General features: G+C 38.9%; 2 protein-coding genes and 1 long non-coding RNA gene across 4 annotated transcripts; all 3 read right to left on the bottom strand.

Moving 5' to 3' along the window:
* Positions 1–17,580: 17,580 nt before the first annotated feature.
* Positions 17,581–21,182, bottom strand: LOC136664728 (uncharacterized). The gene is made up of 3 exons (XR_010795172.1): positions 21,106–21,182; positions 19,333–19,396; positions 17,581–17,715 (listed from the first exon to the last, which is right to left on the bottom strand). It is a non-coding gene; the product is annotated as an uncharacterized lncRNA (long non-coding RNA).
* A 16,494-nt stretch (positions 21,183–37,676) lies between these two features.
* Positions 37,677–43,462, bottom strand: LOC136664461 (uncharacterized). The gene is made up of 6 exons (XM_066641642.1): positions 43,344–43,462; positions 41,468–41,574; positions 38,643–38,969; positions 38,406–38,543; positions 38,091–38,264; positions 37,677–37,870 (listed from the first exon to the last, which is right to left on the bottom strand). The coding sequence occupies exons 1-6, from the start codon at positions 43,460–43,462 to the stop codon at positions 37,677–37,679; spliced, it is 1,059 nt and encodes a 352-aa protein (XP_066497739.1).
* A 17,007-nt stretch (positions 43,463–60,469) lies between these two features.
* Positions 60,470–68,971, bottom strand: LOC136664721 (uncharacterized). 2 transcript variants are annotated; one of them, XM_066642083.1, is made up of 9 exons: positions 68,731–68,971; positions 67,840–67,872; positions 67,375–67,689; positions 63,974–64,249; positions 62,337–62,624; positions 61,928–62,254; positions 61,691–61,828; positions 61,376–61,549; positions 60,470–61,156 (listed from the first exon to the last, which is right to left on the bottom strand). In XM_066642083.1, the coding sequence occupies exons 3-9, from the start codon at positions 67,583–67,585 to the stop codon at positions 60,963–60,965; spliced, it is 1,608 nt and encodes a 535-aa protein (XP_066498180.1). In that variant the 5' UTR covers positions 67,586–67,689; positions 67,840–67,872; positions 68,731–68,971; the 3' UTR covers positions 60,470–60,962. The 2 variants fall into 2 exon arrangements, with proteins under 2 accessions (XP_066498180.1, XP_066498179.1); XM_066642082.1 differs by lacking the exon at positions 68,731–68,971 and having other exon boundaries at positions 67,840–68,075.
* Between the last annotated feature and the right edge of the window lie 3,118 nt (positions 68,972–72,089).

The raw sequence follows: 72,089 nt of genomic DNA, 5'->3' as shown, positions 1-72,089 counted from the left end.
CACATCACTAAAAACCATGAATTGGAAAAGAAAAGTGATATGCCATCTCTTGTACCAATGTCAGTAATTATTTGCTTCCATTATATACCCTCTTGCATTTCACACATGTATTTTTTTATGATTTGAATAAATAATACCTTGACGTGGGGAAGCTGTAGTCAGATCTGATAGTGGATATTCAGTTGATGGATATTCCCTTGTTTCAGTTCTGTATGAATGGGAGTCTGCAGTGCTGTAGCCTTGTGTGGGTGAAACCCTTGCAGTCACGTTATTCTCGAATAGAACTGTAGAACTTGAGGACTGTGTGGGGCTCTGTGTGGTATTTGCAGATTCTGTAAAATAATGAAAAAAAATCTTTGGAGGACCCTGAACAAAATATAAACATTACATTGTTTTTACTTAAACCGTAACTTGCTTTACCTGAGCACACAACGCTTGCATCTTCACCGTGACCACAGCTGTAACTGTAATATCCCCAATGGCTGCATGCTTTAATGGAGCTTTCACTCCCAGAACAAGCAGCATAACGCATATGAACTGGACCACTTCCCCGACCAAAGTGGGCATTATGAGGGGCACTGATCGCTCTGCCACATCCCATCTGTCTGCACACCACCGCAGCATCATTCATGTCCCAGCCGTCATCACACACTGTTCCCCACTGGCCATTATGATACACCTCCACTCTACCAGAGCAGACACCACTGCCATTGACGAGTTGTATGTTGGAGGCATCTGTCACAAATGGAGAATGTGAGCTTTTTAAGGCAGTTGCTATATTTCCATAAACTGGTACCAAGTCTTAAAATCCTAGTTTGACATGCATTACAGCTGAAATTATTTTGGTATTTTCAGAAAACAGATTTACACTATATATTAAAATTATTTTTTTTCTTGAAACAACTTACCGACCAACCAGGTCTCTCCAACAGCACTGATTACTGAAATAAAGAAGAGTATTTTTAAAGCAGTGATAAAAGAAAACGCTGTTCTGTGAGACAGTTATTCACCTTTTAGTTGGTGTTCTATATTTAGATGTGGATTTTTGTTTGCAATAAATTTTGGTCATGTTTGGTGCAGCACATTGACCTTTCATTCACTTGCACTGCATGGTCTAATGTTTCTTGATGTGATTTCTTTTAAAATAAAGGGTACCAATCAGGAGTTGAAGGTTTTATGCTAGATTTTAGAAACTTTGTTGTGGGAACATGATGGTATTCAGCTACACAAATATTAGTGAGCTTGTGATTCTGGATTATTAGTTCTGCCTCACAAACCACTTATTGGATAGAGCTCCATTACTCCAGAAAACAGCTCCAATGCTTTTCTGGTGGAATTTATAACTAATGTTTGGCACTGAGCATGTGGAGCTTGGGCTCATGTGCAGCTGCACAGGGTCGCGGTGGGTCCAGAGCTTACCTGGAATCATTGGGCGCAAGGCGGGAATACACCCTGGAGGGGGCGCCAGTCCTTCACAGGGCAACACAGACAGACACACATTCACTCACACACTCGCCAATCCACCTACCAACGTGTGTTTTTGGACTGTGGGGGGAAACCCACGCAGACACAGGGAGAACACATCAAATCCTCACAGTTTAAAATATTATTCAACTCTAAAATATTTGAACACACACTATTGCACTAGTTTACTAGGTCCTCTAACCATAAGGCCATGGCTGCCCCTACACAGTCAGGGCAAAGCAATGCACACAGCAAAACCAGTTTGAAGATGGTTTAAATGACGACGCTGAAGTTGGTTACTTCGCAAGTTTCTTATTCGGATTCTCTGTTCCACCTTAAATGGTGCAATAGTTGCATTCTGTCGCTGCTAGATGGCAAAGTACGAACACACCTACATACTATGGAATTTTTTTTGTAATGGTCCTGTGAATATAGCATTTGACATAATAGAATATGGAGAAATTGCGCATTTGACAAAATTCATTGAATTATTATCTCTTTATTTTCAAAGAGTCTCAAAAATCTGCAAGGCTCACTGAAGACACAATATAACAGACTATTAATACCCTGAATATGAGGAAATGTTCCTGTAGAATTGTTTTTTCTAATTTCCCTGTGAGCATAGCATTGGATGTAAATGTGTGGGGAAATTGCATATTTGGCTTCATTCATTGGACATTATCTTTTTACTTTTAAAGTGTCTCAAAAATCTGAAAGGCTTATTGAAGACACAGTATAAAAGACTATCAGAATCCTAAGGATGAAAACATGTCACTGTGGAATTGCTTTGTCATAATCCTGTGAATTATAGCACATGACATGATAGAATATGTAGAAACATGAACTTTGGGTATATGGCAATTTAATTTTTTAATTGTCAGATTATCAAGAATCTGCAACTGATATTACAGAAAGTATAGTTCAAATATAATATCCCAAAATGTAAAGTTTAATTCAAAGGTATGTTTGTTTAAACACTTAATGTCAATGTGTATATTCACAATGCCTGGTTATTTCCAATATTATTATATTCTTATTTGCTAGTACGGACCAAGCCCATAGTGGCTGAAACGGGTAGGTAAACTTTGGGGAATAGTTCAGGGTGGCTTATGAATGCGTATGAAGCCGGACCCCCGTTGGATAAATGAATTTGACAAAAGGGTGGAGACGGGGTGGAGGTGGGAGCAAGTTTAAAACAGGAGGCTCACCGGGCTTGATAAAGGCCGAACACGGCTCTGAATATGGGAATCAGCAGGAATGACCTAGCGCAGAGGAGTGAGCTGACGTAGTGGAGCAGTCGAGTCGAGATCCGTCTCCTGAACTAAACTAAGCAAGTTTGTCCGACACGGAAATGAAAGTGAATTTGCAGGGTACATATGGGAGGAGAGGAGGAGTTCGGGCGTGGTCCTACTCCCAAAATTATGTTATTACATAACTTCACTTATTATGCCATTTAATTAGTCCGGTTGCCTGGCAACATTTTAACATAAAAGAGAGGCTTAAATATGAATAACATGGTGTAAAAAAGCCTAACTGGGCAGCTTGGCCCAGTGAGGCTAAACAAGGCAAAGTTTGCATAGGCAAGGCCTAAAGGCAAGCCTATGTGTGGATAGAAATTACATCCCAAACAGTCAAAGTACCAAGAGAAAAATTTATAAATGTAACATTAGTCAATAAGGAATCTTAGGTAGTTGGGGCCAGTGAGGTTAAACAAGCACTAACTGACTTTGTGTCTATTTACAGAGTAAGAAAAATGAAAGGAAGTTTATTTAAAAGACATTTTAACTATTGAGACCATAACTATTGAGAGCTGGTCTTAATCATGTGTAGTGTATATATATAAATATATATCATATATATATTTATATATTGTATTTGTAGCGTTTGACCTTATTCAAACTCGTTCTGATTAATGATGTTTTGACTAATGATAATAATTGTTATTGTTATTATTGACTTAAATGACAAACATTAACAAGTAGTTAGAGAGTGAATACTGTCATCGCTACGTGAGTTCTTCAGGATTTTCAGACTTTTAATGAACAGACTCCACACACTGTTATTTCAAATAATGGAAATATTTTATTAAGAGAAAAGAGAATATTTACTAAACATAGCACGATCCCAGAAATTCTCACTAGATCAACTCAGGTCAAACCGGTTCGAATTTAAAGATAGGCTAGGCGATATGGCTTGACTAAGGTGTTGCTAAATGAGATTTAATTAATGTATAAATTTATCAAGAGACTTAATTAGGCATCAGCTTCTGAAAAGTGAGTAAATTTTGCTTGCTTACTCTTTTTGCCTTTTATCACTAAGCCGTCGGGTCCAACAGATTCAATCTCCGTTCTCTGGGTCTTTGCTTCTTGTCCTCCCCGTGTCACTGAAGGTAGACTCGCTAGGAAGGGAATTCCTTCCAGGGTGAGTCAGGCACTCTTGGCCTTAGACGGTGTGACGTCAGTCGGGGGATTCCCTTCACGGAGAACTGCTGACCTGGCTGGATTGTCCCCTGAGTGAGGGGGGCGTCTCTGAGTCGTTCGCTCGTTACTCGAGTCCCCAGAAGCGATGCCCTCAGAAGTCAGAGTATAACGCTAACATATCCGCTATCAACTAATCTCAGGGGTGATATCTTATTCTGGTCAAAATAAGTTTCACCTGCTTTGATCAGTCGTGAGATTAAACTTGGATTGGGCGATAAAACATAAACACAAATAAACAAAGATTACTGAGAGTTACTCGACGTTACGCTGTAGTTTCTGTATCACACTGCTAACTAGCACAAGGCGTTCCTTGGAAGCTGAGTGAGGTCCTTCTTAGAGTCTTTGAAGAGTCATTTCGTCGGCGTAAGGACGAAGGAAGAGCGTCGCACTTGAAGTGAAGAGAGCGCGACGTGAGTGGCGTAGCGGGAAGAGAAGAAGGTCGCTGGAGAGCGGAAGAAGAGCTCGCAGGAGAGCGGAAGAAAAGAGCGGGGAAGAGTCGGGCATCCCCTTTTCAGGTGTGGCACGGTCATGCCCATTTGGGAGGTGTCCTTCCTTTGGTTGGATCCTGGGTCTGAGGCTCACGTGACTTGTTTCACATTTCAGAGAGAGAGAAAAGATTCATGTATACACATGAAACGTAAAAATTACTTATACATGCTTGTGGTATAGCACAATGAGTGTCCAGGATTATTAATATCAAATATCTACGTATATATATCTTGGGTATTTTACGATTACATCCCACTACAATATTATGCTAGAAGTTAGAAACTAATTCGTTTTCCTAATCAGAGACAGAAACTTTCCTTCATGATTGAAACAGTAATACACATCACTTCATTAGTTGGTAGACATTCACTTGAGGACAACAGAGAGTAACATTCATACATATTGCATAAACATATTTATAGATACTCGATTAAGTCCGTTATGTATTTAGACGGCCGCAGGGCGAAACATGATTTCGCAAATGTCCACTTGGGGTCGCTGTTGGTCTATGCTATTCGTCCTGTTCGGATGGGTTTTCAGGAGTTCAGTGCGAGGTCAATTCTGTTGGCCATCTGTGTGATTTTGCATACGATAAGGTTTGCCACCTTGACGCCGAGAGCCATAAACTAGGTTCATTAATTCTGGTCTTCACCACTTTGTTTGATCTTCTTTTTGCCTAAAAGCGTCATAAACTGGCTTGTTATCTTTCCATTCACGGAGAAGAGGAGGGGGTCATGGACAGGCGTCCTGGTCAGTCCTTTGATGCAGACCTTATGTGTGGGGGCGGGGGGGCAGAGTCTTTGCACACACGCAGTATGTGGAATGTAGGGTTCTCTCCCAAGAAATCCTTATTCAGAGTGGAAAGTCTTTCATTCAGAACTTTTCATTTCTTTATTCGATCCATACTCCACTACACATGATAAATAACATTTGTTCATATGGTCTCATGTCTTGAGCTATAAAAATTATGTTGAAGATTTTGAACATGGTATGTAAGAAACTTCAAAAGTTGGTTCATAAAATTTAACACTTTGATACTCATGACAATTATGCCCAGTGCATCAGTAAAAGTCTTGTTGACATAAAGAATATTACTTAAAGCACATCTTGGCTGAAGGACTCGCCTAAGGTCAATCAAGAACAACATTTGAATCAGAGTATTATAGAATTTTATAGAATATTATATTATTTATAGAAATGTTTAAAATTGTGAAATGATCTAATTAAATGATGCCCTTTAAATAAACTTTCTTACATTTTAAGCTTTAGGGCTTAGGCAAACTTAATCTTATCAATGCCTTGTTTAGCCTCACTGGGCTAAGCTGCCTAAATTGTGCTAATTCTTGCTTCAGAGCAACCTTCATTAATATATGTAAAAATATAATTTTTACTTTAACTATCTGGGATTTATTTTTTGGGGAAAACCACAAATTCCTTTTGTCTTTTTTACAGATATATTTCTTTTTATTTAAGGCCCTCTTTTATCTTAATATGTTGCCAGGCAACCTGACTAATTGCTATAAAATTGCATAATAATAAAAATATAATAATATTGGAAATAACCAGGCATTGTGAATATACACACTGACATTCAGTGTTTAAACAAACACACATTTATGAATTAAACTCTACACTTTGGGATATTATATTTGTACTACACCTCCTCTCATATCAATTACAGATTCTTGATAATCTAACAATTAAAAAATGAAAAAAATCCATAGGACATATACAATCCATAGTCTGGAGCCTACATGGAATCACTGGGCACAAGGTAGGAACACACCTTTGAAGGGGTGCCAGTCCTTCAAGGGGTGACACACACATACACACATTCACTCACACAATCACACCTAGGGACAATTTTTGAGTTGCCAATTCATCTATTCATGTGTGTTTTTGGACCGTGGGAGGAAAGCGGAACACCTGGAGGAAACCCATTTGGACACGGGGAGAACATACCAAACTCCTCACAGACAGTCACCTGGAGCAGAACTTGAACCCACAACCTCCAGGTCTCTGGAGCTGTGTGACTGCGACACTACCTCCTGTCACCGTGCCGCCCCTGTTTTACGTCTTATATTTTTAAGTAATTTCTTCAGGTTTATTTGTTTAGTTACATAAACTCCATCACTCAGTACTGTTCAAATGAAGCTCATGTGTTCGTAAAATTAAATGTTTAAAAAGACAAAGGCTTTCATGGGGTGTCCTAATTTTTTACATGAATGTATAACCAAAGTTCATGTTTCCACATTCTATGTTCATATCACATGCCATGTTCACAGGGCCATGACAAAAAAAATAAAAAATAAAATAAATCCACAGTGACATTTCTTCATCTTTAGGATTCCGATCTTTTATACTGTGTCTTCAATAAGCCTTTCAGGTGTTTGAGACACTTTGATAATTTGGAGATAATGTCCAATGAATTAAGCCACGTGCAATTTCTCCACACATTCCATCGTGTCCAATGCTATGTTTATAGTGCAATTATATAAAATTTCCATGGTACAATTTCATCATCTTCAGCATATTATTAGTCTGTTACATTGTATCTTCAGTGAGCCTTTCAGATTTTTGAGACACTGTGACAATAATGAGATAATGCCCAATGACTTAGGCCAAATAAGCAAGTTCTCCACACATTCTACAGTGTCTAATGCTATGTTTATAGGGCTATTACAAAATAATTCCACCGTAAAATGTCTTCATATTCAGAATATTAATATTCTGTTATATTGTGTCTTCAGTGAGACTTTCAGATTTCTGAGACACTTTGAAAATAAAGAGAAAATGTCCAATGAATGTAGGCACATGCTCAATTTCCCCATATATTCTATCATGTCCAATGCTATGTTCACAGGGCAATTACAAAAAAATTCCACAGTAAAATTTCTTCACCTTCAGGGTATTAATAGTCTGTTATATTGTGTCTTCAGTGAGCCTTTCACATTTTTGAGACTCTTTGAAAATAAAGAGATAATATCCACTGAATTAAACTAAACGTGTAGTTCTTCCATGTTATGGAAGGTGTGTTCGTACTTTGCCATCTAGCGGCGACAGAATGCAACTATTTCACCATTTAAGGTGAAACAGAGAATCCGAATAAGAAACTGGCGAATAAGTAACCAACTTCAGCGTCGTGTTTAAACCATCTTGCACAGCAAAACCAGTCTGAAGATGTTTTAAATGACTGTTTCTCCAGGACTCTTTCATCAGTGACAGCAGTCTCACACTCTCTAGAACTGCAGAGAGCCGGTCCTGTGAAAGTGTAACTAACGACTCTGGAGCCGCTTCAATCTGAGATTTTTCCTCGAGGGCAGCGATTCTGAAATGGATTTCATGTTTGTAAATATTGTTGTGATATGGCTCAGCTGACCACAGGATGTCACGTCTCCACTATCTGTATTTGATATTTCAAATTAAAAGCCCTCTGCAGAGGTTTGTAATAGTGACTTCATGTAATTCACCAAAACTCTGAAGCAGCGGCAACTGCATCAATATATTTGTAGCGGACAAACTGATTTAACCTCTTTATTTAGGAGGCAACACATCTATATAGAGTCATGCAATTAGTGTTTCTTTATTTTTTTAAGGTGAGGTAAAAAAAATTATTATGGTTATTTTATAATTGTGATAATAATAATCTTTATTTATGTAGAACCTGTCATATATAAATGTAGCACAGTGTTCTTTACAGATTTTCTAAAAAGAAAAAAGTATAAACAGTGGAACCACAATAAAATCATAATTTTAAAAAATAATGAAGAACTAAAGTTGCTGGTGAAGCAAAGGGAAATATGTTTGTTGACAAAACAGAATGTGTCTTACACACAAACTAATAACATTGCACAAGCAATATTTTGATTGTTTAATGTGTTTTAGATTTTCTCAAACTGGGCAAGGCAGGAATACACCCTGGAGGGGACACCAGTCCTTCACAGGGCAACACAGACACTTTCAAGTCGCCAATCCACCTGCAACATGTGTTTTTTTTGGATTGTGGGAGGAAACCGGAGCACCCGGAGGAAACCCACGTGGACACGGGGAGAACACACCAACTCCTCACAGACAGTCACCCGGAGCGGGAATCGAACCCACAACCTCCAGGCCCCTGGAGCTGTGTGACTGCGACACTACCTGCTGCGCCACCGTGCCGCCCATATTATAAACATGTAAAAAAAAATGTACATGATAATATACTGTTCATTCTTCTAATTGTCTTTATTCTTGCAAACTTCTGAATTGGTTTATTCTTATTACATATTCCTGATGTTTTCTGCACTCTTGTTGATGATCTAAACGTGGAGACATACATGACATGAAGACATTATAATAATTTAAATAATGGACTTTTTTATTATTGAAAAAAATCATAACACTTCTGAATCTTATTGTTTTCACTTTCAGTTTCAAAGAGCCATTCAAGGAGCTCTGTTTCCAAGAAAATAATCCCTTTATTGTGGGAATTATGCCTTTACTGACTGAACTACACATACAGCATTCATTTAATTTGTCAATGTTTCTGCTGATAATAATAATTAATTATCAAATTAAATGAATAAAAAATAAATTAATTTACCGATAATAAAGACAAGAAGAGGTCTCAGCATTTTGGTTTCGCTGAATCCTTGTTGAAAAGTTCAGTTTGCACCGCTGTGGGCACTGCTGCTGTGTTCAGACACTTTTGCTCTGAGGTTCTGATGTTTGTGCCTTAAACGCCTCTCTTCCTCTTTCGCCCCTTTTCCTGATCTGTAAAAGCTGTGAGACATACAGATAACACATACAGATAACACATACTGATAACACATACTGATAACACATACTGGTAACACATACTGATAACAGAGACCATAGCAACACATAGTACAGTCTGCAGCAGAGGAACAAGCTCTTGTTTTCTTACATTGTTTAAAGTTCCATGAATAATGAGAGCAGCACAACCACCACACCCCAATCCATTAAATACATTTCCAAAACAACTACAACAAATATTTTCCACATTGTGCTTTTAGTTTTAGTGTCATAGATAATTAAACCAGTTGATTGTGTCCCAGAATCCATTGCAAGTCTCTTGTTCCCAAGCAGTAGCATCATTAGATATAAACAGATATTTGTGATTAGTGAGCCATTATAAGCTTTATTATTTCTAGTGCATTTGTATCTGTAGCTGTGTTTGTAGTGTTGATTACTGATTGCTCCCTGATGACAAACAAATGTGGATTGTACTTTTGCATTAGCCTCTCATGTTTAGTTATCATTTTCTCACCCTGGTGGTTTAAGATGGATTTCCTTATGACCAAAATAATGGGATTTTTAGCTATTGCACCACAGCCCAATTCTGGGTGGCTTTATACCCCTCTAGCCAACATTTGGCATTGTGCATGGTGACTAAGTTGTACATGGTCAAAGTTTTTCTCTGGAAATGGTTAATTAAATAACATTTTCTGTATCAGGCCAATTTGAGTGGGAAATGGTGGATCAGTTATCAGAGGGGGGATAGAAGGAAACCAATCCAATACTCTACAGATCAGCAGGAAAAATCTCAGGATCGCTGGGTACATGTAATGGCTAACTTCCTAGCACTTGTTACACATCATAGTTCTAATGGAAATGACATGGAAGCATAATTATAGAAATATACTACAATTAAATAATGATTTATTCTTAGTCTTTAGGCTTTGTCTAGTTTATTCCCAGAACCTCTCAGGTACCTAAATCCAACAATTGGCGAGCCAGCCAGGAGCTTTTACATAAAGAATCCAGATTTATCTTCTGAAATAGGAAAAAAATCCAACGTCAAGTCAGAGCCGTGAGCTCTGCCGACCTCAACACCTCCTGTGCTGTGTGAAATGAAGGGCCCATAAACAGAAACATCTGTGCAATCTACACAGTGGTGAGCTGAATAGTGTAATCCTCACTAAAGGAGACGCATCAGTTAATGGTGAATTATTCAAGCTTATTTAATGATAAATTAATTACACTTTATGGGGTGAATGGAGTAATATTTTAGACGTGATCCTGAGCTTTTATCTACTTCTTGGAGGTTTTTGCTGGTAAAAGACCATGTTTCACTTCTCACAAATTAAAATATTTTGTAGCTCAGCTCAGCAACTCGAGCAGAAGCTCATTACTCTGAACTAAATATGGTCAAAACTATATATATATTGTTAACACAACACCCTATGTTTCTATGAACACATACCAGAGCCCTAGGTTCTGTCATTTCCTCTGACTGTAAGAACTTGCAGCTTAGTGAGAAACAATGAAACTGCCTTTTTAAAGAACAGTGAGCAAGTTTGTATTTTTGTTCATTGTGTTAAAAAAAAGTCTAAATCCTACTCTGCTTCATAGCTGTCAGTACGTGTTCATGCTCAAATGACCACAGAAAGAACTCTGACATTTCTAACCTGTGCACTCTGAAGATACAGCAGCTCTCTGAAAGTTCACATTTGCATTTATTTGCTTTGACTGAACTTACCATTGCCACCCAGTTCACATCCTGTTTGTTGTGAGTGTAACATATAGGAATTAACCTCTTAAATACCTGATCATATGATTATGTAATAACTGGAACAGGCCTAAATAGATTACTCTCTAGTGAAAAAAAGGAATAATAAAAAAAAGGTTAAAACATTACACTTTTAATGATATTTACAACAAAAATGGAATAAAATACGAGAGTGTGCCACTTCCCAAAGCGGAGCACCAACATCCACAAAAAAGATGATTCAGAAGCTGATCTGGGTCCTGCTCCAATCAGAGTCCACATTTAAATCCTATAGAGTAGATCTGAGACTCAGTTTAATGGTGTTATACATTTCTTTTGGAAACGCTTTAAACTCATCATTTGTTAATATCCTCAGCTGTGATTGGACAATAAACACCTGACCCTGTAAATCACTTTCACTGGACGTCAACAGTTAAGAGCTCTTTCTTTTCATTTTCATTTGGATATTTATTCATGTGGATGTTATTTTGTGCATAGAATCGTCATCAGTAAAGAAGCATAAACACACTGCTCATAAACACACACAAAACATGAGTCTTTATTAAAGATTATTCTTATCATCCAGGGAACTGATACAAGAGACAATTTTTATTGTGCGTTTGATGGTGTAACAAGTGTTAGAGCAGTACAGATCTGTGTCTTGTGCTGGACACTGTGTGTGTGTGTGTGTGTGTGTGTTTGAGATGGACAGTTGTTCATTGGTGTGTAGTTGTGAGGGGACGACCGTACACCGTGGCTCACTGGCAGTGAAACATCAGGGCAGTATCTAGAGTCCAGAGAATCGCTCACATCAGCATTATCATATACACACATACGCTTAAAAACAAAACACAGGTTTCTGAGAAGCCCGCGGGAGTTCAGAGCAAGTGGACGCTCAACATCATGTGCAAGTCGTGTGCATAGTTGAAGTGAAATGAGGAAGTGAGACCCCAGCAGAAGTCGAGCTTATTGAAAGGTTTCAGCTCAAACTACGGCCTTGAGTTTCTCACTGAACACGGCGTAGAGGCGGAGGTATTGCAAGAAAGGTACAGTGATGGCCCCGACACTGATCTACAGCAGAAAACTGGATTAGAGTGAAGCCCCACAGTTCAGCTGACGTTCATATGGAGCTAGATTTAGTTGAATCATGATTAGCTGTAACACTGGAGCTGACAGAGAGGCAGGTTTGTGTCGATACGGAGGATCAGTTTCATCAACTGTTCACTTTAAAGGACACAGTCGTCTCTTTGAAAACTGCGGCATAATTAAACAGTTCTGATGTAAAGAGAGTTATTCAGAGCGATCTGAATGTGCTGCACTGGGCATTGCACAGAGTGGTGATTAGACACTAGACTTGGTCTCCCACAAAGTTACCACACACTGAACATTCAAACACATGAAACGTCTGTCAATACACCGCCTGGTGTCTGAGAGTTTTCAGAGAAAAACTGTTCTGTCTCTTAAAATAATGACTGTTATTTTATTAGAATTCCATTTAAAGCTCTTTAGACGGGTGGCAGGTCATTGCCGCTGCTGGTGAAGCAGGAATAAAAAGCAGGATTTGTGTTGTAGACGTGGAGACGTCTGGTTCCATTCACCACCATTGTGAATAAATCTACAGTCAACTACTTCACACCTAAACACACCCTCTCCATCACCATGGTTACAGCTCAAACACTGAATTATGAAGAAGTAAAAAAAACATTAAATGCATCATGGTCTTTTGGCAAATAATGGAAACCCCACATTCTGTGTTTGGGTCAGAGGTCGGCCAGGATTTGTTCGAGGAAATCATGTGTGACTCAAGATCCAAATAATGTGTGGAGATGCTCCAGTGCTGAAGGATTTTCAGCGAGATTAGATCACTGACAGCACAAATAAGGATCAGCTAGCAGATTCAGTCCAGGGTTCTGCTGTAGACCAGCAGCGTACAGAGGCAGTGCTGTTGGGGAGCTACAGGTAAAGTGATTGTCTCACGGAGGCAGTGGTGTTGTTGGTGGTGGTGATTGTTCAAAAGGACCGAGGCAGTGGTGTTGTAGGGTTCATGAGGCAGTGGGGAAATGGGGCAGAGGTTACGTCTCTTTGCTGACGGGGCGTCTGGTTTTAACTGCGTCTTAAAATACTCGAAACAATGATGTTTTACGCTGTAGTTGAGCAGGAATTTTCAATAAAGGATCACTCTCTACTTCACCTGTCTAATGTAGACACCCCTTTACGCCAAGTCTTAACGCAGACAGATGTTTGAGTCTGAGGTGAATCCAGAGTTTGCCTTCACTGTTCATTAATGCTCATCATTCACAAAGTGGTGGTTTGTCTCTGGTCAGGAAACAACAGAAAGATATTCACTAGAAGCTGTGATCAACTCAATCTCATGCACATTCAGAAACTTCAGAAACCGACCTGAACAGAGGCCACTAACACAGCTCTGTCATTTATTTATTTTTTTTGCCGGACAAAAAACTCAGCACTTCACGATTTTTTCCTCCCCTGTGTGTGTGTGTGTGTGTGTGTGTGTGTGTGTGTGTGTGTGTGTGTGTGTGTTTTTGCTTTTAACTGGTTTTGTTGCGTGAGAGTGCAAGTGCACATGATGTGAACCGTGCAATTTTTTTGCCAAAGTCAAACACAATCTCCATAACCCTCCACAACAATCTCCTGCAGTGAAGGTGACAGTGGGCAGAACACATCTATTCTCCTGGAACAACGAAGAGTAAAATATGATTTTTTTTTCATGCATCATTCATCTAAGACAAACATTTCAAATGATCTGTTCTGTTTTCCTGTCAATATAGATATTCATATATTCATATATCTTTTGCAAGAAAAAGAAAAAAAAGTTCAAAATGTCCCTGATGACTTTTGGACTCTGGACGTCCTTTTGTCTTTATTCTATAGTCTTTAGTTTATTTCGTCTCTGTCTCCTCCTCGGTTCCTTAGATCTACAGCTGAGGGAGTCCAGAACGTAGCGTCATTGTACAACGCGTGGATGGAGCAATGTTCCCTTTCCTCTTCAGAACCGACACAGCCTTTATTATGTATTACTTAATGCAGAAAGAGTAGAGAGGCCAGTTCTACAAAGTGTGGGCTTCATTCTGCCCAAAGTCCTCAGTCTCAGTTTGCTCTGATCATTCCTTTCCGGTCCTAGATCCGAATCTGCTAAAAAAGCGCCAACTCATTGAGGCCATAAAGTGGGTCATGGATGTGTGTCGCGTTCGGCCGTTACATCCCACCCCCAGCCAAGCAAGCCAGGGTATTGTTCGTTTCTGGGCCGTACTTCTTCCCAAATCAAAGTCCGCCCGGCTGTGTCCGGAGGCCTGGTGCTCAGTCCTGGTGCAGCGTTTGTAGAGCCCTGGGTTTGGGGGGTTCTGTTTCTCAAGGTGAATGTGCTGAAGGACTGCTCCCGGCGGAACTTGGGGAAAGACTCAGGCTGCAGCTTCCTGACAGTGCTCCTACTCCTCCACCCCCTCCTCTTCTGGCTCCGCTGCTCCCCTGACCCTCCAGACCTTCTGAGTTCTCCAGCATCTCCTGGATGAGTGGAGGCATGGAGCCAGGGATCTCCATCTTGAGGGTGATCACTCGCTCCGCACCTGAGAGAGAGGGAGAGAGAGGGGGAAGGAATGTTAAATGTTTGTAAAATAGTTCCAGAAAACTGATGTTTCTTGCTCTGTTCATTCTGAGGATACACTGCAGAAAGCAACAGGGTTAGGACTGTATTTTGGAAAGAGTAGTTCTTAAAGTTCTTGTGACCCAAACAGTCATCCTGACCGACATTAATCACACCACTTTAAGTGTAGAGGTGATATGGCGTCTGTTTTCTTGCACCTCAAGGTGAGGAAGAAAGACAGATCTGTTAGACCACAGAACTACCCAGCAGTTGATCAGTGGACCTATAATATATAATACAATGTTAGTTGCAGCTCCAGCAGGAACACGTGTGTGTGTATGTGTGTGTGTGTGTGTGTGTAGAAGCCTGCATTTCTCCTGTTTCATTCTACATCATTCACCTTTAGCACTGATGCTCCTGAGGTCTGTGATCTTCATCAGCATTTTGGGGAACATGTGTGGTTTATGAGGCCTCCTCTTCCTCACGTAGATCTTCAACGCTTCAAGCAAAGGCTCCTGCAGGATGTCCACCTTGTCTGACTCTTCTAGGTCCTGATAGTATGGTGATAACAATAAAAAATCTTAACTTTGAATGGGAGTTAATGGAAAGTAATTTCATTTGGACCATTTCAGTTGTTACTACTGGTCCATTCAGCATCATTTAAATACACTGTTAAAGAAACAGATAAGTGACTGGTGACTGTTGGCAGAGCTCCCTCACCGTGGTGTAATACTGTGGTCAAGGCTACCTCCACTTAGAAAAGCTCGGTCAAACTAGTGCCCCTCTGTTTTTTTCAGAACAAAAGCCACAAGTTGCTTCCGTGCCTCCGTGGACGTCGTCGCAGGTTCCCCTGCCTCCGTGGACGACGTCGCAGCTTCCCCTGCCTCCATGGATGACGTCGCAGGTTCCCCTGCCTCCGTGGACGTCGTCGCAGGTTCCCCTGTCTCCGTGAGCGTGGCTCCCTCAGCCGCTCCTGTCTCCGCGGCTCCCTCCGTGACTGTGGCTTCGGCCATTTCTGCCCCTGAGACTGTGGCTACGGCCGTGTCTGCCCCTGTGACTGTGGCTACGGCCGTGTCTGCCCCTGTGACTGTAGATACGGCTGCTCTTGGTCGTACCCATAGGACGGCCCCAAGGACTTCGGGGTCGATTCCCAGAACTGTACCCAGGCTGGTTCATTAGACTTCTCAACAGACACATGCCAGTCCTGGGTACCACCCAGTTGTCTTTGTTCCAGTGTCTGTTCCTGTCCTGGTTCCTGTTTCTCTTCTTGTCCCTGTGCCTGTGTCTGTTTTTGTTTCTGTCCCAGTCCCTGTCACTGTATTCGTGTCAGTCCCTGTGAATGTCATGGTTCCTGTACCCCTGCCTAGCTCAGTCCCTGTTAGTCCTCTCCAGTCACCAGATAAACCCTCTGTCCAGTTTCCTATCCATTCCCAGTTCCCAGTCCCATCACCTGTCTTGTCACGTGTATCTGCTCCTGTTCCGTCTCAGTCCCCGTTTAGTGTTCAATCAAAAGTCCAGTCACGTGTGTTTGCTCCTGCCTTGTCTCCTGTCTTCTCTCGTTCCCCGTCTCTTCTTTCTAGTTCTGTCCAGTGTCCGTTTAAGTCTAGTTCCTTGTTCCCTGTTCCATTTCCTGTCTTGTCCTGAGTCTTTTGGTTTCACGTTTTTGTTTCTTCTGGCCCCTCCTGGGGAGTTTAGTTTTCTGGGTGGGGGGGGGGGGGCATCTGTCACATCTTGGCACTTTCTTGTTTGTTTTCTCCTTCCATGTGGCTCTGTCTGTTTGTTGTTTTTCCTATCTCCGCCCTCGTTCCACTCTAGCTCCACCTTTTGTTCCGCCTCTTTGTCATTATCTGTGTCAGGTGTTTCTTGTTAGTTCATGTATTTAAGTCCTCTTCCCTCACTTCCTGTTATCGGTCATTGTGTTGTTTGTGTTTGGGTTCTGTTGTTGTTTTGCTCTGTTCTAGCCGTAGTCATTCCTACTCGTTTGTGTTATGTCATTTGTAGTTTTCTCACTGCAGCCTGTAGGAAGGTGGAGTTGGACATCCAATTCCTCCCACATCCAACCCCGCCCATATCCAGCCACGCCTTCTAATACTGACGTGTTCAAGAAGCAGTGTGGCACTTGAACGCAGACATGTTTAGCACATTAAATACGCATATAACGTCTTTTATTCATTATTATACTGTTCAGGTGCTTTTTTGTTTTTCCGCTGAGGGCATCTCTCTGATTTATACCTGATTTGATTTAACTTTTGTCATTGTTTGGCAGACTATTATTATGAATGGTAGGGTGAACGGAGGATATCGTTCAGGATTCATTAAAATATTGTTCTCCATTCAGTTAATATCTTGTCCCAAAAATCGTTAATTTTGTTATTCATAATGGTTATTCTCAGCCACAACGAGTGGTAATGTTATGCCAACTATGACATGATGGATGGTTATGTAGTGCACAGCTGACTGCAAAATAATAATAAAATCCAGTGTTATTAAGTGTACAGTGCCTTGAAAAAATACTCATCCCTGCCTGGTCATGAACATCTTCTCATTTTAAGAACACACAGATTTCCATAGGTGATGCTGTTTGTCTGCATACAATTTATTAGAAGCTTATACAATTTTCATATGTATTTAAACGTCTGTGTTTTGCGTTTCAGACAAATAAGTATTCACAAATATTAGAGGTACCACTTATTTCATAATGACTAATAATTACTACCTGTGAGTGGTTAGAGATATCTCAGGGTAATTAGCTAAAGAGATAATGATGCTAATGACAATATTCCAAATGTCCAAGTGAAGAAAATGCTGCAATAAAATATATAATACATGTTCAGATGTTCAGTTGTGCAGGATTGGTTTCAATAAGAAGAAAGAGAAACACATTACACAACTGGCATGTAGAACTCTAAAATGTGGTTAAGTCACGGGTGTGCAGTCTGTATTAAAGACAAGGAAAAACTGGCACAGTAGTTTTATTTTTTCATTTTCAAGCTTTTACAATATATATATATATATATATATATATATATATATATATATACATACATACAATCACACCCCACACAAGCATTGGCTCATTCACACAACCAAATCTTCATAAACTTGTTGGCAGAATGGGCTGCAGAACCCAGGATGCATGTCCTCACTGTAATACCCCACAAGTTCCCCACGTCTCCCATGACCAAAGCAGCCTGTGGACAACAAATAAAAAACAGAAGCATACTTTTAATATGTTATTTTACTTCCTTATCTTGTCTGTCTTTTGATGTTCTTTGTACTCTGCATCATAATGCATGCACAATGCTTTGAGTCCTTGAAAAATGCTGTATAATTAAAATGTATTTATTATTATTATCAAAGCCAGCAACACTGCGTTTGACTGCAAAATTCCAACAAAATCTTCTGATCATAAAACATTTATTTGTCAACTTTTTTGCAACCACTGGCAAAAGAAACAATTCTCAAAATTCATACGCAGTTCACAAACCCGGTAAGAAGTCTTCATATGTCCCTCTACAGCACAGGCAGCACTCCAGTAGATACATTGTGCTAAACTGTTGTTTGTATTCTGTGCTGTAGAGTTTCCAAGTCACAACAGCTGTATGTGTCGAATTTGAGAATTAATAATCAGATTACCACCTCTTCTTATAAGGAATACACACATCTTAAAATAAAGTTTACTGAAATACAATAATGCCCTTTATACTCACTGTCAAGCCACTGAAAATGTGCTTGGGCTCAGAATGACTGTCTTCCAACAGTGTCCCGGAAGAGGTTACACCAGTGAGAGCTTTAAAAAAGCTTGGTCACCCTCTTCCAGGACACCCTCTAATAGAATCTACTCCAGGACTGTGAGGGGCATCTGTTAAAGACGTTATAGAAGAGTGCAGACATTGTTTTACAGTTTATTTAAATTTAGTGAAACAAAACAGCTAAATATAAATTTACCACAAAACCTACATTCCAATTAATTTTTTAAAACAAACCACAGTTTTCTCATTTGTGAAGGTTATTGCACATTAAACAAAATGAAAGTTGAAATGCCCAGTTCAGCTTCAAGAACAGACACATAAACACCTGCTCAATGGAGATGGTAAACATTCTATCTCCTTTACTGTTAACAGAAAAAAACAAGTTGAAATCCAGACCGAAATTAATATAAATACTATTTAACAATGGACCATGTCATCTAATTTGAGCTCATCAGATGCTATAAATAACTGCTTATAAGTCAGACTAGTTACACACTGACATGTGCCCTTAGAAATTCAAATAAACCATCAGACCTTGAAAGCTCCTCAGTCTTTCCCTTCTTGTGCTTACTGGCCTTTCCTTGTACATTAGAGCTCACTATTCTAAAGTACAGTTGGAATATCAATGATGTAAGCTAATTGAAAATTAGGTTTATCGGCTACATTTACAAACATTACGTTGTTTGCAATATACCAATCAAACAAAACCAATTTAAATAACTCAATACAACGCCTTTAAGAACTGGTCTCTCCAAAATGCACACCATCACAGTACAATGTACAATGTGTCTGAAGAGAAAGCTGCATGTGTGTGTAAATATTTTTGTTTCAGTAACAGGTGTATATACCTTGCAGGTGACATGCTCCCTAAAAGTAACCGGCACCACCACCTGCGGAGCTGTGGGATGTCACTCTAACAGACAAATGACAAAGTTTAAAATGCCGTTTAAAGCCTCACTGGAAATGTATCCTCAAAAAAGTCATAATCTGAAGTAATCACCTGACTGAAGTCAAAAGGCCAACCAAGGGCCATGTAGAGTGCATACTGAAACATACCATAGATACAGCTGAGAACATTGAACATTGAAGGGTCAAAAGTGGCCTGAACGTGGGCTGGATGCTGAAAAAAATAAAACAATAAAACATTAAAGGAGATTACAGTTTATCTGTGATATGAATGTTCATAGTAACTACATTTGTGAGCTTTTCTTTAAGTCAAAAGTCTTGTTACTTACACAGAGGCAATATTATCAGCAAGTTTTTTCTGTGTGTTAAATATTTGGCTAAATCAACCACATACGACACGCGTGCCGCAGTTGAATATTCGTGTATTTATCCTCGACCCTACTGGTACATACTGAAATAACGTATTTATAACTTGTTCGTGTATCTAGCAAAAACACTGACAACAACGAGCTTTGTAATTATACTTACAAACTAAATGTTTTTTACTCACCGACATAACGTGCGCTGTTACTTTTTCCGTTAAAAAATTCTGTTTGAGCGTTTTTTGGGCGCGAGCGTGAGCTGTGTTCGAATTCACGAGGGTAGGGAACGATTTCGGGCACTACCTTAAGAAAGTGTACTATATAGTGACTAGAGCACCATTTGGCACACAGAAAGTCACTGGGCACGGGCGTGGCTTCTGACGTGGAGAGAGGGCGGAGTTGGATGTGGGCGGGGTTGGATGTCCGTTTCTCGTCAAGTTCGTTTGTTGTGTTAACTATATATTAAAACTATCTGTGTTGTAGAGTGTGTCCGCCTCCGTAAATCCACTCATCACGTCCCCGTGACACTTTGGTTTAACCTCCATAGTCTCAGAAGACTTAGTTCTGTACTGAGGCATAGAGACTAACTAATGTAGTGTAACTAATGTAAATATAATGTGTTGTGTAAATAAGTCGGTTGATTGATGGATTGAATTGTGTTCTAGCCTACATACAGTGTCTGAGGACAGACACCCTCACCCCTTGTACTAAATGGTTTAGTCCGCCTTCACAGGGATTTTTATTAACTTAGTTCATTCTGCTGAAGGCAGTTCTCATTGTATCCGTGCTGTGGAAGACGATGCCCAAGAAAACTAAATCCACTTTTCAGAAAGGAAAAGATGTTGGAAAAAGACAAAAAAGAAACTGTTACCAAACTTCTTTCCCAAGAAATGTGAGCACAAATGTGAAAGCAAATAGCCTGCAATGTTAAAAGGAGTTCGTGTTTAATTAAATGACCTCCAGTTGTTATAAAACACTTTAATACCACCGCGACTGTTAGTGCTAAAAAACACCTAACACAAAATTAGAAATAGCATGACGCCTTACCTGTAATCCGAGGTAAACTCTAAATACAGTTTTGTTTACATAACCGCAAAAGTGCTCAACTTCTGTGCAGGCCTATGATGTTAGGAAACCTCATGGCATTCACTGTTACAGCTTTTAATCATTCTGTTTGAGGGGGACCCTGGGCACTGCTTGTGCATAGGGCCCAGAATTTGGTGCTACGCCCTTGTTCCTGGTCCATATGACACCCTCTGTGTGCAAAGCTCATACACATCCACTTTATGTTCTTGCCACATTACAGTGCTCTATATTAGTCTTGATCTGCAGCTGTTGATGAAAAGCACAGCAGATCCCCACCATTGTCTACACCATGCCTTGCATTGGCCACTCACACTTCAGAGTATTATTTTAGCTAAAGCTCGTGTGTGTGGTTTCTTTTTAAAAGAGCAGTTCATTACTACCAAAATATGTTTAAGAAAATAAGTATTTATGTTTATTTAATGTAACGAATTTGCTACAAAGAATTATCTACATTTATCTACAAAGTGCTACTCACATGAGATGAAGCATCAAATTGCTTTGTAGTCCCTGAAGAAACCAGTTTATGCTCCATATACAGGTCCGCCATGTGGAGTATGGCTGTGTTTATAATAGATTTACTACAGAATCTCTGACAAATCCAGGCCACTAGGTGTCAGTATAATGACATTTTTATAACTCGATGAAGAATCATTAGACAGAATGACTGACTGCTTTTTTAAAAAACTTTATTATAATATCTCAGTGTAGTTTATGATTTTTTAATTAGAATCTCTTATTTTCCTCAGTAAAAGTTTCAGGGAGAGCTTCAGACACAGACACTTTAATAAAGAAAATTAAAACTACAGTGCAGCTATTGACTCAAACATGAAATCAGGTGCTCGAGGGAGAGAGAGACAGAGAGTCAGAGTTTGTTATGATATTTCATACATATTTCAGCATATATAAAATATAATAGACCTCCTGAACTCAACAGTAGCAGCGCTGCGTTTACATTAATATATTCATCCGCAAATGTCTCACTATAATCTGTAAAAAGTGTGAAATATGGGAGGAAGATGTGGCCAAATGGAGTAAAATAATGAATTTGCATTAAAAAATATTAATATGTTACATTCCAGTGTGTGTTGAAGTGTGTTAACTTGAGTTAAAGCAACACTTTATTTCTCATGCTACGCATTTGCATACATTTGCTCATCCTCATAGTCATTGTCCACTGCAGTTTTCTCTGCCTCTGCGTCTATATCAACATAGTCCTCATTGAGTCCTCTTCCTGATGGACAATGGCTTCCTGATTTTCATAATCGTCTTCATCATCGTCTCATCCCCTGCCTCCTCAGTCCATATAGCTGAATTTTTCAGGATATTTACACAGCGTTTCTTTGATCACCTGCATTGTTTTTGTCCACTGCTACATTTTCTTTGTCAATGTTTATGTAAAATCTACTTCATGAAAATGGTGTCTTCATTTTTGTAGTAACCTTCATCTTTCATTCTTTGGTCCATTTCTTCCAAACGTGTTTTTGGCACCTGCAGAAGAAGTGTGTGTGTCTGACATTGGGCGGGGGGTGTGAATAATTGTAAATTGCAAAATGTTTGGAAACTGAAAACATTAAATATATTATTCATTACGTCAGCAGTAAAAATTAATTATGAATTCAGAAATGTCAATAATAACAATGTCTGGGATCCATCTTTAATTCCGTCTGATGATATTTCTGTTTTTTATTTCTGTAGCAGGTTGCTCAGAGTCAAAATAAATAGAACTAAGAACCACACAACACCATTAACATCAAGCATTAACATGGACGCAGTGAACGGAGTAAATGAAATACTTTTTTATTTATAATATTTCTTGAATAATTTATTACAAAGTGCACATTTTTATTTTAATTTTTTTTTCCAATATTGGACATTTAAAAGAAAGGAAATAAAATTTTTGTATTTAATGTTTAAAAATTAAAAAATAATAATAATATCAAGAGCTTTTGAGGAAAGTCATTTCTGAAAAAAGTAAGGGCCCATGACTCTCCCTCTCAAAACCCACAATCTCCAGGACCCTGGAGCTGTGACAGAGACACTACCTGCTACATAAATGATGTAAATGAAGTAAATTATGATAATAATATTATATTATTATATATTATATATTAATATATTATAATTATTAAGTGATGATAGAAGAAGAATATATTATAAATTCAGAAAAGTCTGTACTTACGATGTCTGGGATCCATATTAACATCCATCTGATGAACTTCTTGTTTTTTGCTTCTCTTTATGAAGTAAATGGCGATTAGCACTAATATGAGTAACAGAAATCACCATCAAAACTTACCCCACTTCAAATTTCTATCTTCACATTTAGGAGCATAACGAACAAATATTAGTACTTTATTAGACTTTACCTTTCACTGTGACGCTCAGTAATGGAGTGGAACTGGAGGTAAAGGTGCGTGTAGACACGGCTACTTCATAAACACAGCTGTAGTTTCCCTGGTGGGTGAAATTTGCCTCAGGAAAGAAGAAGGAGGCTGAGTGATTCACAGCTGACTGTGTTCTGGTGAAGCTGGATCCACTGAACTCCAAGTGGAAGGATCCCCCTGGATACTGTGGCTCTGTGAAGCAGATGATGGAGAAGCTGTGTCCCCTGGTCACCTCTGAGCTTTGAAGCCACCAGTGGGAGTCTCCATCAGGAGAAGAACTGAAAGAGATGTTGGGCTGCAGCAGGTTCACTGAAAACAAGAGGGACTCGAATATGAAGCAAATGATGGCTCAGATTTGACAGGAACTACAAACAAGACCCATCTTACCCACAACAGAGAAACAGACAGAGCTGCTCTGAGGAGAGCTGAAATCTCGACTGGAGACTCTGGTCTGGTACTGGCAGTAGTAAAACCCCTCATGAGCAAAGTCCACTTGTGTTAAACTGAAGGTGACTGAGGTCCCACTCTTGGTTTCTCTAAATGACCCAGAGCTCTTTCTCAGAGAGAAGGATCCACCTGTGAACTTGGTTTCTACAGAGCAGCTGATATCAACCTTCTCTCCCCATGTGACCTCTCTTGAGGAATGGAGAGAGATGTGTGGAGTGTGTAGAGTTACTGGAAAAGAAACAGGTTTTACCATGAGATTTAACAAAACAATTGTCAAGATGTGTCTAAATGTGACTGATTTATATTAACAGAATTACAAGTGCACTCTGGTGTTCCTTTTGGAGTACGACTAGATCAAGTGTGGAACATTTCCTTTCATGCTGTCCATTCATATAAAATTCAACACTCATCTCAGAACAACCCAAGAACAGCAGTTTAATCCACTCAGATTTCTTTTGGGGGACTCACTCCCACGCAGAATACAGGCCCAAATACTGTGAGTAGTTTCTCCCCTCCGTCTACAACCTAATGCACCTAGTGCAGGGCGTCCCAAAAGTAAGAGACAGAAGACACCCCTATAAAAGATGGTGATACAATTTTAGAAACAGGTGGAGAACCGTGGCCAAACAGGTTTTGCTCTTGCCTTAAATCTTGTGTCTAAAACTGGATCAGTATTTTTCAGATGGGTGTTTTTTTCTGTGTCCTTAGGGGCACCCTGTAAATGTCTTTGGGAAGATGATCATTCTTAAAGCCCCTCCTTACATTGTTATTTAATATAAATTTCCAACTCTGTGTTCCTTTCTCCCTGACGGGGCACCTCAGCATTTCCCCGTCTCCTCCCTGTTCCTCATTGTTCTCTCTTAGTTTAATCTCCTCATAAAGAGGAGGTCTGCACTTCTGATTGTAAGAAGTAACTAGAAAAACATTCTCTCCTCTAAGTCAAACAGTTTCTTCTCATACCACGAGTGTATGTTGAAGGCATATTTAAACATAAAGGAATGCTAGTTCATGCCAAGTACAGTTGTCTTTATACAACTAGACACAACCCACACTCAAGGTCTCTGCAGAACCTGCCTCCATCTCTCAGACCTTTCTGTTCATTAAATGGAGCAGTTTGTTTGTAGTGGAGCTGTCAGGAACCTAGTGAACTGTGCTATTGTTTATCATTTCTTTTCACCGTTAAGTTCAGAAGTGTTAACAGTCGTGTTGTGTTCTGCTCTTTGTTGCACTAACACACGCTCTGTACCCTGCATGTCAGCTTCAGTTAACTTCGTATTAAAACTCTCCTTTCCATGTTAAAGGAACTCTAGGTAAGATATGGGCTTTTGCTCCTAGGGAGCCACCTAGTGTAATTAATTATTACTTCACTGTAGTGAAATCAGCAGGGATGGGGAGGGAGTGGGTGGTTTTCTACTCTCTCCATAAGTTACTCCATGGTGCACTGTTTACCCAAATGACATGCCAGACAATGTGTTTACTTGTGGTAAAGGGGTATAATATTGTAAAGTAAATTTGGCTGAAGTCACTACGATTTCGAACTGTTTTAAAATGTACTGAGTCATTGTGTGTGCCCTTACCCACAGTAATGCTGATAGAGTTGCTCCTGGATGATCTGATAGAAGGACGTCTCCAGTAGGAATAGTCACAGCTGTACTGGCCTTGACTTGAGGAGTCCACTGTGAAACTAAATGTTGTTGAAGATACAGCTGTTTGGGTTTGTATAGTTCTCCCATCTCTGTATAAACGGTAGTCTGCAGAAATGTACTCTGGGATGGGTGAAGTACATTTGATCTGAACAGTTTCTCCTGGAGAGACGGCAGAGGGTGAGGACAGTACAGGGCTCTGTAAGGTGTCTGTTAATGAATAGAATCAATGGATTAATGAACATTCATTCATTCATTCATTATCTGTAAGTGCTTATCCTGTTCAGGGTCGCTGTGGGTCCAGAGCCTACCTGGAATCATTATGTAAATAGATATATCTCACATGTGGCTTTGTTTTATCACTTATTATTTTTCTTAGTGCAGTACCCACTGAGGCTGCTACTTGCGTATGTCATTCACATAATTCATTTATGTATATAGACCAGGAGGGGAAGCTCAGTTTCGGCCTACATCATAAAATGTGTCGGTTTATTTATACGTAAATTCTACCCTCTGTTCCTTTTAAAGAAAATGATCTGTGACCCTGTCGTACCAACAAGGCGTCTTTTCCAGGGACTTGACTAGTGTCCTCTCAATGGCCAGCAGAGCTAGGCTGCTTAAACGGCCTTGGCCCAGGTGAAGTGTGTCCGCCTGTGAGTGCTTTGTGACGGTGGAGGGGCTCAGCAGCACCCGCTGGACAGAAACAGATATGAGCCTTACCAACGTTCACAGGAATTATGTAAATATATCCATGGCTCCTAAGTTATAAACAGGACGTCTGTGTGAAATGTAGGGCATTGGAATTAGATCCAGTGCAAATAATTACTCTATTTTGGTGTAGTTTTGTTTAAATGACAGCTATGAGCTACTAGTGCTCAGCCGAAAAGATGATGCACGCCGTTTACTTCAACACTTCCATACATTTGCTTAATAATCCATACGTACACAGTGTGATAAACACGGAACTGATATCTTTTGTCTTCATGGACTAAATAAGGTCATTTTACTTCATGTGCAGTGACTGCTGCCAGGGCACAAACATTATAAGAGTTTTGGGAAAAAGGCAGCTGGCTTTTACGGAGTCCCCAGTGAATTAATTAGTTATTCATGCGCACAAATGACTAATTCCTTCACTCGAATGAACTAAATCGTGCGCTCAAATTGCAATTCAATCACTGTATTAATTAAAACGTGTGAACTAATTGTAAATCGTTCACTGAATTATTATCTTTTTTTACCCATGTCCCCTCCAGGGCTCCGTACACATTTACACTATATATTAATTAAATTTTACTCTTGAAACAACTTACCCACCAATCAGGTCTCTCCAACAGCACTGATTACTGAAATAAAGAAGAGTTGTTGAAAGCAGTGATAAAAGAAAACACTGTTCTGTGAGACAGTTATTCACCTTTTAGTTGATGTTGTATATTTAGATGTGTAACTTTGTCCCATGAAATTTTGGTCATGTTTGGTGCAGCACATTGACCTTTCATTCACTTGCACTGTATGGTCTAATGTTTCTTGACATGTGTTTTCTTTTAAAATGAAGGGCACCAATCAGGAGTTGTTGAAGGCTTTACACTAGATTTTAGAAACTTTGTGAGAATATGATGGTATTTAGCTACACACGTATTAGTGAGGTCAATTACTGATTCTGGATTATTCTTTCTGCCTCACAAACAAGGCTCCATCACTCCAGAAAACACAGCTCCACTGCTTCACAGCCCAAATCTGGTGGAATTTACTGGTGGAACTAATGCTTGGCACTGAGCTTGTGGACCTCATGTGCAGCTGCTCTAGAGAGTTTAATTCTGTTGGTCAGTGCTTGTTTTCAAACGGTGTGTTCACTTCTGTTCCCATGGTGGAAGCACCATAAAGTAGGTAAATTCTATCATTACAGAAGTTCTTAAAACACCTTTGGACATTCAGTGTATGTTACTGCAGTTGTTCATAGACAAAGTGTTAAACTGACATTATTCAAATGATATAAACCTGTTTTTAGACAAATTGGGGTGTTTCATAACGTAATAAATACAAGAACCTGTGATGTCTCTTTTTTAACAACAAATGTACAAAAACAATAGATTTCCAAAAATACAGACTATAGTTGTTTCCTTTTCTAAATACAAACACATTTAGAAACTGATGCTTTCAAGAAACTCCAAAAACTTTGGGACAGGGTCATACTAAGGCTGAAATCTTTATAGAATATTCTAGTTCCATGGTCTGAATCACTTCACTGTAAGCATAGAAGGAACATCCACCAGAGTAGTGTGTGCTCAGTGCTCTGCTTTTTGTTTGTTTGATTGCGGATACACAGCTGACAGTCAGGGCAGGTCCATGCACACAGCAAAGTCCAAAAAGTTTGGAGATTATTTAAACAACTGTTTCTCTAGGTTTTTTTTTTATCAGTGATGTCAGTCTCACACTCTCTAGAACTGCAGAGAGCCGGTCCTGTGTAGGAGTGTGTAACTAATGACTCTGGAGCTGCTTCAATTTGAGCTTTATCTTTGAGGGCAGTGATTCTGAACTGGATTTCATGTTTGTAAATGTTGTTGTGATAAGGCTCAGCTGACCACAAATCGTCAAACAGCTCCAGGGTCCTGGGGTTATGGGTTCCAGTCCTGTTCCAGGTGACTGTTTGAAGGTTTTGTTGTTATCTCCTTGTGCCTGCGAGGGTTTCCTCCCACGGTCCAAAAATGTTGGTAGATGGATTAGTGACTCAAAATGTCCATAGGTGTAAAAGTGTGAGTGTGCCTGTTAAGAAGTGTTGCCCCCTCCAGTGTCTGTTCACGCTTTGCGACCAGTGATTCCAGGTAGGCTCCAGACCCACCGTGACCCTGAACTGTATAAGTGGTTACAGAAAATGAATGAATTTTGAATTCCATATGAATTCCATCTATGCCTCCATTACTTTTATTGATCTTAAGGTTTTTGCCATTGTATTTGTTTTAGTGTCTTGTTTTAGTATCTGGAAGGTAAAGAAGCATTATATTGATGTAATAATTTAGGACATGTGAAAGAACTAAGAATAGAGGAGATAGGTGTTAGGGGATTTGTAGCCAAGTCGGCCACATCCCTTCTTGTGCAGTTCGTCACCAGGGGCCGGAAACTAGGGGCAGCTCTGAAGGAGTTATCAGAAACACCTGAAAGGTCTAGTCAGTGGTTGTGGATAAGAAGAGCACAGATTACTTGGGAAATGCACTGTAGAGATGCCATTGTGATTGTTGGTGATGCAGCACATAAAGTTCACTTGGAACTGGTGGCACTGAGCATACATTAACGGTGCCAGTGGGGCTAGGTACAGCCTTAGTCACCAGGGAGGCCAGTGTGAATGTATAGCTGTTGATGGTAAAGGGTAAGGTAGGACTGTAAAGCTGGCTTGGAAGGGGTTGGTCTGCGATGTCAGACTTCACTGTTGAGCCTTCTGAAATTGTCATGGTATTTGTGGTGCATCTTTGCCCATTGCATGGGACTCTTAGACAATTCAATGTGGTTTTGTAGACACAGCTCCAGGGCTTCACGTGCCAGCTGGCCTGCAGTCCCAATCCGTCTCCTACAGCGGGGTCATGGAGCCCAACAGAAAACTCATCTCCATCCCAACTTTTGTCGAGAAATACAATCGAGTTCTTCAGAGAGAGCATTGGACATCTTTTTGTGATTTTGTTATTGTAATAAAAGTTTAAGTAATTAAAAAAATAACACAATTTTAAATGTATTTTACACAAAATCACAGCTGTTCTGGAAATGATTGCGTATCAGACGTTCCATTATATATGCATCATTGGATACACAATAAAGTGCAATCAAAATGACTTTCGGATGAACTGAAATGATTCTTTAGATTATTTAAAAATTGATTATAATGTGTCGTACACTCAAATTAGTAACAGTGCACAAGAACTTTTATTGTTTAATGTGCTTTAGTGTTCTGGATTGTCTTAACTGAGAGTGGGTGAGATTTCACTAAACCAGTAACACACAATACAGAGCATACGGTGTCACTAGACGAAGGTGTGTAATAAGTCTATTCACTCATAATAATTCAGTCAGTGATTAAAAAAATGCAGAAAATAGAAATCAGAATTTATAGAATTTGGATTTAAACATTAAAAACTATGTGCAAAAATGTTTTTCCATGATAATATACAAAAAGGTGTATACGGTATATAGTTGTGTACAAGTCGTGATGTTTATGAGTGAAGCAGGTTCTAATAATTTAATTATTGTGAGTTGTAATTTCTTTTCACTTTCAGCTTCAAAGAGGCATTCAAGTGGCTCTGATTCCAAGAAAAAATTATTTGCTGTAGAACATTTAATTGCTGAGCTGCACATACACATGCAATTAATTTAATGTGTCAATATTTCTGCTGAAAAAATATTAATGCTCAAACTTAAAGGAAGAAAAATTAATTTACAGAGAATACAGACGAGAAGAGGTCTCAGCATTTTGATTTCACTAAATCCTTGTTGAAATGTTCAGTTTGCAGGGGGTGGGCACTGCTGCTGTGTTCAGACGATGCTCTGAGGTTCTGATGTCTGTGCCTTACAAGCTTCTCTTCCTCTTGGGCCCCTTTTCCTGTTAGCAATAACTCATACTGAAAATACCACAGCTACACTATATGTACAGATGTACAATGATCAGAAAGCATGTCATTTCACTTCAGTTTTCTAAGAGTAGATGTGACCATGGGAGATTCTAGGATCAGAGATTTAGGAGTGCTGAGCATCTAACGAGACAAGCACTCTCTCCTTCACCACCTCCACCCATCAAAAATAAACTACATTTAAATCTGACTCCCAAATTTAAACATCCCACACTGAAGGAAGAACATCTGACTTTTTGGGTACGGGAAACACTTGCCTAAACAGACACAGCCAATCTGAGACTACTCCCTTTAATGCTAAACCATTGCAAAACTTTAGCACAAAAGAAATTGTATTAAAATTAAACATAATGAGGGATAAAAACATCTGGTCACACTGCTGTGGGCATTCAATTCACTTCATTGTGACCTTACTCTGTCACATGAGCCTGGATCACACACATGAGCATGCACACATACCTAAACACACACACCCCTCCCCCACCCACACACACACACACACACACACACACAGGACAAGTTAGGAGTTGGGCATCAAAAAACTGGCACTAGTGTGTGTTTGCTCTCAGCACGGCTTCAGGGAAAGAAAATGGATCACACCATTTGTGATGGAAGGCAGGACTTGTATTTTTCTTCATAAAATATTATATTTAGCCATGCATTTAATCGTGTGGCACAGTGGTGCAACAGGTGGTGCCGCCGTCACACAGCTCCCAGGTCCTGAGGATGTGGTTTTGAGTCTCTTTCTGTTTGACTATCTGCGAGGAGTTTGCTGTGTTCTCCCCATGTCTGCGTGGGTTTCTTCCCATGGTCCAAAATTACTTTAGTAGGTGGATTGGCTACACAAAATGTCCAAAAGTATGAATCGGTGTCCGTGCTTAATCGTAATAATAGAGTGCTTAATTTATAAATAATTATATGTCCTTTATATTCTTTCAAATTTATTCTCAACAGCCTCTCTGATCACCTCATTCCAACAACTGCCGAGCCAGCCAGGGGCCTTTATATAAAGGAAAGGGAAAATCCAAAGTCAAGTCTGAGCTGTGAGCTGTGCTGACCTCTGCTGTACTGTGTGAGACCAAGGGCTCATAAACAGAAACATTCGTCCAAAACATGCAGTATTGAGTTGAATGGTGCTGTCCATGCTGAAGGAAATAAATCTATTAATGGTCAGACACTGGCCGTAAAGGCTGAAACAGGGAGGAGGAAGTCTTTGGGGCTGAGTTCATGGTGGCTTATGAAAGCATATGAAGCTGGACCCCGTGTTGGATAGATGAATACGAGAAAAATGTGGAGACGAGGTGGAGGTGGGAGCAAGTTTGTCCAACGTGGAAATGACGTGAGTTTGCAGGGTTTATATAGAGCTGAGAGGAGGAGTTCGGCCGTGGTCCTACTCCCAAAATTATGTTATTACATAACTTCAATTATTAAAGCTTTCTTTGGAGCCCTGGTCCTGTGTATGTTTAATATATCCTTGTGCTTTCTTTTATTGTGCATATAATAATAAAAAGTGTAATAATAATAGTGGTACTATATTAAATATATTCTTTTACTAAATAGTTTTCTATTGTAAGTAATGTGTGTAGTTTTTGTTGTCATTATACATTCTGATTATAAATAAAACAAATTCAATAACCATTAAAATCTTACCATAGGACCATGTTAGGGTCCTGAGTCAAAGTTGTTGTTTAAGTTACATATTACTGAGTTTAAAGTGAAAGCCTGGGGCAGTGTTTAAACCTGCCATGACAAAAATAGCACTAGCATTTATGATAATTATATGCTACAGAAGTCACCGCATGTAAATATGTCAACAGACCCCTCATGTAGAAACACATCTTTTTATTATTTAATAGTTTATAACTATAACTTAGGCATAAACTATATTTTTAGGTTGAAATGAAATCCAGGACACACTTGGCCAACTGGTGAGATTAAACAATAGCCCACTGTAATGCATTGTTGTAATTAGTGCACTATTGACATTAACAAAACAGTCTCTATACGGGTTTACGATGACCTGAAACAAATTTGACTCTTAGCTATAACAGGCACATCGGTTGTGTGTTGCCAACAAATTACACAAACAGAATTAGTCATTTAAATAACAGGCTGTAATTTAATTGTAATTTTATTTAGAAATAGTGTGTTCTGTTGTAGAGTAAAAGTGTTTCTGCTTGTTTTCACATGAAAGAACATTTCTCATTAAGTACATGGTGTACTGCACTAAGCAGCACTATCTGTTCTCACTATCTGCCTGGTGAAGATGAGTATCTCTGTGCTGTGGGTGCAAGTCTGTAGTGGAAATAGTATGCACACCTTGCGGTGGCATTAGCACTAAATAGCGGAGTCAATGATCATTAATTATTATTTTATTAATAATTAATTATTTAATTCATTTTGCTAAGCTCCATGTTTGGGTGCCATTAACTAATATGTAGTGCCCTTACCTGTCTTCATTTTAGCTTAGACAAGTAGGTCATCTTCACATATTATAGAGCAGGATTAACTAGAATGAACTATTATTAATGAATTATGCTCATTGACCCACCGTGGGTTCTTGACTCTGAAATGGAATCTGAACTAGAAGTTATAATTCCATACAAGAAAGGTGCACACACACACAAACACAAATAACCAAGGATTGGTTTTATCACACAACTGGTTTATTAATTGTAATCTCAAATAATGAATATTGATTAGACATTCATATAATAAAATGGATTACAGCGATATATGAGGGAACAGGGAAATTAAAATATGAGGGAATTTCTCTATGATAATTATTACCCTAAGTTCTAAGAAAGGCTATTGTTTATCCCAGCAAACTTTCAGTACCAACCCATGAGCCATGAAAGACAAGAGACCGTATGACCTTACATATCCAGAGATGGACAGGGAGCATGTCGCTGACAGTGCCTTCCGGCATGACTTCCTGGAGAATTGCAGCCTTGTAGGTTGCAACCGCGGGCGTTCATTTTCTCCCGAGGCTTTCACACGCAGCCGTCGGAGCTGAAGGTCTCTGTGGGGATTCTTCGTCGTCGCTGATCTGCCGCCTTGTGAGAGAGAGACACGTCCATGCAGGTCTCTCCTGAGGCCTCATCTCAGAAGGTCATTCTGAGGGTGCGTGCGGCCGTCCTCTTCGTGGCGTTACACATTCATTATATCATACTACAAGTCTTACTACTTTACCTGTCCTTCTTGGCTCTCTCTGCAAGTCTTATCAAATAATGTGCTGAAAATATTAGGGCTGTAGATGAAAAAACATAATATTTAGAACGGTTCTGAGAAAAGTCATGTCATCGCCCTGGTCCATTGTATGTTTAATATATCCTTGTGTTTTCTTTTTAATAGTGTCTACAATAATAATATATTACATACACATTTACTAAATAATTTTCTACAGTAAGTAAATATTTTTGTGTATTTTTTGTTGTCATTATTTTTGTCTGTAACGAAAATAATATCCATGATGATTAAAATCTCACCATAGGACCATGTTAGTTTCCTGAGTCAAAGTCGTTGTTTAAGTCACAATTACTCAGTTTAGAGGAAAAGCATGGGGCAGTGTTTCAACCTACAATTCACAAACAGAATCACTCTTTTACAAAAAACAGGCTTTAATTAAATTTGTATTCTTTAGAAAAAGTGTCAATTTCTTTAGAGCAGAAGCTTTTCTGTCTTTTCACATGAAAGAACGTTTTCTCATTAAGTACATGACTTACTGCACTATCTGCTGAAGATGAGCATCTCTGTGCTGTGTGTGCAAGCCTGAGAAAGTGGACAGAAATTGTGCCAGTATTCAAAAGGGCTGTCATTTCTGGAGATAAGGACTACAACAAGGAAACAGCTGCTGTTGTGGTCTGTCTCAGATTTGGGTTCTCTTCAAGATCTCAGGAGCACAAAAGGTGCACACGCTTTATCAGATCTACGAATCCACTTTTCCAGCAGAGGATTCCCTGTAGTGTTGATTCTCTCTCCATCGTCAACTGATGTTTCCATTAAATCCAATTGATCCTAGAAAATTTTGCATGCTAACTAATATGGTAATATACTAATGGACCATTTTCTTGTATTCTGTGTAAAGAGTGGAATTTTGTGTTGTTGAAATGGCGTATGGGCGGCACGGTGGTGCAGCAGGTAGTGTTGCAGTCACACAGCTCCAGGGGAAGGGAGGTTGTGGGTTCGATTCCCGCTCTGGGTGACTGTCTGTGAGGAGTTGGTGTGTTCTCCCCGTGTCCGTGTGGGTTTCCTCTGGGTGCTCCGTTTCCTCCCACAGTCCAAAAATACACGTTGGTAGGTTGATTGGCGACTCAAAAGTGTCCGTAGGTGTGTGTGTGTGTGTGTGTGTTTTGCCCTGTGAAGGACTGGCGCCCCCTCCAGGGTGTATTCCTGCCTTGCGCCCAATGATTCCAGGTAGGCTCTGGACCCACCACTGGATAAGCGGTTACAGATAATGAATGAATGAATGAAATGGCGTATCAGAACTAGAAAGCAGAGCGAAGAGCCCCGCTATGGGGGAGATAGAGATAAAACATTTCCCCCATTATTTGCATGAATAATGTTTAGATTTTTTCGTTCTAAATATTGCAATAAACACCCAACTTGGTAAGCTCATAGTTAATATATAAGCCCTAACATTTTTTTTTGTGTGATGCCGCTACGTGTGTGACATTATTCAGAAAATCAATCCCCCCTTCTCTCTCCCTTCAGTTAGATTTATCTGCGGGGAAGGAGGGGCTCCATGACTGAGTGTAACACCGTATTAACCAGAAGAACACAGTGACTATGTCACAAAGACTACCTTTTGGTGCCCAAAGCAGAAAAAAAAGAAGAGGAAAGAACAGAAAGCTAGAGGTGATGTAATGTAGGTATTAATATACCAGCTGCTTCTTCCAATTTTCAGTTCCACGTCAAATGGAGCAGTAGCTGTAAACACATTACTGTGCTACTTAAGTTGCAGTGGAAAATTAAAATAAATAGGTCAGGGCTGGGTCTGCTGTAGAGACAGAGAGAGAGAAAGAGCCTTTACTAAACATGATTCTCTTGTACAATAAAACTCAGTTTGTGCTGGTACCAATTTTGAGAATTTAAAAGTACATTTTTAACTTTAATCTGTGACGAGGTGATTCCCATCAATGTCATAAATGACTCTGTGGATTCTCTGAGGGCAACTTTTCTGTTTAAGAATAAATTACTGATAAAAGACAATGTTTTACCTCTGACAAGTTCAAATATTTTGTAGCTGAGCTCAGCAGCTCGAGCAGAATCTCATTACTCTGAACTAAATATGGTCAAAATTAATATTTTATTCATTTCATATTTAACACAACACTCTGTGTTTATTTCAGTGTTTCTCAGTGTGTGGGGCGTGTAGGTATTGTAGGTGAAGTACAAAGATTCTGAAGAAATTAGCATTTCTTTATTAATGAGCCTGTCTTTATTAATGCCTTTCTGTTTTCCTATAAAGTTCACTCAGTAAAAAGCATCCACTCACAGTGGATTCACTAATAGCCCTTAAACATAATAAAAGAACATTAGAATAGAGACCAGAAAAATGTAGCTTGCCTGGAACAAATAAATGCTTTAATTTTGAAAAGGTGCCACTGAGATTATCGTGTTTTGGCAGTGAGTCAGACACCGTGGGTCCTCTTTCAGCCTTCGTTAAGGCGCCTGTTCAAATATAAATCTGCTCCAATTAGTGATGGGAATTTCGGCTCTTTTCGGCTCCTAATTGGCTCTTTGTTTTACCACTTATTTCCACTGGTACAGAACAATATTACCTACATTTTACATGACTATATGGACAAAATATTATTGTTCAATATTAAAAATAATAAATAGTGTTACAATGGCCAATTGTTTTTATGGCTGTCTTGTAATAACTCACTGATTGCACTCACACATTCAATTGTATATATAACTGGATTTTTATTTAAACACCTTAATAAAAAATCACTTGTAAACTCTGAAGTATAGCCAATGGAACCTAAAAGGTAGGTATTACAAAATAACTTATTAAATTAAATAATCATACATTTCTGGGTAATAAAATAAACAAATTCTCTGCAAAGTGCAAAATAGCAGCATTCAACGGTAGTGATTAAAACAACCACAACTGTCAACAAACATTTAACTGATTTAACATTTTCTTCAACTATTTTTTGGAAGGCAGATTGGCATTCAGGAAAACCAAGTGTCTCAGTTTGGAGGGTTGGAGGGTTGGAGCTTGCTTGTTGTTCTCTCATTGGTTGAATGACAAGCCTTAGAAAAAAATGGCTCGGTCTTAGACGGGAACCGGCTCTCATCGTTCACTTACAAGAGCCGGCTCTTTGAACCGGTTCGTTCGCGACCGACACATCACTAGCTCCAATCATCAGCTTCACTGGCCTCCGCTTCACTGTCAGAGTCTGGTTTATAAAGTTTGTTTTGACCAGCTCCAAACTTGATGTCAGTAAGAAGAGCACAACAAATAACAACGACACATAATTACAGTTATATATAATATAATATTCAGTTATATAAGCGGCTTGTATATAACTTAGTGTAACGCAGGAGGATCTGAGAGTTAGTGAACGTTAATATTAGCTGTGTTCAGGTTGTGAGAACGTTAGTCTCTGGCCATGTCCCAAACTGCACACTGCTGCTCTGAATAGTATGAAAATACACATATACCACCCCATGGCGTCAAAATAAAATGAAGTTCTGAGAACAAAAAACAGAATCCATAACCAATAAATTACATTTTCAATTGTCATTGTCATTAATATTGAGAGTTATAAAAACAGGTTTGTAAACAGAATATTTCTGTATATAATTGACTATTTTGAGCTTAATATTCTGGAAGAATCCGTTTTCGCTTTCATTTTGCCTTTTCTCAGTTGCGCTTCTCTCAGTCTTGATGTCGCCTCCAGAATTTCTCGCTTTATGACGTAGCGGGGAAACAGCGAGAATGACAGGAATTGAATGTGATTTCACAAAACTCTGCTAATTTAATTCACAAATGTCTAATCAAACAAACATAGGATTTTGAAATTAGAAATAAATAAACATACCTTTGTGAAAACTCTATGTGGAATAGAATGAGAAAAATAAAAGATTTGTATTCAGATAAAAATATCAGGGGATTCTGGTGTTTAATTTCAAAATAAAAGCCCTTTAAATTATTTTATTTTCATCATTTTAATTCTACATTTTGATTGTTATTAAAAAGGTATTTTGCTTTTTAAGAAAGTCCTTGAAGGAACATAGACAGGTCCCCCATATGGAGTATGGCTGTGTTTAAAATAGATTTACTACAGGATCTCTGACAAATCAAGTCCACTTGGTGTCAGTATAATGGCTTAAATATAAATTGAAGAACCATTAAAGAGAATGACGGACTGCTTCTTTAAATAAACTAAAAAGCTTTAACAACGAGTGGAAAGCATTAGGCAAATACATCTGAATTTGGAGGCAACTTGGTGTGAACTGCCTGTCATTATACATAAGAATGTTTTATCCTAATGTATTTAATTGTGCTGTCAAACTGGTGAGAGAAGCCCTTCATTTTTACTTTATTATAAGATCTCAGGGTAGTTTTGATGATTTTTTCATGAGAATTTCTTAGTTTGCTCAGTAAAAGTTTCAGGGAGAGCTTTAGTATCAGACAGAAACTTAAATATGCAGTTATCAGCTCAAACAGAAAAACAGGAGCTCTGTGTGTGTGTGTGTGTGTGTGTGTGTGTGTGTGTGTGCATGTGAGAGACAGAGTTATCGAGTTTATGATATTTATTACATATTTCAGCATAAATAAAAAAAAATCAAACACCACCGCTAATACAGACTGTTAAAAGTGTGAAATATGGGAGGAATGTGTCCAAATTGAGTAAAATGATTAATTAATCAAAATAATTATTAACGTCTTACATTCATGCGTTCACATGTGTTAACTTGATTAAAAGTGATCTTTAATTTCCCATACTACACATTAGAATAAATTTGCTCATCCTCATAGTCATTGTCCACTGCAGTTTTCTCCGTCTCTGCATCTATATCAACATAGTCATCATTGTCAGAGTCCTCTTCCTGATGGACAATGGCTTCCTGATTTTCATAATCGTCTTCATCATCTGTCTCTTCCTTTTCATCTTCAATCCAATATCTGTTGTTGATACCTGGGGAATGATTGTCAAAGAAAATTAATTAAAGAGATATAAAATCACCTGGTAAAGCACACGCTACAGAAAAACACTTTATTTGTTTTAATGGTTTCCCAAGAGACAGGAGTTTCAGTAAAAGTGCCTGAGCTTCCTTTAATTCCAGCTACAACACTGAATAGTTTAATATTTCAGAATATTAGAGGGAACAAGATTTACACAGAGTTTGTTTGATCACCTGCTTTGTTTTTCTTCACTGCTTTATTCACTTTGTCAGTGTTTACATTGATGTAGTCTCCTTCAGAATCATCTGAATCTTCTTTGTGGTAAAAAATGGCCTCTGCATTTTCGTAATCGTCTTCATCTTCTGTCTCATTGTTCCCTCCAGTTGTTCCATACGTGTTTTTGGCTCCTACAGAAGAATCGTGTGTTTGGTGTTATGATAGTATAATCCTACATTTTTCTAAACTCATAACAGATATTATTTTAATAATAAAGTTAACAGCAAAGCCCCAGAAGAATATATTATAAATTCAGAAAAGTCTGTACTTACGATGTCTGGGATCCATCTTTACATTCATCTGATGAACTTCTTGTTTTTTGCTTCTCTTTATGAAGTAAATGGCGATTAGCACTAATATGAGTAACAGTCCTGCTGACACTCCTGAGGCGATGATGGGAACAGGGGATGCTGCAGGAGAAATCACCATCAAAACTTACCCCACTTCAAATGTCTATCTTCGCATTTAGGAGCATAACGAACAAATATTAGTACTTTATTAGACTTTACCTTTCACTGTGACGCTCAGTAATGGAGTGGAACTGGAGGTAAAGGTGCGTGTAGACACGGCTACTTCATAAACACAGCTGTAGTTTCCTTGGTGGGTGAAATCTGCCTCAGAAAAGAAGAAGGAGGCTGAGTGATTCACAGCTGACTGTGTTCTGGTGAAGCTGGATCCACTGAACTCCAAGTGGAAGGATCCCCCTGGATACTGTGGCTCTGTGAAGCAGATGATGGAGAAGCTGTGTCCCCTGGTCACCTCTGAGCTTTGAAGCCACCAGTGGGAGTCTCCATCAGGAGAAGAACTGAAGGAGATGTTGGGCTGCAGCAGGTTCACTGAAAACAAGAGGGACTCGAATATGAAGCAAATGATGACTCAGATTTGACAGGAACTACAAACAAGACCCATCTTACCCACAACAGAGAAATGGACAGAGCTGCTCTGACGAGAGCTGAAATCTCGACTGGAGACTCTGGTCTGGTATTGGCAGTAGTAAGACCCCTCATGAACAAAGTCCACTTTTGTTAAACTGAAGGTGACTGAGGTCCCACTCTTGGTTTCTCTAAATGACCCAGAGCTCTTTCTCAGAGAGAAGGATCCACCTGTGAACTTGGTTTCTACAGAGCAGCTGATATCAACCTTCTCTCCCCATGTGACCTCTCTTGAGGAATGGAGAGAGATGTGTGGAGTGGGTAGAGTTACTGGAAAAGGAACAGGTTTCACCATGAGATTTACCAAAACAATTGTCAAAATGTGTCTAAATGTGACTGATTTATATTAATAGAATTACATTTTACAAGTGCACTCTGGTGTTCCTTTAGGAGTACGACTAGATCAAGTGTGGAACATTTCCTTTCATGCTGTCTATTCATAGAAAATTCAGCACTCATCTCAGAACAACCCAAGAACAGCATTTTAATCCACTCAGATTTCTTTTGGGGGACTCACTCCCACGCAGAATACAGGCCCAAATACTGTGAGTAGTTTCTCCCCTCCGTCTACAACCTAATGCACCTAGTGCAGGGCGTCCCAAAAGTAAGAGACAGAAGACACCCATATAAAAGACGGTGGCCCAGTTTTAGAAACAAGTGGGGAACCATGGCCAAACAGGTTTTGCTCTTGCCTTAAATCTTGTGTCTAAAACTGGATCAGTATTTTTCAGATGGTTGTTTTTTTCTGTGTCCTTAGGGGCACCCTGTAAAATGTCTTTGGGAAGATGATCATTCTTAAAGCCCCTCCTTACAATGTTATTTAATATAAATTTCCAACTCTATGTTCCTCTCTCCTTGACGGGGCACCTCAGCATTTCCCCGTCTCCTCCCTGTTCCTCATTGTTCTCTCTTAGTTTAATCTCCTCATAAAGAGGAGGTCTGCACTTCTGATTGTAAGAAGTAACTACAAATACATTCTCTCCTCAAAGTCAAAGAGGTTCTTCTCATACCACGAGTGTATGTTGAAGCATATTTAAACATAAAGGAATACTAGTTCATGCCAAGTACAGTTTTCTTTATACAACTAGACACAACCCACACTCAAGGTCTCTGCAGAACCCGCCTCCATCTCTCAGACCTTTCTGTTCATTAAATGGAGCAGTTTGTTTGTAGTGGAGCTGTCAGGAACCTAGTGAACTGTGCTATTGTTTATCATTTCTTTTCACCGTTAAGTTCAGACGTGTTAACAGTCTTGTTGTGTTCTGCTCTTTGTTGCACTAACACAAGCTCTGTACCCTGCATGCCAGCTTCAGTTAACTTCTTATTAGAACTCTCCTTTCCATGTTAAAGGAACTCTATGTACAGTGCCCACCCTAGCACACGGTCCCAGTTAAAATCCCAGTACCGCTGGCAAATTCCAGCTGTTTACGCTTATGAGTATAACTCAGAAAAGGCTTTCTCCGTGCATGCCTCCCAAACAGCTTGCTGGCATGTACATAGCACCTACTGGATGTTTGGGAGACCTCGTAACTCCAAGATGCTACCATTTGATTCAGTTCTCTTACAGTGAGATTTGGGGAACTTTTTACTTCTCTGACCCTCCTTCTCACTGTGCGTGGTGGCAAGATACACTTGCGTCCTCTTCCAAGTTTGTTTTCTAGTTCAAGATGTTGTCATAGTTGTCATAGTTCCAGATGTTTTGAACTTTTTGATGATTGCTCTGACTGTAGATAAGGGCATCTGCAGGTGAGTGGCTTTTTTCTTGTAACCATTGCCTGATTTATGAAGGTCGACACACATCTGCTTTACTTGAATTGTGTATTCTCTTGTCTTACACACCTTTAAGAGTAAGTAAGAGAAATAGGCCTTTGTGTAACGCCATACTTATACCCCAGGGAAACAGGAAGTGATGAATTACTAATTAAAGGTTCCTAGATACTTTGATCCACTTTATACACAACAGTAGAAATGACATGGTTCAAATACATTTATTTCCAAGAAATTTTTAAGAGTGCCAATAATTGTGAAACAGGTCATTTTATGGGAAATAATTATTACTTAGTTTATTAGAAAAAATAAATGAGTTAAAGGTTGCTTTTTTCTAAATTATTTCAGAGTGAGATTATACTTCTGCAAGAAAAAATAAATTTATTTTAAGACATTTTAACACTTTAACTAGGGGTGCCAGTAATTATGCAGGGTGCTGTAAGATATGTTTTTTTGCTCCTGGGGCTCCACCTAGTGTTATTAATTATTACTTCACCTTATTGAAATCAGCAGGGATTTACTTTTGTTTACTTTTAAGTTTACTTGTGGTAAAGGGGTATAATATTGTGAAGTAATTTTGGCTGAAGTCATTATGATATTGAACTGTTTTAAAAAGTCATTGTGTGTGCACTTACCCACAGTAATGCTGATAGAGTTGCTCCTGGATGATGTGAGATTGATACGTCTCCAGTAGGAATAGTCACAGCTGTACTGGCCTTGACTTGAGGAGTCCACTGTGAAACTAAATGTTGTTGAAGATTCAGCTGTTTGGGTTTGTATAGTTCTCCCATCTCTGTATAAACGGTATTCTGCAGAAATGTACTCTGGGATGGGTGAAGTACAATTGATCTGAACGGTTTCTCCTGGAGAGACGGCAGAGTGTGAGGACAGTACAGGGCTCTGTAAGGTTTCTGTAAAAGATTACAATCAATGGATTAATGAACATTTATTTTATTAAGTGACCACAGCAGCAATATCATCATTACAGAGAATGTGAAAATAGCTTTCTTTACCTGAGCACACAACACTCGCGTCTTCACCATGACCACAGTCGTGTTTGTAAAATCCTCTGTGACGACATGATGTGATGGAGCTTTCACTTCCAGAACAACCAACATCATCCAGAAGAATTGGACCACTTCCCTGACCAAAGCGGGCACTCTGAGGGGCACTGATCGCTCGTCCACATCCCGTCTGTCTGCACACCACCGCCGCATCAGTCATGTCCCAGTCGTCATCACACACTGTTCCCCATGTGTCATTATGATACACCTCCACTCTACCAGAGCAGTATCCTGTTCCATTTACAAGTCTGATATTGTCTGATTTGACAAATAACAATACAAAAAAAATAAACAGTATTTTATGTATTTGTTTTATTATTTGCCATAAAACAAGAATAAGCACCAGAACTTGTTTGATGATGAACAAAAATAGAGAACCAGTGAAGTTTAAAATGTCTCTTTGTATGAAATTTAGGACTGAATTTTATGGGAATTTGCAAAATATTATTTGTTGTTTTTGGGTGCTGTTTTTTTAAACTGAGTACATTTCAACTTCTAATTTCTTTGTGGCGTGCACTAAACTCCTTTCCACATTCTACCAGTCCGTTGTCACTAGTGCTATATTCTATGTTATGTGCTGAGGCTCTTGGTAATGTCATTATGTAAATAGACATGTAGAGATGTAAATCTCACGTGTGGCTTTGTTTTATCACTTATTTTGTTTCTTAGTGCAGTACCCACTGAGGCTGCTACTTGCTCCTACATCTCATCCTACAGTTCATTAGTATTACACTTATTTACACTCTCTCTCTTACCTGACCTCCACTGTTCACAAATTACACTTTATTCCTGCTCTCCAGACTGATCTGCTGTCACTGTGGCACCTAGTTATAATACATTTAGTTGACAGTCTTACTGCGTATTAAATATTTTAGTGCAATAGTAAAATAATTATGCCTCATGTTGCATAAATACTACAAGGCAGAGTCAGGGATAATGAATTATTATTTGATTAATAATTAATTATTTAATTCATTTTGTTAAGCCCCTTGGTTGGGAGTCATTAAATAATATGTAGTGTCTTTACTTGTCCAATTTTAGCTTGGACATGTAGGTCATCATGTTGGATGACTTTACATATTATATAGCATAATTACTTATTATTAATGGATTATGATCATTGACCTGCTGTAAGTTCTTGGCTCTGAAATTGAATCTGAACTAAAAGTAATAATTCCGTACAAGAAAGGTGCACACAAACAAATAACCAAGGATTGGTTTTATCACACAACTGGTTTATTAATAATAATATCAAATAATGAATATTGGTTATACATTCATATAATGAAATGGATTACAGCGATACATGAGGGAGCAGGGAGATTAATATGTGAGGGAAATTCTCTATGATATTTACCCTAAACTCTAAAAAGGCTATAGTTTATCCCAGCAAAGCATGCAGCACCAATCTCCTGAGCTATGAAGAAATTAAACCATGTGACCTTACGTATCCCTGGCGTTACGTATCCGTGAGCGGCCGTTCGTCTTCTCCCTTTTGGTCTTAGATACAGCGACCACTCCGGAGCTGGTGGCGTTCTGAAGGTCTCTGTGGGGATTCTCCGTCATCGATGATTTGCCTCTTGGTGAGAGACACATCTATGCAGGTCTTTTCTGGGCCTTTGCTCAGAAGATCATTCTGAGGGAACATGTGGCCTTCTTCGTTGCTGATACTGAAGCTCTTGTTATCACTTTGATGGTCCGAGGTCTGAGGTCTCTTTCATGCTCTGGGCATGGCATTGAGCTTTGCTGGAATGAACTATAGTTTTTTTAACTATAGTTTTTCTACTAGAAATTAAAATAAAACTTCTGGTTGGAAGTTCTGGGCTCTCTTAACTGAGCTTCCGGGCTGGAAGCGAATTCTCCTTCTTTCCACCGCTCCTCTTTTCTTCTCTCTCTACGTTTTCTTTCTATGTTCTGGGTTTGTTCTGTCTGAACACTGCTTGAGGAGCCCAAGACTGTTTAAGAGAGAGCCATAAGAGAATCTGGAAAGCTTCTGAAAAAGCCTGAAGAGAGCTGAAGGGCTGAACTCTGAACTGAGAGCTCTCGAGAGAGCCGGGTCTCTCCCTTAACTGGGAATTCTCCCTGAACTCTAACTGAGTGTAACTGACTGAACTGACTGAAAAAAAAACTTGCTTCTTCATCTCTTCTTGTTCTACTCTGTTCTGCTTCTTTCTGAGTGAGTTTTTTTTTTTTTTTCGCACCACTGGGTTTTAACCAGATTTTAGAAATCCACCTTGAAGCCCTTATTGGTCCTCAGGGAGTTTCCCAATTTATGACACTTGACAAGACAAAGACTTAAGGAAGCTTCCTGTTGAATGAATGTCCCAGGATTCTGAACCATGCTTTCGCAATATAAAACATTATATGTTAACACACGTTGCAGGTGGATTGGCGACTCGAAAGTGTCCGTAGGTGTGAGTGAATGTGTGTGTGTCTGTGTTGCCCTGTGAAGGACTGGTGTCCCCTCCAGGGTGTATTCCCGCCTTGCGCCCGATGATTCCAGGTAGGCTCTGGACCCCCCGCGACCCTAAATTGGATAAGCGGTTACAGATAATGGATGGATGGATGGATGTTAACACAAAGTAATATCATTCACACAAAACAATGTTTTATATCATTCTTAACCAAATAACACACAGAGTATGTGGCTACCTTGGTTCCTACGTAATTTCATATAAAAAGGTGATTTCAAGCACATGTAAATTAATTCCACCCATTTTGATTGTCTAAATGGAGTTAATTTCACACAGTGGTACACATATGTAACTTCAAACCATTTAACACCAATGGGAATTAATAGTTCAATAGTTTGAGAAGTAATTAATTAAGCAGTTTTATACAGAGCATAGTGTCTTTGCTATCAACAAAGATTCCTCTCTTGGCCCTATGAGACCTTGGGTCATAAACCGTCCTGGAGTGTGGTGTACGATCCTTCTCTGCTCAATTATCTTAAATTCCCATCTGGGCTGTGTGAAGAAGAGTGACTGAGAGTGAAGAGAAGTCTTTTGTCATAATACGATTACTTTTGGCATATTAAGTCCCAAAATGTCAAATTTCTTGTTAGAAATTAATAAAACATATTCATCTCCACTACAGTGCAATAAATACTTATGCTGCGCTTGGTAATGTCATGTTCATACTCATTTTGTAAATAGACATATTTCATGTGTGTTGCCTTGTTTTATCACTTATTTTGTTTTTTAGTGCAGTACCCACTGAGGCTGCTATGTATGTATGTCATTCACATAATTCATTTATGTCTATAGACTATTCTCACTTTATTTCTTACAGTCAATAGTACTTCTCCACTTCTGTACTCTCTGTAACCCCTCTCTATATCCCTGCCCTGTTTATTGTGATTACTGTACGCCTTTTCATGTGCACTATGTAAACTACAATTTTCTTTGAGAAGTCTCATCTTTCATTCATTGGTTGTCTGTAACCCTTATCCAGTTCAGGGTCGCAGTGGGTCTGGAGCCTAACCAGAATCACTGGGCGCAAGGACGGAACACACCATGCAGGGGGCGCCAGTCCTTTACACAGTGACACACAGTGACACACACACTCACACCTACAGACACTGTTGAGTCGCCAATCCACCTACCAACGTATGTTTTTGGATTGTGGGAGGTAACCAGAGCACCCGGAGGAAACCCACGCAGACACGGCGAGAACACACCAACCCACAACCCCAGGACCCTGGAGCTGTGTGACAGAGACACGACCTGCAGCGCCACTGTGCCGCCGTATCTTTTATCTTATTTTATCAACTTGGCTGCGTAATGAACATGGCTCAGGTCAGGGGAAGTTAGGAGAGAGAAGAAACTCTGAAGGAGATTAAGAAAGATAATGGTCATGTTCAATTGTTTGTATTAGAACATGTCATTGTTATGTATTAGAACTAATGTTGTTTGTTATAAATTATGTTAACATTTGGTTCAATAAATAGTCGGCCAGTCCAGCACATGGATATTCGTTGTTAAATTGCTTCAGAGCTGATGGAGCTGCTCTGATTAGAATTAAACTTGTCTTTAAAAAATTCCTGATGTTTTGCATTTTTCATGAAGCTGTAGTTGGCTTCTTAAACTAGCATCACATTTCTACAGATGTGTAAGAAAAGTATCAGATATCTGCATCAGCCCAAATCTCCCATAACATTTGTACCAGGATTCTGAATCATACGTTGCAATATAAAGGATTATATGTTAATACAAAGTAATATCATTAAGACAACCGTGTTTTACATAATTATTAACCATTTACACACATAGAATGTGGCTACCTTGGTTCTACATAAATTCATATAAAAAAAAAATGACTTTAAGCACATGTAAATTAATCCCACTCATTTGGTTGTCCAAATGGAATTAATTTCAAACAGTGCTACACATGTGTAACTTCAAATTGTTTCAAACCAATGGGAATTAAGGTTTAATTCTATAGTTTGAGAAGTTCTTCATTAAGCTGTTTTATACAGAGCATAAACTGATCCTCAGGAGTGTCTCCCAAAAAATTCTTCTCTTGACTTGTGCTTGGGGATGTCTCTGAAAACCAGCTAAAGTTTGGAAATTTAAAATCACATCTCAGAACGTCAAATTTCTTATTAGGAATTAATACACATTCATCATATCACACTACAATTAAATAGTGTTTCTAATGTAAAGGGTCACTAAAATGTCATTGTTTACACGACAAAAACAATATGATAAAAGTGGTAAATAGTTCGGATAAAATAAAGTGAAATGTTTAGAGAATCAACACAACAGCAACATGAACATTACAGTGTTTTAAAGTAAGAATGACTCTTTACCTGAGCACACAACACTCGCGTCTTCACCATGACTACAGTCGTGAATGTTAAATCCGTTATGACTGGATGATGTAATGGAGCTTTCACTTCCAGAACAACCAACATCATCCAGAAGAATTGGACCACTTCCCTGACCAAAGTGGGCACTCTGAGGGGCACCGATCACCCGGCCACATCCCGTCTGTCTGCACACCACCGCCGCATCATTCATGTCCCAGCCGTCATCACACACTGTTCCCCACTGGCCGTTATGATACACCTCCACTCTTCCAGAGCAGACACCATTATCACTGACGAGTCGTATGTTTGAGGCTTCTGTCACAAATGGAGAACATGAGTTTTTTAAGGCAGTTGCTATGTTTCCATAAACTGGTACAAAGTCTTAAAATCCCAGTTTCACAGGCATTACAGCTGAAATTATTTTGGTATTTTCAGAAAACAGATTTACACTGTATATTAAACTTACTTTTATTCTTTAAAAAACTTACCGACCAACCAGGTCTCTCCAACAGCACTGATTACTGAAATAAAGAAGAGTTTTGTTAAGCAGTGATAAAAGTAAACGCTGTTCTGTGAGACAGTTATTTACCTTTTAGTTGGTGTTCTATATTTAGATGTGGATTTTTTTATCAAGCAATTTTGGTTATTATTGGTGCAGCATATTGACCTTTCATTCACTTGCACTGTGTGGTCTAATGTTTCTTGATGTGATTTCTTTTAAAATGAAGGGCACCAATCAGGAGTTGGTGAAGGATTTGCACTAGATTTTAGAAAATTTGTTGTGAGAATATGATGGTATTCAGCTACACAAATATTAATCCTCCCTGTTCCTCATTGTTCTCTCTTAGTTTAATCTCCTCATAAAGAGGGAGTCTGCACTTCTGATTGTAAGAAGTAACTAGAAATATATTCTCTCCTCTAAGTCAAACAGTTTCTTCTCATACCACGAGTGTATGTTGAAGGCATATTTAAACATAAAGGAATGCTAGTTCATGCCAAGTACAGTTGTCTTTATACAACTAGACACAACCCACACTCAAGGTCTCTGCAGAACCTGCCTCCATCTCTCAGACCTTTCTGTTCATTAAATGGAGCAGTTTGTTTGTAGTGGAGCTGTCAGGAACCTAGTGAAGTGTGCTATTGTTTATCATTTCTTTTCACCGTTAAGTTCAGAAGTGTTAACAGTCGTGTTGTGTTCTGCTCTTTGTTGCACTAACACACGCTCTGTACCCTGCATGTCAGCTTCAGTTAACTTCGTATTAAAACTCTCCTTTCCATGTTAAAGGAACTCTAGGTAAGATATGGGCTTTTGCTCCTAGGGAGCCACCTAGTGTAATTAATTATTACTTCACTGTAGTGAAATCAGCAGGGATGGGGAGGGAGTGGGTGGTTTTCTACTCTCTCCATAAGTTACTCCATGGTGCACTGTTTACCCAAATGACATGGCAGACAATGTGTTTACTTGTGGTAAAGGGGTATAATATTGTAAAGTAAATTTGGCTGAAGTCACTACGATTTCGAACTGTTTTAAAATGTACTGAGTCATTGTGTGTGCCCTTACCCACAGTAATGCTGATAGAGTTGCTCCTGGATGATCTGATAGAAGGACGTCTCCAGTAGGAATAGTCACAGCTGTACTGGCCTTGACTTGAGGAGTCCACTGTGAAACTAAATGTTGTTGAAGATACAGCTGTTTGGGTTTTTATAGTTCTCCCATCTCTGTATAAACGGTATTCTGCAGAAGTGTACTCTGGGATGGGTGAAGTACATTTGATCTGAACAGTTTCTCCTGGAGAGACGGCAGAGGGTGAGGACAGTACAGGGCTCTGTAAGGTGTCTGTTAATGAATAGAATCAATGGATTAATGAACATTCATTCATTCATTCATTATCTGTAAGTGCTTATCCTGTTCAGGGTCGCTGTGGGTCCAGAGCCTACCTGGAATCATTATGTAAATAGATATATCTCACATGTGGCTTTGTTTTATCACTTATTATTTTTCTTAGTGCAGTACCCACTGAGGCTGCTACTTGCGTATGTCATTCACATAATTCATTTATGTATATAGACCAGGAGGGGAAGCTCAGTTTCGGCCTACATCATAAAATGTGTCGGTTTATTTATACGTAAATTCTACCCTCTGTTCCTTTTAAAGAAAATGGTCTGTGACCCTGTCGTACCAACAAGGCGTCTTTTCCAGGGACTTGACTAGTGTCCTCTCAATGGCCAGCAGAGCTAGGCTGGTTAAACGGCCTTGGCCCAGGTGAAGTGTGTCCGCCTGTGAGTGCTTTGTGACGGTGGAGGGGCTCAGCAGCACCCGCTGGACAGAAACAGATATGAGCCTTACCAACGTTCACAGGAATTATGTAAATATATCCATGGCTCCTAAGTTATAAACAGGGCATCTGTGTGAAATCTAGGGCATTGGAATTAGATCCAGTGCAAATAATTACTCTATTTTGGTGTAGTTTTGTTTAAATGACAGCTATGAGCTACTAGTGCTCAGCCGAAAAGATGATGCACGCCGTTTACTTCAACACTTCCATACATTTGCTTAATTATCCATACGTACACACTGTGATAAACACGGAACTGATATCTTTTACGGAGTCCCCAGTGAATTGATTAGTTATTCATGCGCATAAATTACTAATTCCTTCACTCGAATTGGCTAAATCGTGCGCTCAAATTGCAATTCAATCACTGCATTAATTAAAACGTGTGAACTAATTGTAAATCGTTCACTGAATTATTATCTTTTTTTACCCATGTCCCCTCCAGGGCTCCGTACAGATTTACACTATATATTAATTAAATTTTATTCTTGAAACAACTTACCCACCAATCAGGTCTCTCCAACAGCACTGATTACTGAAATAAAGAAGAGTTGTTGAAAGCAGTGATAAAAGAAAACACTGTTCTGTGAGACAGTTATTCACCTTTTAGTTGATGTTGTATATTTAGATGTGTAACTTTGTCCCATGAAATTTTGGTCATGTTTGGTGCAGCACATTGACCTTTCATTCACTTGCACTGTATGGTCTAATGTTTCTTGACATGTGTTTTCTTTTAAAATGAAGGGCACCAATCAGGAGTTGTTGAAGGCTTTACACTAGATTTTAGAAACTTTGTGAGAATATGGTGTTTAACATGAGAATATGGTATTTAGCTACACACGTATTAGTGAGGTCAATTACTGATTCTGGATTATTCTTTCTGCCTCACAAACAAGGCTCCATCACTCCAGAAAACACAGCTCCACTGCTTCACAGCCCAAATCTGGTGGAATTTATAACTAATGCTTGGCACTGAGCTTGTGGACCTCATGTGCAGCTGCTCTAGAGAGTCCAATTCTGTTGGTCAGTGCTTGTTTTCAAACGGTGTGTTCACTTCTGTTCCCATGGTGGAAGCACCATAAAGTAGGTAAATTCTATCATTACAGAAGTTCTTCAAACATCTTTGGACATTCAGTGTATGTTACTGCAGTTGTTCATAGACAAAGCATTAAACTGACATTATTCAAATGATATAAACCTTTTTTTAGACAAATTGGGGTGTTTCATAACATAATAAATACAAGAACCTGTGATGTCTCTTTTATTAACAACAAATGTACAAAAACAATAGACTTCCAAAAATACAGACTATAGTTGTTTTCTTTTCTAAATACAAACACATTTAGAAACTGATGCTTTCAAGAAACTCCAAAAACTTTGGGACAGGGTCATACTAAGGCTGAAATCTTTATAGAATATTCTAGTTCCATGGTCTGAATCACTTCACTGTAAGCATAGAAGGAACATCCACCAGAGTAGTGTGTGCTCAGTGCTCTGCTTTTTGTTTGTTTGATTGCGGATACACAGCTGACAGTCAGGGCAGGCCCATGCACACAGCAAAGTCCAAAAAGTTTGGAGATTATTTAAACAACTGTTTCTCTAGGTTTTTTTTTTATCAGTGATGTCAGTCTCACACTCTCTAGAACTGCAGAGAGCCGGTCCTGTGTAGGAGTGTGTAACTAATGACTCTGGAGCTGCTTCAATTTGAGCTTTATCTTTGAGGGCAGTGATTCTGAACTGGATTTCATGTTTGTAAATGTTGTTGTGATAAGGCTCAGCTGACCACAAATCGTCAAACAGCTCCAGGGTCCTGGGGTTATGGGTTCCAGTCCTGTTCCAGGTGACTGTTTGAAGGTTTTGTTGTTATCTCCTTGTGCCTGCGAGGGTTTCCTCCCACGGTCCAAAAATGTTGGTAGATGGATTAGTGACTCAAAATGTCCATAGGTGTAAAAGTGTGAGTGTGCCTGTTAAGGAGTGTTGCCCCCTCCAGTGTCTGTTCACGCTTTGCGACCAGTGATTCCAGGTAGGCTCCAGACCCACCGTGACCCTGAACTGTATAAGTGGTTACAGAAAATGAATGAATTTTGAATTCCATATGAATTCCATCTATGCCTCCATTACTTTTATTGATCTTAAGGTTTTTGCCATTGTATTTGTTTTAGTATCTTGTTTTAGTATCTGGAAGGTAAAGAAGCATTATATTGATGTAATAATTTAGGACATGTGAAAGAACTAAGAATAGAGGAGATAGGTGTTAGGGGATTTGTAGCCAAGTCGGCCACATCCCTTCTTGTGCAGTTCGTCACCAGGGGCCGGAAACTAGGGGCAGCTCTGAAGGAGTTATCAGAAACACCTGAAAGGTCTAGTCAGTGGTTGTGGATAAGAAGAGCACAGATTACTTGGGAAATGCACTGTAGAGATGCTATTGTGATTGTTGGTGATGCAGCACATAAAGTTCACTTGGAACTGGTGGCACTGAGCATACATTAACGGTGCCAGTGGGGCTAGGTACAGCCTTAGTCACCAGGGAGGCCAGTGTGAATGTATAGCTGTTGATGGTAAAGGGTAAGGTAGGACTGTAAAGCTGGCTTGGAGGGGGTTGGTCTGCGATGTCAGACTTCACTGTTGAGCCGTCTGAAATTGTCATGGTATTGGTGGTGCATCTTTGCCCATTGCATGGGACTCTTAGACAATTCAATGTGGTTTTGTAGACACAGCTCCAGGGCTTCACGTGCCAGCTGGCCTGCAGTCCCAATCCGTCTCCTACAGCGGGGTCATGGAGCCCAACAGAAAACTCATCTCCATCCCAACTTTTGTCGAGAAATACAATCGAGTTCTTCAGAGAGAGCATTGGACATCTTTTTGTGATTTTGTTATTGTAATAAAAGTTTAAGTAATTAAAAAAATAACACAATTTTAAATGTATTTTACACAAAATCACAGCTGTTCTGGAAATGATTGCGTATCAGACGTTCCATTATATATGCATCATTGGATACACAATAAAGTGCAATCAAAATGACTTTCGGATGAACTGAAATGATTCTTTAGATTATTTAAAAATTGATTACAATGTGTCGTACACTCAAATTAGTAACAGTGCACAAGAACTTTTATTGTTTAATGTGCTTTAGTGTTCTGGATTGTCTTAACTGAGAGTGGGTGAGATTTCACTAAACCAGTAACACACAATACAGAGCATACGGTGTCTATTCACTCATAATAATTCAGTCAGTGATTAAAAAAATGCAGAAAATAGAAATCAGAATTTATAGAATTTGGATTTAAACATTAAAAACTATGTGCAAAAATGTTTTTCCATGATAATATACAAAAAGGTGTATACGGTATATAGTTGTGTACAAGTCGTGATGTTTATGAGTGAAGCAGGTTGTAATAGTTTAATTATTGTGAGTTGTAATTTCTTTTCACTTTCAGCTTCAAAGAGGCATTCAAGTGGCTCTGATTCCAAGAAAAAATTATTTGCTGTAGAACATTTAATTGCTGAGCTGCACATACACATGCAATTAATTTAATGTGTCAATATTTCTGCTGAAAAAATATTAATGCTCAAACTTAAAGGAAGAAAAATTAATTTACAGAGAATACAGACGAGAAGAGGTCTCAGCATTTTGATTTCACTAAATCCTTGTTGAAATGTTCAGTTTGCAGAGGGGTGGGCACTGCTGCTGTGTTCAGACGATGCTCTGAGGTTCTGATGTCTGTGCCTTACAAGCTTCTCTTCCTCTTGGGCCCCTTTTCCTGTTAGCAATAACTCATACTGAAAACACCACAGCTACACTGTATGTACAGATGTACAATGATCAGAAAGCATGTCATTTCACTTCAGTTTTCTAAGAGTAGATGTGACCATGGGAGATTCTAGGATCAGAGATTTAGGAGTGCTGAGCATCTAACGAGACAAGCACTCTCTCCTTCACCACCTCCACCCATCAAAAATAAACTACATTTAAATCTGACTCCCAAATTTAAACATCCCACACTGAAGGAAGAAAATCGGACTTTTTGGGTACGGGAAACACTTGCCTAAACAGACACAGCCAATCTGAGACTACTCCCTTTAATGCTAAACCATTGCAAAACTTTAGCACAAAAGAAATTGTATTAAAATTAAACATAATGAGGGATAAAAACATCTGGTCACACTGCTGTGGGCATTCAATTCACTTCATTGTGACCTTACTCTGTCACATGAGCCTGGATCACACACATGAGCATGCGCATACACCTACACCCCCAGCCCCCCCCACACACACACACAGGACAAGTTAGGAGTTGGGCATCAAAAAACTGGCACTAGGAAGTGTGTGTTTGCTCTCAGCACGGCTTCAGGGAAAGAAAATGGATCACACCATTTGTGATGGAAGGCAGGACTTGTATTTTTCTTCATAAAATATTATATTTAGCCATGCATTTAATCGTGTGGCACAGTGGTGCAACAGGTGGTGCCGCCGTCACACAGCTCCCAGGTCCTGAGGATGTGGTTTTGAGTCTCTTTCTGTTTGACTATCTGCGAAGAGTTTGCTGTGTTCTCCCCATGTCTGCGTGGGTTTCTTCCCATGGTCCAAAATTACTTTAGTAGGTGGATTGGCTACACAAAATGTCCAAAAGTATGAATCGGTGTTCGTGCTTAATCGTAATAATAGAGTGCTTAATTTATAAATAATTATATGGCCTTTATATTCTTTCAAATTTATTCTCAACAGCCTCTCTGATCACCTCATTCCAACAACTGCCGAGCCAGCCAGGGGCCTTTATATAAAGGAAAGGGAAAATCCAAAGTTAAGTCTGAGCTGTGCTGACCTCTGCTGTACTGTGTGAGACCAAGGGCTCATAAACAGAAACATTCGTCCAAAACATGCAGTATTGAGTTGAATGGCGCTGTCCATGCTGAAGGAAATAAATCTATTAATGGTCAGACACTGGCCGTAAAGGCTGAAACAGGGAGGAGGAAGTCTTTGGGGTTGAGTTCATGGTGGCTTATGAAAGCATATGAAGCCGGACCCCCTGTTGGATCGATGAATACGAGAAAAATGTGGAGACGGGGTGGAGGTGGGAGCAAGTTTGTCCAACGTGGAAATGACGTGAGTTTGCAGGGTTTATATAGAGCTGAGAGGAGGAGTTCGGCCGTGGTCCTACTCCCAAAATTATGTTATTACATAACTTCAATTATTAAAGCTTTCTTTGGAGCCCTGGTCCTGTGTATGTTTAATATATCCTTATGCTTTCTTTTTATTGTGCATATAATAATAAAAAGTGTAATAATAATAGTGGTACTATATTAAATATATACTTTTACTAAATAGTTTTCTATTGTAAGTAATGTGTGTAGTTTTTGTTGTCATTATACATTCTGATTATAAATAAAACAAATTCAATAACCATTAAAATCTTACCATAGGACCATGTTAGGGTCCTGAGTCAAAGTTGTTGTTTAAGTTACATATTACTGAGTTTAAAGTGAAAGCCTGGGGCAGTGTTTAAACCTGCCATGACAAAAATAGCACTGGCATTTATGATAATTATATGCTACAGAAGTCACCGCATGTAAATATGTCAACAGACCCCTCATGTAGAAACACATCTTTTTATTATTTAATAGTTTATAACTATAACTTAGGCATATTTTTTGGTTGAAATGAAATCCAGGACACACTTGGCCAACTGGTGAGATTAAACCATAGCCCACTGTAATGCGTTGTTGTAATTAGTGCACTATTGACATTAACAAAACAGTCTCTATACGGGTTTACGATGACCTGAAACAAATTTGACTCTTAGCTATAACAGGCACATCGGTTGTGTGTTGCCAACAAATTACACAAACAGAATCACTCATTTAAATAACAGGCTGTAATTTAATTGTAATTTTATTTAGAAATAGTGTGTTCTGTTGTAGAGTAAAAGTGTTTCTGCTTGTTTTCACATGAAAGAACATTTCTCATTAAGTACATGGTGTACTGCACTAAGCAGCACTATCTGTTCTCACTATCTGCCTGGTGAAGATGAGCATCTCTGTGCTGTGGGTGCAAGTCTGTAGTGGAAATAGTATGCACACCTTGCGGTGGCATTAGCACTAAATAGCGGAGTCAATGATCATTAATTATTATTTTATTAATAATTAATTATTTAATTCATTTTGCTAAGCTCCATGTTTGGGTGCCATTAACTATTATGTAGTGCCCTTACCTGTCTTCATTTTAGCTTAGACAAGTAGGTCATCTTCACATATTATAGAGCAGGATTAACTAGAATGAACTATTATTAATGAATTATGCTCATTGACCCACCGTGGGTTCTTGACTCTGAAATGGAATCTGAACTAGAAGTTATAATTCCATACAAGAAAGGTGCACACACACACAAACACAAATAACCAAGGATTAGTTTTATCACACAACTGGTTTATTAATTGTAATCTCAAATAATGAATATTGATTAGACATTCATATAATAAAATGGATTACAGCGATAAATGAGGGAACAGGGAGATTAATATATAAGGGAATTTCTCTATGATAATTATTACCCTAAGTTCTAAGAAAGGCTATTGTTTATCCCAGCAAACTTTCAGTACCAACCCATGAGCCATGAAAGACAAGAGACCGTATGACCTTACGTATCCAGAGATGGACAGGGAGCATGTCGCTGACGGTGCCTTCCGGCATGACTTCCTGGAGAATTGCAGACGCGGGCCTTGTAGGTTGCAACCGCGGGCGTTCATTTTCTCCCGAGGCTTTCACACGCAGCCGTCGGAGCTGAAGGTCTCTGTGGGGATTCTTCGTCGTCGCTGATCTGCCGCCTTGTGAGAGAGAGACACGTCCATGCAGGTCTCTGTCATGATGAAAAGTCATGTCATCGCCCTGGTCCATTGTATGTTTAATATATCCTTGTGTTTTCTTTTTTAATAGTGTCTACAATAATAATATATTACATATACACATTTACTAAATAATTTTCTACAGTAAGTAAATATTTTTGTGTATTTTTTGTTGTCATTATTTTTGTCTGTAACGAAAATAATATCCATGATGATTAAAATCTCACCATAGGACCATGTTAGTTTCCTGAGTCAAAGTCATTGCTTAAGTCACAATTACTCAGTTTAGAGGAAAAGCATGGAGCAGTGTTTCAACCTACAATTCACAAACAGAATCACTCTTTTACAAAAAACAGGCTTTAATTAAATTTGTATTCTTTAGGAAAAGTGTCAATTTCTTTAGAGCAGAAGCTTTTCTGTCTTTTCACATGAAAGAACGTTTTCTCATTAAGTACATGACTTACTGCACTATCTGCTGAAGATGAGCATCTCTGTGCTGTGTGTGCAAGCCTGAGAAAGTGGACAGAAATTGTGCCAGTATTCAAAAGGGCTGTCATTTCTGGAGATAAGGACTACAACAAGGAAACAGCTGCTGTTGTGGTCTGTCTCAGATTTGGGTTCTCTTCAAGATCTCAGGAGCACAAAAGGTGCACACGCTTTATCAGATCTACGAATCCACTTTTCCAGCAGAGGATTCCCTGTAGTGTTGATTCTCTCTCCATCGTCAGCTGATGTTTCCATTAAATCCAATTGATCCTAGAAAATGTTGCATGCTAACTAATATGGTAATATACTAATGGACCATTTTCTTGTATTCTGTGTAAAGAGTGGAATTTTGTGCTGTTGAAATGGCGTATGGGCGGCACGGTGGCGCAGCAGGTAGTGTTGCAGTCACACAGCTCCAGGGGAAGGGAGGTTGTGGGTTCGATTCCCGCTCTGGGTGACTGTCTGTGAGGAGTTGGTGTGTTCTCCCCGTGTTCGTGTGGGTTTCCTCCGGGTGCTCCGTTTCCTCCCACAGTCCAAAAATACACGTTGGTAGGTTGATTGGCGACTCAAAAGTGTCCGTGTGTGTGTGTGTGTGTTGCCCTGTGAAGGACTGGGGCTCCCTCCAGGGTGTATTCCTGCCTTGCGCCCAATGATTCCAGGTAGGCTCTGGACCCACCACTGAATAAGCGGTTACAAATAATGAATGAATGAATGAAATGGCGTATCAGAACTAGAAAGCAGAGAGAAGAGCCCCGCTATGAGGGGAGATAGAGATAAAACATTTCCCCCATTATTTGCATGAATAACGTTTAGATTTTTTCGTTCTAAATATTGCAATAAACACCCAACTTGGTAAGCTCATAGTTAATATATAAGCCCTAACATTTTTTTTTGTGTGATGCCGCTACGTGTGACATTATTCAGAAAATCAATCCCCCCTTCTCTCTCCCTTCAGTTAGATTTATCTGCGGGGAAGGAGGGGCTCCATGACTGAGTGTAACACCGTATTAACCAGAAGAACACAGTGACTATGTCACAAAGACTACCTTTTGGTGCCCAAACCAGGAAAAAAAGAAGAGGAAAGAACAGAAAGCTAGAGGTGATGTAATGTAGGTATTAATATACCAGCTGCTTCTTCCAATTATCAGTTCCACGTCAAATGGAGCAGTAGCTGTAAACACATTACTGTGCTACTTAAGTTGCAGTGGAAAATTAAAATAAATAGGTCAGGGCTGGGTCTGCTATAGAGACAGAGAGAGAGAAAGAGCCTTTACTAAACATGATTCTCTTGTACAATAAAACTCAGTTTGTGCTGGTACCAATTTTGAGAATTTAAAAGTACATTTTTAACTTTAATCTGTGACGAGGTGATTCCCATCAATGTCATAAATGACTTTTTGTGGATTCTCTGAGGGCAACCTTTCTGTTTAAGAATAAATTACTGATAAAAGACAATGTTTTACCTCTGACAAGTTCAAATATTTTGTAGCTGAGCTCAGCAGCTCGAGCAGAATCTCATTACTCTGAACTAAATATGGTCAAAATTAATATTTTATTAATTTCATATTTAACACAACACTGTGTTTATATCAGTGTTTCTCAGTGTGTGGGGCGTGTAGGTATTGTAGATGAAGTACAAAGATTCTGAAGAAATTAGCATTTCTTTATTAAAGAGCCTGTCTTTATTAATGCCTTTCTGTTTTCCTATAAAGCTCACTCAGTAAAAAGCACCCACTCACAGTGGATTCACTAATAGCCCTTAAACATAATAAAAGAACATTAGAATAGAGACCAGAAAAATGTAGCTTGCCTGGAACAAAAAAAATGCTTTAATTTTGAAAAGGTGCCACTAAGATTATCGTGTTTTGGCAGTGAGTCAGACACCTTGGGTCCTCTTTCAGCCTTCGTTAAGGCGCCTGTTCAAATATAAATCTGCTCCAATTAGTGATGGGAATTTCGGCTCTTTTCGGTTCCTAAATGGCTCTTTGTTTTACCACTTATTTCCACCAGTACAGAACAATATTACCTACATTTTACATGACTATATGGACAAAATATTATTGTTCAGTATTAAAAATAATAAATAGTGTTACAATGGCCAATTGTTTTTATGGCTGTCTTGTAATAACTCACTGACTGCACTCACACATTCAATTGTATAAATAACTGGATTTTTATTTAAACACCTTAATAAAAAATCACTTGTAAACTCTGAAGTATAGCCAATGGAACCTAAAAGGTAGGTATTACAAAATAACTTATTAAATTAAATAATCATACATTTCTGGGTAATAAAATAAACAAATTCTCTGCAAAGTGCAAAATAGCAGCATTCAACGGTAGTGATTAAAACAACCACAACTGTCAACAAACATTTAACTGATTTAACATTTTCTTCAACTATTTTTTGGAAGGCAGATTTGCATTCAGGAAAACCAAGTGTCTCAGTTTGGAGGGTTGGAGGGTTGGAGCTTGCTTGTTGTTCTCTGATTGGTTGAATGACAAGCCTTAGAAAAAAATGGCTCGGTCTTAGACGGGAACCGGCTCTCATCGTTCACTTACAAGAGCCGGCTCTTTGAACCGGTTCGTTCGCGACCGACACATCACTAGCTCCAATCATCAGCTTCACTGGCCTCCGCTTCACTGTCAGAGTCTGGTTTATAAAGTTTGTTTTGACCAGCTCCAAACTTGATGTCAGTAACAAGAGCACAACAAATAACAACGACAGATAATTACAGTTATAAAAGCGGCTTGTATATAACTTTTAGTGTAACACAGGAGGATCTGAGAGTTAGTGAACGTTAATATTAGCTGTGTTCAGGTTGTGAGAACGTTAGTCTCTGGCCATGTCCCAAACTGCACACTGCTGCTCTGAATAGTATGAAAATACACATATACCACCCCATGGCGTCAAAATAAAATGAAGTTCTGAGAACAAAACACAGAATCCATAACCAATAAATTACATTTTCAATTTGAAATTGTCATTGTCATTAATATTGAGAGTTATAAAAACAGGTTTGTAAACAGAATATTTCTGTATATAATTGACTATTTTGAGCTTAATATTCTGGAAGAATCCGTTTTCGCTTTCATTTTGCCTTTTCTCAGTTGCGCTTCTCTCAGTCTTGATGTCGCCTCCAGAATTTCTCGCTTTATGACGTAGCGGGGAAACAGCGAGAATGACAGGAATTGAATGTGATTTCACAAAACTCTGCTAATTTAATTCACAAATGTCTAATCAAACAAAAATAGGATTTTGAAATTAGAAATAAATAAACATACCTTTGTGAAAACTCTATGTGGAATAGAATGAGAAAAATAAAAGATTTGTGTTCAGATAAAGATATCAGGGGATTCTGGTGTTTCATTTCAAAATAAAAGCCCTTTAAATTATTTTATTTTCATCATTTTAATTCTACATTTTGATTGTTATTAAAAAGGTATTTTGCTTTTTAAAAAAGTCCTTGAAGGAACATAGACAGGTCCCCCATATGGAGTATGGCTGTGTTTAAAATAGATTTACTACAGGATCTCTGACAAATCAAGTCCACTAGGTGTCAGTATAATGGCTTAAATATAAATTGAAGAACCATTAAAGAGAATGACGGACTGCTTCTTTAAATAAACTAAAAAGCTTTAACAACCAGTGGAAAGCATTAGGCAAATACATCTGAATTTGGAGGCAACTTGGTGTGAACTGCCTGTCATTATACTTAAGAATGTTTTATCCTAATGTATTTAATGGTGCTGTCAAACTGGTGAGAGAAGCCCTTCATTTTTACTTTATTATAAGATCTCAGGGTAGTTTTGATGATTTTTTCATGAGAATTTCTTAGTTTGCTCAGTAAAAGTTTCAGGGAGAGCTTTAGCATCAGACAGAAACTTAAATATGCAGTTATCAGCTCAAACAGAAAAACAGGAGCTCTGTGTGTGTGTGTGGGGGGGGGGGGGTGCATGTGAGAGACAGAGTTATCGAGTTTATGATATTTATTACATAGTTCATCATAAATTTAAAAAAAATCAACAATAGTGATGCTGTGTTTACACCAAACACCACCGCTAATACAGACTCTGTTAAAAGTGTGAAATATGGGAGGAATGTGTCCAAATTGAGTAAAGTGATTATCCATCCATCCATTATCTGTAACCGCTTATCCAATTTAGGGTCGCAGGGGGTCCAGAGCCTACCTAGAATCATTGGGCGCAAGGCGGGAATACACCCTGGAGGGAACACCAGTCCTTCACAGGGCAACACACACACTCACACACATTCACTCACACCTACGGATACTTTCGAGTCGCCAATCCACCTGCAACGTGTGTTTTTGGACTGTGGGAGGAAACCGGAGCACCCGGAGGAAACCCACGCGGACACAGGGAGAACACACCAACTCCTCACAGACAGTCACCCGGAGCGGGAATCGAACCCACACCCTCCAGGCCCCTGGAGCTGTGTGACTGCGACATCTACCTGCTGCGCCACCGTGCCGCCTTGTAAAGTGATTAATTAATCAAAAATAAGCATTAACGTCTTACATTCATGCGTTCACATGTGTTAACTTGATTAAAAGTGATCTTTAATTTCCCATACTACACATTAGAATAAATTTGCTCATCCTTATAGTCATTGTCCACTGCAGTTTTCTCCGCCTCTGCATCTATATCAACATAGTCATCATTGTCCGAGTCCTCTTCCTGATGGACAATGGCTTCCTGATTTTCATAATCGTCTTCATCGTCTGTCTCTTCCTTTTCATCTTCAATCCAATATCTGTTGTTAATACCTGGGGAATGATTGTCAAAATTTCTTAAAGAGATGTAAAATCACCTGGTAAAGCACACGCTACAGAATAACACTTTATTGTTTGTTGTAATGGTTTCCCAAGAGACAGGAGTTTCAGTAAAAGTGCCTGAGCTTCCTTTAATTCCAGCTACAACACTGAATAGTTTAATATTTCAGAATATTACAGGGAACAAGATTTACACAGAGTTTGTTTGATCACCTGCTTTGTTTTTCTTCACTGCTTTATTCACTTTGTCAGTGTTTACATTGATGTAGTCCCCTTCAGAATCATCTGAATCTTCTTTGTGGTAAAAAATGGCCTCTGCATTTTCGTAATCGTCTTCATCTTCTGTCTCATTGTTCCCTCCAGTTGTTCCATACGTGTTTTTGGCTCCTACAGAAGAATTGTGTGTTTGGTGTTATCATAGTATAATCCTACATTTTTCTAATCTAATAACAGATATTTTGTTAATAATAAAGTTAACAGCAAAGCCCCAGAAGAATATATTATAAATTCAGAAAAGTCTGTACTTACGATGTCTGGGATCCATATTAACATCCATCTGATGAACTTCTTGTTTTTTGCTTCTCTTTATGAAGTAAATGGCGATTAGCACTAATATGAGTAACAGTCCTGCTGACACTCCTGAGGCGATGATGGGAACAGGGGATGCTGCAGGAGAAATCACCATCAAAACTTACCCCACTTCAAATTTCTATCTTCACATTTAGGAGCATAACGAACTAATATTAGTACTTTATTAGACTTTACTTTTCACTGTGACGCTCAGTAATGGAGTGGAACTGGAGGTAAAGGTGCGTGTAGACACGGCTACTTCATAAACACAGCTGTAGTTTCCCTGGTGGGTGAAATCTGCCTCAGGAAAGAAGAAGGAGGCTGAGTGATTCACAGCTGACTGTGTTCTGGTGATGCTGGAACCACTGAACTCCAAGTGGAAGGATCCCCCTGGATACTGTGGCTCTGTGAAGCAGATGATGGAGAAGCTGTGTCCCCTGGTCACCTCTGAGCTTTGAAGCCACCAGTGGGAGTCTCCATCAGGAGAAGTACTGAAGGAGATGTTGGGCTGCAGCAGGTTCACTGAAAAACAAGAGGGACTCGAATATGAAACAGCAAATGATGGCTCAGATTTGACAGGAACTACAAACAAGACCCATCTTACCCACAACAGAGAAACGGACAGAGCTGCTCTGAGGAGAGCTGAAATCTCGACTGGAGACTCTGGTCTGGTACTGGCAGTAGTAAGACCCCTCATGAACAAAGTCCACTTGTGTTAAACTGAAGGTGATTGAGGTCCCACTCTTGGTTTCTCTAAATGACCCAGAGCTCTTTCTCAGAGAGAAGGATCCACCTGTGAACTGGGTTTCTACAGAGCAGCTGATATCAACCTTCTCTCCCCATGTGACCTCTCTTGAGGGATGGAGAGAGATCCGTGGAGTGTGTAGAGTTACTGGAAAAGAAACAGGTTTTACCATGAGATTTACCAAAACAATTGTCAAAATGTGTCTAAATGTGACTGATTTATATTAACAGAATTACATTTGCACTCTGGTGTTCCTTTTGGAGTACGACTAGATCAAGTGTGGTACATTACCTTTCATGCTGTCTATTCATAGAAAATTCAACACTCATCTCAGAATAACCCAAGAACAGCAGTTTAATCCACTCAGATTTCTTTTGGGGGACTCACTCCCACGCAGAATACAGGCCCAAATACTGTGAGTAGTTTCTCCCCTCCGTCTACAACCTAATGCACCTAGTGCAGGGCGTCCCAAAAGTAAGAGACAGAAGACACCCATATAAAAGATGGTGATACAATTTTAGAAACAAGTGGGGAACCATGGCCAAACAGGTTTTGCTCTTGCCTTAAATCTTGTGTCTAAAACTGGATCAGTATTTTTCAGATGGGTGTTTTTTTCTGTGTCCTTAGGGGCACCTTGTAAATGTCTTTGGGAAGATGATCATTCTTAAAGCCCCTCCTTACAATGTTATTTAATATAAATTTCCAACTCTGTGTTCCTTTCTCCCTGACGGGGCACCTCAGCATTTCCCCGTCTCCTCCCTGTTCCTCATTGTTCTCTCTTAGTTTAATCTCCTCATAAAGAGGAGGTCTGCACTTCTGATTGTAAGAAGTAACTAGAACTACATTCTCTCCTCAAAGTCAAACAGTTTCTTCTCATACCACGAGTGTATGTTGAAGGCATATTTAAACATAAAGGAATGCTAGTTCATGCCAAGTACAGTTGTCTTTATACAACTAGACACAACCCACACTCAAGGTCTCTGCAGAACCCGCCTCCATCTCTCAGACCTTTCTGTTCATTAAATGGAGCAGTTTGTTTGTAGTGGAGCTGTCAGGAACCTATTGAAGTGTGCTATTGTTTATCATTTCTTTTCACCGTTAATTTCAGAAGTGTTAACAGTCTTGTTGTGTTCTGCTCTTTGTTGCACTAACACACGCTCTGTACCCTGCATGTCAGCTTCAGTTAACTTCTTATTAGAACTCTCCTTTCCATATTAAAGGAACTCTAGGTAAGATATGGGCTTTTGCTCCTAGGGCGCCACCTAGTGTAATTAATTATTACTTCACTGTAGTGAAATCAGCAGGGATGGGGAGGGAGTGGGTGGTTTTCTACTCTCTCCATAAGTTACTCCATAGTGCACTGTTTACCCAAATGACATGGCAGACAAGGTGTTTACTTGTGGTAAAGGTGTATAATATTGTAAAGTAAATTTGGCTGAAGTCGTTACGATATCGAACTGTGTTAAAATGTACTGAGTCATTGTGTGTGCCCTTACCCACAGTAATGCTGATAGAGTTGCTCCTGGATGATCTGATAGAAGGACGTCTCCAGTAGAAATAGTCACAGCTGTACTGGCCTTGACTTGAGGAGTCCACTGTGAAACTAAATGTTGTTGTAGATTCAGCTGTTTGGGTTTGTATAGTTCTCCCATCTCTGTATAAACGGTATTCTGCAGATGTGTACTCTGAGATGGGTGAAGTACATTTGATCTGAACAGTTTCTCCTGGAGAGACGGCAGAGTGTGAGGACAGTACAGGGCTCTGTAAGGTGTCTGTTAAAGAATAGAATCAATGGATTAATGAACATTCATTCATTCATTCATTATCTGTAAGTGCTTATCCAGTTCAGGGTCGCTGTGGGTCCAGAGCCTACCTGGAATCATTATGTAAACAGACATATCTCACGTGTGGCTTTGTTTTATCACTTATTATTTTTCTTAGTGCAGTACCCACTGAGGATGCTACTTGCGTATGTCATTCACATAATTCATTTATGTCTATACACTACTCTCACTTTATTTCTTAAAGTCAATAGTACTTCTCCACTTCTGTACTCTCTGTAACCCCTATATCCCTGCCCTATTTATTGTGATTACTGTAATCGTTTTCTTGTGCACTATTTGAAGCCTACCCGGAATCACTGGGTGCAGGAACAAACCCTGGAGGGGGCACCAGCCCGTCACAGAGCAACACACACTCACACATTCACTCACACACCTATGGACACTGCTGAGTCACCAATCATGATTAAATAGTGCTTTTAATGTAAATAATGTAAAAAAAATGTCATTTTATGCAAAACAGGAACAATAGGATACTTTAAATAGTTTGGATAAAACAAAGTGAAATGTTTAGAGAATCGCAACAACAGCAACATGAACATTACAGTGTTTTAAAGTGAAAATGACTCTTTACCTGAGCACACAACATTCGCGTCTTCACCATGACCACAGTTGTGAATGTTAAATCCTCTGTGACTGCATGATGTAATGGAGCTTTCACTTCCAGAACAACCAACATCATCCAGAACAATTGGACCACTTCCCTGACCAAAGCGGGCACTCTGAGGGGCACTGATCGCCCGGCCACATCCCATCTGTCTGCACACCACCGCCGCATCATTCATGTCCCAGCCGTCATCACACACTGTTCCCCATGTGTCATTATGATACACCTCCACTCTACCAGAGCAGACACCACTGCCATTTACAAGTCTGATAAGGTCTGATTTGACAAATGAAAATACAAAATATGTTTATTAATTAGTTTTATTATTTACCATGAAACAAGAATAAGCACCAACTTGTTTGAACAAAAATACAGAAACAGTGAAGTTTAATATGTCTTTATATATATAACTTCCATCCATCCATCCACTATCTGTAACCGCTTATCCAATTCATGGTCGTGGTGGGTCCAGAGCCTATCCGGAATCATTGGGCGCAAGGCGGTAATACACCCTGGAGGGGGCGCCAGTCCTTCACAGGGCAACACAAACACTCTATATATAACTTTATAGACCTAAAGTTTATGGGAAATGAGTACATTGTAGTGGTATTTCATTTCTAATTTCTTTGTGGTGTGCACTAAATCCGTTGTCATTAGTGCTATATTCTATTTTGTTGTGTGCTTGGGCAGCAGCATCAACAAATGTGCACTGGACAAACTGTTAAGACTGGCTCTGTTATAGGAGTCAAACTGGACTTACAGCAGGGACACTGCTGATCTCCTTCTGTCTGAAATGTGCTGAGCTGAGCTTCTACATCTCATCCTACAGTTCATTAGTATTACACTTACTTACACTAGCTCTGTTACCTGACCTCCACTGTTCACAAATTACACTTTATTCCTGCTCTCCAGACTGATCTGCTGTCACTGTGGCACATAGTTATAATACATTTAGTCAACAGTCTTACAACGTCTTAAATATTTTAGAGCAATAAATACTTATGCTGCACTTGGTAATGTCATGTTCATACTCATTATGGAAATAGACATATTTCACTCGTGTTTCTTTGTTTGATTCTTAGTGCAATACCCACTGAGGCTGCTACTTGCGTATGTCATTCACATAATTCATTTATGTATATAGACTATTCTCACTTTATTTTTTACAGTCAATAGTACTTCTCCACTTCTGTACTCTCTGTAACCCCTCTCTATATCCCTGCCCTATTTATTGTGATTACTGTACGCCTTGTATATGCTGCACTTGTCTTCTGTTTGTTCACTTTCATATATTTATATACTTAGCTTAGTTCAATTTAGTCTATTTTTTGTTAAATGTTACTGCATCTTGGAGAGGAGAGTAATGTAATTTCAATCCTTTGTATGTCCTGTACATATGCAGAATTGACAATGAAACTCTCTTGACTTGACTTTTCTTGTGCACTATGTAAAGTGCTGACACTGCAATGTCCTTTGAGATCAGTAAAGTCTCATCTTCCATTAATTCAATGTCTGTAACCCTTATCCAGTTCAGGGTCGCAGTGGGTCTGGAGCCTAACCTAACACACCCTGCAGGGGGCGCCAGTCCTTCACAGGGCGACACACGCTGACACACTCACACCTACAGACACTTTTGAGTCGCAATCCACCTACAAACGTGTGTTTTTGGAGGTAACCGGAGCACCCAGAGGAAACCCACACAGACACGGCGAAAACACACCAACCCACAACCCCAGGATCCTGGAGCTGTGACAGAGACACTACCTGCAGTACCACTGTGCCGCCTCATCTTTTATCTTATCTTATCAACTTGGCTGCGTAATGAACATGGCTCAGGTCAGGGGAACTTAGTAGAGAGAAGAAATTCTGAAGGTGATTAAGAAAGGCCATGGTCATGTTCTTCAATTTTTTTTTATTTTTTAGAACTAATGTTGTTTGTTATAAATTATTTTAACATTTCATTCAATAAATAGTCGGCCAGTCCAGCACATGGATAATTTGTTGTTAAATTGCTTCAGAGCTGATGGAGCTGCTCTGATTAGAATTAAACTTGTCTTTTAAAAAATGCCTGAAGTTTTGCATTTTTCATGAAGCTGTAGTTGGCTTCTTAAACTAGCATCACATTTCTACAGATCTGTAAGAAAAGTATCAGATATCTGCATCAGCCCAAATCTCCCATAACATTTGTACAACAAATAACTCAATATAACTAATGCTCTTTTTTAAAATAATTAATCTACAAGAGAATAACCCCCAGCAGGTTATATCTGAAGTCATGATTAAATAGTGTTTCTAATGTAAAGGGTCACTAAAATGTCATTGTTTACACAACAGGAACAATATGATAAAAGTGGTAAATAGTTTGGATAAAATAAAGTGAAATGTTTAGAGAATCAACACAACACCAACATGAACATTACAGTGTTTTAAAGTGAAAATGACTCTTTACCTGAGCACACAACACTCGCGTCTTCACCATGACCACAGTTGTGAATGTTAAATCCTCTGTGACTGCATGATGTAATGGAGCTTTCACTTCCAGAACAAGCAACATCATCCAGAAGAATTGGACCACTTCCCTGACCAAAGCTGGCACTCTGAGGGGCACTGATCGCTCTCCCACATCCCATCTGTCTGCACACCACCGCCCCATCATTCATGTCCCAGCCGTCATCACACACTGTTCCCCACTCGCCGTTATGATACACCTCCACTCTTCCAGAGCAGACACCATTGCCATTGACGAGTCGTATGTTTGAGGCATCTGTCACAAATGGAGAACATGAGTTTTTTAAGGCAGTTGCTACATTTCCATAAACTGGTACAAAGTCTTAAAATCCCAGTTTCACAGGCATTACAGCTGAAATTATTTTGGTACTTTCAGAAAACAGATTTACACTGTATATCAACTTACCGACCAACCAGGTGTCTCCAACAGCACTGATTACTGAAATAAAGAAGAGTTTTGTAAATCAGTGATAAAAGTAAACGCTGTTCTGTGAGACAGTTATGCACCTTTTAGTTGGTGTTCTATATTTAGATGTGGATTTTTTTTATCAAGAAATTTTGGTCTTTCTTGTTGCAGCACATTGACCTTTCATTCACTTGCACTGTGTGGTCTAATATTTCTTGACATGTGTTTTCTTTTAAAATGAAGGGCACCAATCAGGAGTTGGTGAAGGATTTGCACTAGATTTTAGAAAATTTGTTGTGAGAATATGATGGTATTCAGCTACACAAATATTAGTCTGGTCAGGTACTGATTCTGGATTCATTCTGCCTCACAAACAATAATCCAACTTATCCCAGATTGGAAAAAACAAAAAAACAAAACACAGTTCCACTACTTTACAGACCACATCTGGTGGAATTAGTAACTGATGCTTGGCACAGAGCATGTGGAGCTTGGGCTCATGTGTCGCTGCTCTAGAGAATCTCGCTTGTTTTCACCTGTTCCCATGGTGGTTGCACCATAAAACAGCTAAATTCCATTTACACACCTTTGGAAATTCAGTGTATCTTACTGCAGATTTTCATACACAAAAATATTTAGTTTAAAATATTATACAACTCCAAAATATTTGGAAATCTATTCTAAAGCATTAACTGGAAATTATATAAAGTAAAAAAAAAAGAATCTGTGATGTTTATTCTATTTTATTAACAACAAATGTACAAAAATATATTTGCGACAACACGGACTGTAGTGATTTATTTTTTTTATTTTTTTTGTAAATATAAACACATTTAGAAAAATAAGGTTAAAACTTTAAAGAATATTTTAGATTTGAACACACACACATACACTAGTTTACTAGGTCCTCTAAACATTAGGCCAAGGCTGCCCCACACAGTCAGGGCCAAACAATGCACACAGCAAAACCAGTCTGAAGATGTTTTAAATGACTGTTTCTCCAGGACTCTTTCATCAGTGACAGCAGTCTCACACTCTCTAGAACTGCAGAGAGCCGGTCCTGTGAAAGTGTAACTAACGACTCTGGAGCCGCTTCAATCTGAGATTTTTCCTCGAGGGCAGCGATTCTGAAATGGATTTCATGTTTGTAAATATTGTTGTGATATGGCTCAGCTGACCACAGGATGTCACGTCTCCACCATCTGTATTTGATATTTCAAATTAAAAGCCCTCTGCAGAGGTTTGTAATAGTGACTTCATGTAATTCACCAAAACTCTGAAGCAGCGGCAACTGCATCAATATATTTGTAGCGGACAAACTGATTTAACCTCTTTATTTAGGAGGCAACACATCTATATAGAGTCATGCAATTAGTTTTTGTTTATTTTTTTTAAGGTGAGGTAAAAAAGAATTTAGTATGGTTATTTTATAATTGTGATAATAATAATCGTTATTTATGTAGAACCTGTCATATATAAATGTAGCACAGTGTTCTTTACAGATTTTCTAAAAAGAAAAAAGTATAAACAGTGGAACCACAATAAAATCATAATTTTAAAAAATAATGAAGAACTAAAGTTGCTGGTGAAGCAAAGGGAAATATGTTTGTTGACAAAACAGAATGTGTCTTACACACAAACTAATAACATTGCACAAGCAGTAGGCAACATTTCGATTGTTTAATGTGTTTTAGTGTTCTGGATTTTCTTAAATTTAACTGAGAGTGGGTGAGATTTCACTAAACCACTAACACACAATACAGAGCATACGGTGTCACTAGACCAAGGTAATGTTGTGTTATAAACCTATTCACTCATGATAATTCAGTCAGTGATTCCAGAATGCAGAGAATAGAAAATACTATTCACGCTGCTACTTATTATATATAATACTTTATATATGGAATCATAACTTACAGAATTAGGATTTAAATATTATAAACATGTAAAAAAAGGTTTTACATAATATGTTCGTATTCTTCTAATTGTCTTTATTCTTGCAAAAGTCTGAATTGGTTTATCCTTATTACATATTCCTGATGTTTTCTGCGCTCTTGTTGATGATCTAAACGTGGAGACATACATGACATGAAGACATTATAATAATTTAAATAATGGACTTTTTTATTATTGAAATAAATCATAACACTTCTGAATCGTACTGTTTTCACTTTCAGTTTCAAAGAGCCATTCAAGGAGCTCTGTTTCCAAGAAAATAATCCCTTTATTGTGGGAATTATGCCTTTACTGACTGAACTACACATACAGCATTCATTTAATTTGTCAATGTTTCTGCTGATAATAATAATTAATTATCAAATTAAATGAATAAAAAATAAATTAATTTACCAATAATAAAGACAAGAAGAGGTCTCAGCATTTTGGTTTCGCTGAATCCTTGTTGAAAAGTTCAGTTTGCACCGCTGTGGGCACTGCTGCTGTGTTCAGACACTTTTGCTCTGAGGTTCTGATGTTTGTGGCTTAAACGCCTCTCTTCCTCTTTCGCCCCTTTTCCTGATCTGTAAAAGCTGTGAGACATACAGATAACACATACTGATAACACATACTGGTAACGCATACTGATAACACATACTGATAACACATACTGATAACACATACTGATAACACATACTGATAACACATACTGGTAACACATACTGATAACACATACTGATAACACATACTGGTAACGCATACTGGTAACATACTGATAACACATACTGGTAACGCATACTGATAACACATACTGATAACACATACTGGTAACACATACTGATAACACATACTGGTAACGCATACTGGTAACATACTGATAACACATACTGATAACACATACTGATAACACATACTGGTAACACATACTGATAACACATACTGATAACACATACTGGTAACGCATACTGATAACACATACTGATAACACATACTGATAACACATACTGGTAACGCATACTGGTAACATACTGATAACACATACTGGTAACACATACTGATAACACATACTGGTAACATACTGATAACACATACTGGTAACACATACTGATAACACATACTGATAACACATACTGATAACACATACTGGTAACATACTGGTAACATACTGATAACACATACTGGTAACACATACTGATAACACATACTGATAACACATACTGGTAACGCATACTGATAACACATACTGATAACACATACTGGTAACGCATACTGGTAACACATACTGGTAACGCATACTGGTAACATACTGATAACACATACTGGTAACACATACTGATAACACATACTGGTAACATACTGATAACACATACTGGTAACACATACTGATAACACATACTGATAACACATACTGATAACACATACTGGTAACATACTGGTAACATACTGATAACACATACTGGTAACACATACTGATAACACATACTGATAACACATACTGGTAACGCATACTGATAACACATACTGATAACACATACTGGTAACGCATACTGGTAACACATACTGGTAACGCATACTGATAACACATACTGATAACACATACTGATAACACATACTGGTAACACATACTGATAACACATACTGATAACACATACTGGTAACATACTGGTAACATACTGATAACACATACTGGTAACGCATACTGGTAACATACTGATAACACATACTGGTAACACATACTGATAACACATACTGATAACACATACTGATAACGCATACTGGTAACGCATACTGATAACACATACTGATAACACATATTGATAACACATACTGATAACACATACTGGTAACGCATACTGATAACACATACTGATAACACATACTGATAACACATACTGGTAACACATACTGGTGACACATACAGGTAACATACTGATAACACATACTGGTAACATACTGGTAACATACTGATAACACATACTGGTAACGCATACTGATAACATACTGATAACACATACTAGTAAGATATATTGATAACATATACTGGTAACACATACTGATAACACATACTGGTAACGCATACTTGTAACACATACTGGTAATGCATACTGATAACACATACTGGTGACACATACAGGTAACATACTGATAACACATACTGGTAACACATACTGATAACACATACTAATAACACATACTGGTAACACATACTAATAACACATACTGGTAACACATACTGGTAACGCATACTGATAACACATACTGGTAACATACTGATAACACATAATAATTAATAATATAATAATTATTTATTATTA

Source organism: Hoplias malabaricus, chromosome 13 (assembly GCF_029633855.1).
Source record: "Hoplias malabaricus isolate fHopMal1 chromosome 13, fHopMal1.hap1, whole genome shotgun sequence".
Lineage (NCBI taxonomy): Eukaryota > Metazoa > Chordata > Actinopteri > Characiformes > Erythrinidae > Hoplias > Hoplias malabaricus.
The sequence above is the reverse complement of the archived record's forward strand: the minus strand, read 5'-3'. Positions and strand labels throughout refer to the sequence as shown.

Coding starts and splice junctions, on each gene's coding strand:
- LOC136664461 (XM_066641642.1), bottom strand. CDS start 43,462: ATGACGGAGAATCCCCACAGAGACCTTCAGAACGCCACCAGCTCCGGA. Junction 41,575..43,343: donor ATACGTAACGCCAGGGATAC/GTAAGGTCACAT, acceptor AACAACATTTAG/TTTCACAGTGGACTCCTCAA. Junction 37,871..38,090: donor AGTGAAGAAAAACAAAGCAG/GTGATCAAACAA, acceptor ATCATTCCCCAG/GTATCAACAACAGATATTGG.
- LOC136664721 (XM_066642083.1), bottom strand. CDS start 67,585: ATGAATGATGGGGCGGTGGTGTGCAGACAGATGGGATGTGGGAGAGCG. Junction 62,625..63,973: donor CTCTATCAGCATTACTGTGG/GTAAGGGCACAC, acceptor TTTCTTTTCCAG/TAACTCTACACACTCCACGG. Junction 61,550..61,690: donor TAATATGGATCCCAGACATC/GTAAGTACAGAC, acceptor ATTCTTCTGTAG/GAGCCAAAAACACGTATGGA.